The 69218-nt window shown below is 46.0% G+C and overlaps 3 protein-coding genes across 4 annotated transcripts in view; 1 reads left to right on the top strand and 2 right to left on the bottom strand.

Moving 5' to 3' along the window:
• Positions 1–10969, bottom strand: part of DHX37 (DEAH-box helicase 37) — a 17086-nt gene extending 6117 nt beyond the window's left edge. The window contains exons 1-18 of one of the 2 annotated variants that reach the window (XM_041488844.1): positions 10859–10969; positions 9792–9961; positions 8677–8789; positions 7792–8119; positions 7000–7148; positions 6633–6725; positions 6428–6524; positions 5958–6071; positions 5043–5144; positions 4425–4539; positions 4221–4316; positions 3873–3949; positions 3128–3266; positions 2793–2869; positions 1983–2215; positions 1080–1191; positions 383–489; positions 1–31 (exon numbers count right to left, since the gene is read on the bottom strand). The exon at positions 1–31 is cut by the window's left edge and continues 158 nt beyond it. In XM_041488844.1, the coding sequence (XP_041344778.1) occupies positions 1–31; positions 383–489; positions 1080–1191; positions 1983–2215; positions 2793–2869; positions 3128–3266; positions 3873–3949; positions 4221–4316; positions 4425–4539; positions 5043–5144; positions 5958–6071; positions 6428–6524; positions 6633–6725; positions 7000–7148; positions 7792–8119; positions 8677–8789; positions 9792–9961; positions 10859–10961 (2256 nt within the window). In that variant the 5' untranslated portion in view covers positions 10962–10969. Of the gene's footprint in view, positions 32–382; positions 490–1079; positions 1192–1982; positions 2216–2792; positions 2870–3127; positions 3267–3872; positions 3950–4220; positions 4317–4424; positions 4540–5042; positions 5145–5957; positions 6072–6427; positions 6525–6632; positions 6726–6999; positions 7149–7791; positions 8120–8676; positions 8790–9791; positions 9962–10789 lie in introns of both variants that reach the window. The other variant, XM_041488845.1, reaches the window with a different exon arrangement.
• A 225-nt stretch (positions 10970–11194) lies between these two features.
• On the bottom strand, positions 11195–18465 carry LOC121364878 (BRI3 binding protein). Its single transcript, XM_041488578.1, has 3 exons — positions 18321–18465; positions 17402–17504; positions 11195–16476 (listed from the first exon to the last, which is right to left on the bottom strand). The coding sequence occupies exons 2-3, from the start codon at positions 17454–17456 to the stop codon at positions 16058–16060; spliced, it is 474 nt and encodes a 157-aa protein (XP_041344512.1). The 5' UTR covers positions 17457–17504; positions 18321–18465; the 3' UTR covers positions 11195–16057.
• A 5587-nt stretch (positions 18466–24052) lies between these two features.
• On the top strand, positions 24053–60326 carry AACS (acetoacetyl-CoA synthetase). Its single transcript, XM_041488794.1, has 18 exons — positions 24053–24308; positions 27402–27505; positions 30476–30596; positions 32371–32484; positions 38588–38685; positions 42230–42344; positions 42839–42920; positions 43026–43173; positions 46804–46884; positions 48143–48267; positions 50827–50891; positions 51069–51191; positions 52474–52587; positions 52733–52858; positions 54309–54378; positions 55051–55109; positions 56267–56469; positions 59041–60326. Exons 1-18 carry the CDS (start codon positions 24191–24193, stop codon positions 59176–59178), a joined length of 2004 nt encoding a protein of 667 aa, XP_041344728.1. The 5' UTR covers positions 24053–24190; the 3' UTR covers positions 59179–60326.
• Positions 60327–69218: the final 8892 nt, after the last annotated feature.

Genomic DNA, 69218 nt, shown 5'->3' on the forward strand with positions numbered 1-69218 from the left:
GCTCAGCTTCGCTGCCAGCTGCTGCTTCAGCCTGGGCCAGGGGACAGAGAGCTCATGTAGTGAGGTAACTTTGGTTAAGAACAAGTCTGTGCTCCCCGTTCTGGCAGCCCAATTAATTTGAGGTGTTTTCTCAGGTTTTGTTATGTGCTGGTGCCAAAGGCAGGGGGAAAGATTCCTCTTCCTCCCACAGCTCCCACCGGCCCTGCTGGGGCTCCCAGCACAGTGTTTCCCTGCCCAAACACACCCAGGGCCATGGAACAAGCAGAGGGGAAGCAGAGACTGAGCTGGTGGCAGTTTCTGAGCCAAAGGACATCCCTGGGTGTGGGGTGGAAGGGGAGCAGGACAGCAGAGCCCACAGTGCAGGACAGACCACAGGCATTACCTTCCTGTCATGGGGGGCTCCTTTAAGGCACCCAGGGCTATCAGCAACTCCTCAGCTGCTGCCAGAGCTTCCGTGGGAGGAGGTGTTGGGAATGGGAAGTTGATGACCTAGGGAGACAAGAGCAAAGCCCCCCAGTCCACCACTGACACAGCACCCACTGGAAAACAGGCTGCACACAGCAAGGAGCTCTGCAAGGGAGTGAAATCCTCCCCTCTGGTTACCTGGGCCAAAGCAAATGTCTTAGGATGTCTGCCAGGAGTGAAAGGAAAGGAGACATAATGGCAGGAAATGCTTGGAACAAAAACAGGAGGAAACAGGAAGAGCAGAATCACCCTCAGCTGCCACTGACTGCAGGCACCGCCCAGGGCAGGCTGCTGGAAGGTCTGAATTTAAGTGTTGTGCTTTCTGAAAGTGCTCCAGGATCTCCAAAACACAGACCCTGTTTAGACAGTGGGTTTTTTTAACCTCTAAGAATACAAGAAAGCATTTACTGCTTGAACAAACATGTCTGCTAAGGCCTAGTGGAATTCAGAGCAGCTTCTGCCATGTGCAGAACCAAAATGGACTCTCAGGATCTGAAGTTCTGCCACAAGGCACAGCTTCAAGCTATGACAATAAAATACATTTCTGTTTGTTTCTGGCTCCTAAGGGCAACCACTTTAAAGGGTGCTGTGGTGCAGAGCCCTTTCCAGCTCACCTTTTCTATATTTAATGCCTTCATTTGCAGAATCAGGTCTTCTACTGGTCGCTTTGTTATTTCTGGAGCAGAAAATTTCTCAAAGTCCATGAAAACTGCAGAAGAGTATAACCTAGTGGACCAGAAGTGTTATTTAGATACTTAAAAGAAATCTTAACCCAAAGAATATGCAGGAAAAATTAGCAAGGGATTAAAAAAGGGAAACTGTGGATAATATTTACATCATCATATCATTATTCACAGGTTGGGGCATTTGCCTTATTCACAACAAGTTAACCTGGCTGAGAGTTAAATCCACCTGGCCACGGTAAAATCTAACCCAACCATGAAAATAAGGATTTTCAGCAAGAGAAATGCCCCTGAGCAGCCCAACTCAAACCAGTGATGTGGCAATCACACATCCTCTGAGGAGACAGAGACACAGCTCTCTCCCAGGATTTTCCTGGGAAGCTGTGAGAAAGTTCAGAAAGGGAAGAAAACGAGAAACAATTCTTGTCTCCATTTGCTGCACCTGCTGTTGTGCACATGTGGAATGTGTTATGGAGATTCTTTACCAAAGGGTGCTTTCTTAATTGGACACTGGATGGTGTTTGGATTGATTGACCAATTAAGTTAAAGCTGTATCAGACAGTCTGTAAGAGTCACAACTTTCTTCACAGTATAATATTATTATACATATATACATATACATATATATATATATATATATATAGGGGGTGTGGGATGATGGCACTGAGGTTCCCTGTCCCTGACCTGTAGCAGTGGCCATGGGATGATGGCACTGAGGTTTCCCTGTCCCTGACCTGGAGCAGTGGCCATGGGATGATGGCACTGAGGTTTCCCTGTCCCTGACCTGTAGCAGTGGCCATGGGATGATGGCACTGAGGTTTCCCTGTCCCTGACCTGTAGCAGTGGCCGGGCTCGGTGCGGCCGGCGCGCCCGGCGCGTTGGTCGGCCGAGGCCTGGGAGATCCAGGTGACCCTGAAGGACGAGACCCCCGTGATCCTGTCGTAGCAGCGCTGCTTCACCTTGCCACAATCCACCACGTACTTGATGCCAGGGATGGTCAGGGACGTTTCAGCCACGTTGGTGGCCACCACGCAGAGCCTGGTGCCAGGAGGAGGAGCCCGGAACACCTGCAGGAGAGAGAGGGGCATGGGAGAGGCAGGGCCAGCAGGGAAGGGACAGGGAAGAAAGGGGCAGGGAAAGAAAGGGGCAGGCAGTGGTCCTGGATGGGCTGCAAAGACATGGCAGTGTATATGGCACTGCAAGGGGAATGCAGGAGTCAGAGCAGAGACCCAAGCCCGTGTCCCCAGCCCTGAAGCTCTTTGTCCAGCTGGGTGAAGTCTCAGCTATGGCCCCAGGGGCTGCAGTGGGGCACACACCAGCACTGAGCTGTGTTCAGACACTGCTGCTGCCTCCAGGGACAGCAGGGAACACAGGAATCTGCTCAAGCTGCCTGCTGGCAGCAGCATCTCCACGTGCCCAGGGCCAGGATGGATTCAGAGATCCCGCAGGGCTGTGGCTGATCATCTCTCCCACCCTGTGACCCCAGCACAAGCCAGGCCTGCCCCAATCCCATCCCAACCTCCACACTGGGCCACTCAAGCTGTCAAACAGTCCAATATGGGAATTTTATCTCCCTTGTGACCTCAGACAGTGATCACTCTCATCTGTAAGATCTCCTGCTCACTGTGACAATAAATCCTTTACCTTTGCCTGCTTCTCTGGTGCCAGCAAGGAGTAGAGTGGGAGCACATACAGGGGCAGGGATGAATCAGATTTCTCCTCTGTGGGGAAACAAACCAACACTGCTCAGTCCAGCTTCAGGCTTAGTCCCTGCAACATCTGCACAAGCACCACTTCACTAAAACCAGGAAAGCAATTGGTACAAACTGGTGCCAGTAATTGGGAGCTGGAAAACCTGAACAGCTTTGCCATGACACGGGGCTGCTCTGGTGCCACAGCTCAGCACAGGACAAACAACTGATGTCACTCATTGCACAGGTGACAGGTGACAGGGATTCCTTCTTTCACAAGTGCCAAACCTTCTTCTGAGTCTCCATCTCCTAAATCCAGGTCAAGATCAGAGCCTGCAGCATCATCATCACTGTCAATGTCTCTGTCCTCGTCTCCTTCATCCACTGGTAACACAGAGTAATTGTTCAGATCAATTTTGGGGAGTGCCTGAGAAAGAGAGGGAAGATGAAAACAGCCCATTAAGAGGGGGACACAAGCAGCACTTTGCATTGCTTTGGAAGCAAAGCTGAGACAAGGACTCACATTTCTTAGGCCTCCTCAGGTGCAAAATAAAGTATTTCCTAATTAGACATTTTTTTAAAACTGGAGGCATTGCAAAAGCATACAACATCAAATCCCTTCCCATCTCTTTATATTGTCATTTATTATAACATTCTTAGAAAGAACTGGCCTCCTAATCCAGATATGTCTAACAAATGTTCAGAAGTTTCTGTCACAATGGGTTAGTCTTAGAATTTCATCTCTGTCAAATCTAGTCCAAATTTTGGGTAACAAATGGTGAGATGAGGAGCAGCCCTGGTGCCAGCAAGTCTGCAGCTCCTTCCATTCAAGTTTTAGTGGTCAGTACTCAATGTAAATCAATCTCCTGCCCATAACACCCAGAGTTTCAGCACTGAGGGGACACCTGTGGGCTACAGGGCTTCAGGCAGCTCTGGAATAGCTGGTGAGAGGCACAGCCACACAGCAGTGCTGCCTGCAGGGATCACCTGCTCCCTGCTGTCTCCTGGAGGAACTCTACCCATCACACATTACCAGAACTCTCCTCCGCTTCCTCGAGTTCTTAAATTTCCTGATTTCTTCCACTGAGTCTTCTTTGTCATCCTCTCCTCCTAAAAAACAGCAGTGGAACAGCTGTCAGCTGAGCATGCTTTCCTCTTGGAAAAGGTGGAAGAAGCTAACTGAAGGCAGAGGGGAGCTGGAAAGGATCTTTTCCCAAACTCAAACAAGCACAAAATTTAACATCAGTCATGGCAATCATCCACAACTTTCCTCAGATCTTTTCTTTTGTGGTTTTAAAATAGATGTTCACATTTTTAGATGCAAAGCAAGCTCACTTCTCAGCAGGACAAATTTGAAGTTTAACAGTTTCTACAGCATTACCTGCAGTGTTGTTTTTTAGGTATGGGAATGCTTTCCTTAATCTTCTACACAGAGAGTGAACTTCTGCCTGGCCTGTTAAAAACACCAAAATCCCACCTGCAAGAGGAAAAAAAAAAAAAAGAAAAAAACCAACAACAAATCCCAAAACTTTGGACATGTTCAGTATGAGCAATTTGAGAGGTTCTCAGCAGTGAATTCTCTCACCTGCAGGCAGCATCCGATGGATTTTACACACTTTCCTGAAGCACTCCCCACTGTAGTCATCCAGGGGGGTTTTCTTGTTAAAATGAACAGTTACAGGGAACTGCCTTGCATCTACCTGCAGAGGAAATAAAAAATAAAGGTATTTATAGAAATAAAGGGTTTGTTTGCTGTCATAACCCTACACAATCATTACAGAGTTCATGGGACAGCCAGAAAAGCTCACCCTGCATTTCTGTTCACCTCCAGGGTTTGGTACCCTACAAAACACCAAGCCCACAGAAATTACTGGTGTTGTCTTCTCCACCATAAAACCATGCTAGAAACCAAAGCTTTTCCCCTTTTCACATCATCAACTCAGATTGAGGCTTTCTACTTCCCCTGAACCATAACTTAAGAGTTTCTCAAGATAATCAGATTCTGCCAGGGCGGTTTTCTGATAAAGGTGGAAGGAAAAACACCAAGTCCCAAAAGAAACAATAGCCTAAACTAAATAACCGTTTTTAAATCGGTTATCTGAAAGATTTCAGCACCAACTGGAAAGATTAGAGTGCCCCTGTTTGTCACTGGTTTTCCAGAGGCTGCCTGGCTGTGTTGCAGCTCCCAGGGAGGGGACAGTACCTGGATGACAGGAGGTTTGACAGAGAACAGCCTGGTGTTGGCAGTGAAATCCTCCACTCGCAGAGTCGCCGACATGATGATCAGCTTCAGGGGCAGCCCCTTCTGCAGGGACACACATCTGTCACCCTGTGCCCCACAGCTCCTCCCCAGCACTGCTGCTGCCCAGTGCAACACCCTGCTTTCCCCCAGGCTGCTGGAATTCAATTATCTGCACTGTGAGTCTCAGATGAACTGGATTCTGCCTGAAAAGTCACCTCTTGCTACTGATCTGTGCTATTTCCCCCTTGGTGTAGGCTCTGTGCTTCTTCAATCATACAGAAAGAGAAATGTGTTAACTGAGTGGTATTTCTGTCAGATTTCCTTGGAATCCTTCATGTGGAACATCCCCTCCCTGGCACATCCATGTCCAGAGCAGGGGCCCTGCCCCTCTTGATGCCCTGTGCAGGCTGAGCTAGAGCAGAGACTAGATGGAGTTACAGAATAAAGCAGGGATTTATTAAAAGGATCTCCTCCATGGATCCACCTCGGGCAGCACAAGAGCCCAGCCAGGGCTGCCCCCAAGATGAACCAAAATGAACCCAAGATGAACCAAAATGGTCCCAAAATGCACGACTGCTCATGGGGTCTCCCACTTTTTTAAGTTCTGCTCCATCTGCAGATTGCAGTTCATTGTCCAATTCCAGCTTTAGCCCATGCAGTCCCATCCTTGTTTTTCTCTCTTCAGCCCACGTTGTTTGTGCTCTTGGGGCTGAGATTTGGATCATTTGTCCTTGGTGCCCAGATGGAGCAGGAATTGTTTTGTCTCCCTACTCTGTGCAGAGAGCTCACCATCCCCTGATGTAAAGCCCAGACCCACACACTAAAGCAGCACAGAAAGTGAAAATATAAAAGTTAAACCTGAGGCATCCCTCTCACCTTCTGACGGAGGGGCACGATGCGAGACAAGAGGCCTATCAGGATGTCTGTGTACATACTCCTCTCGTGGGCTTCATCAATGATGATGACTTTGTACTTGGAAAGCAGAAAGTCCTGGGGAGAGAGATGGATTTCAGCACAGGAGGCCTCAGCAGGGATATCTGAGTCAGGACACCCCACAGCTACACAAGCACTGACCCCATCCCCAGCTCTATTTCTCACTCAGTTTAATGCACTCACCCTACACAAAGCAGACTGGTTCCCAAGCCTCTTCTTGCTCTCATTTTCCCCAGCAAGATAATCTAATGTTTAGGGACTTGGGCAGGAATATCAAGGGTAGAGATGAAATAAATCTCTGGTGCTGAAAGGGATTCTGATTTGAAAGACTGGCAACAAGTCCACATTGGCCCCTCTACCCAGCTATATAAAAAAAAAAATCCCTTTTTATAACACTGAGGACAGCAAGTTACCTTCTGAATCTCTTTGAGCAGCACACCATCCGTCATGAACTTGATCTGGGTTTCATCCGTAACGTTCCCTTCGTACCGGATTTGATAGGAAACCACTCTGTGGGAAACACCAGGGCAGCCCCAGGGAAAAGCACAAAGTCCATATCACCCACAGAGCACCTCAGTGCCACCTTCCAGCAAGGTCCCAAGCCTTTCTGAAGCTCACCTGTGTGACAGGTTCATCTCCTTGGCGACCCTCTGGGACATGGACACGGCGGCCACGCGCCGAGGCTCCGTGATCCCGATGGTGCCGCCAGAACTAACGGGGTGAGGGAAGGAAAAGGAGGAATTGTTTTCATTAAACAGAGCAGCAGCCCCAAAAATGACAACAGGATTTCTCACTGATGGCTCTAGATTAATGGCATCAGTCACACAGCCTCAGTCTTAGCTGTAGTTGGAATAAAAGACAGGAAGCTTTGGGATTCCCTTCTGTTACACCTGTACAGATCTGAAGATGCATGGATTACAGTCAAATTTTTCCCCAAATGCTGTCTCTGCAATTCCATTTGTTGCATATAAAATCCAAATCCTACCTGGCATATCCAGCTTCGTAGAGGAACTGAGGCACTTGGGTGGTTTTGCCACTTCCTGTCTCTCCACATATGATCACAATGGGATTGTCATTAATGGCTTCCATGACCACTTGCTCTTCAGCAAGGATGGGAAGCTTCAGTCTTGCCTCCTAAACAGTGTAAAACACGTATTTTAGTTGTGCTGTTTCTCCATCTTTTTTTGTTTTCCTCAGGATTGAAACCTGTTACCTTCCTCAGACCATAAAACCCACAAAAGGAATTCTGCAAGCCTGTGACTCAGAAATCTCTAAACCAGCTCATACCACACGAGCATGGCTGAGAACCAGAGTCATCAGAGCAGCTTCCCAGCAAGCAGAGGGCAAGCCCTGCACTTTAATTTGTGAAACTTCAGAGTCCCTTGAGTTTCTTAATACAGAATTTCAGAGTCCCTTGAGTTTCTTAATAATCCCTTTCTTTTCAAGGGAAAACTCATTTCACAACTGCCTCATCTGCTGAGGCTCGTGCAGAGCTTTTCCTGTTTCTGCACAATGCCCTGCCCACACCAAACGGGACAAAACCATCCAGAATAAGGTACAAAACAACAGAGAGCTGAAAGGGACTTCAGAAGACTTTCCAGCAAAGGACAATAAAGACTGTTAATAGATCCTGTATGTGGAACTAAAGACAAATGCTAATACCCTGAAACAAGGCGAGTTTTCCTGCTGCCAGAGCAGAGCTGAGTGCACCCAGCTGCTGGAACACACCCTCCTCCCCCAGCCCCTCTGACAAGCACTGTGCTGTTCAGAGCCTCACCTGAATCTCAGGACTCCTGTCCACGGGGATGAACACTGCAGGTTTGCAGGGAGCCTTGCTGGGGGCTGCCTGGGGAACCTGGGCTCTGGGAGCAGCTGGGGGCTGCTCAGCCCCTGCCTTCCCCACTCCTCCCTCTGCCTCTCCAGCAGCATTCACAGCACTGGCTGAGGGCTTCTCAGTGTCTTCTTTCTGCTCTTCCTCCTCCTCCTCAGAGCTGCTGGGCTCCTCCTCAGGCTCTGATTCTGAACCTGAGCTGTGCCTTCTCTTGTTGGCACCACTGATGCTCCTGATCCTTTCGGGGACATCAGTCCTCGGCTCCTGTGTCACCCTGGGAACAAAACATCCACCTGTGAACTGTGTTCTGGCACCTCAAAGCAGACATGACTTCCCCAAAAACCAGATTTCCACTTCTGGAGGTTTTCACAGCTCTGCCAGGCAAATCCTTGGCTTTGATGGATGGATTTGTATCTAAGCATTTCCTGTCCTGGGGTTTATCCATTTCTTCTGAAGGCATCTTTGTAGTTTAATCTACAAATGCAGCTCTTGATAAATCCATCTCTTGGTAAATCTAGCAGTTATGGTCAACATCAGTAGATGTCTTCCAGCACAAGAAATTAAGTAAAATGTTTATCCACCAATTTTGTCATTTAGCACAATTGCTAAAAGCCTGCAGATTGTGTCACCCTCCTCATCCTCATCCATAGGAAAGACCAAGAAAATAACTATCCCATCATCAGACAAAAATAACAAATTATTTAACTCCATCCATTCCGAAGAACCTGTTTGCACCAAGAAGAAGAAAAAAAAAAATCAAGGGAAAGCTCAGGATGTTGCTGTTCAAACACAGTGATCAGTTGCAAGGGCTCCACCCAAAAACCCCTTCACCTTTTAGCCTGATACATGCGCTCCCCAGTGCCCAGCTTGGAAGTAGTGTACAGGAGTTTCATTTCTGCCTCAGAAGCCTGGACCTCGTTCAGCTTGCTCAGCAGCTCAGCTCTCTGTTTGGGGAAAACAGCCAAAATCAGTGCTTGCTTTGACCAGGGAAGAACTTTATTTAAAGATCTGCACTTGAGCATTCCAAGGTGTGCTCTGGGAAATCCTGCTGTGCAGCTGTAAAACCTTCCTGCTGCTCCAGGGTCACTCCTCCCTGGTGAAGATCTCAGCTCTGTACCACAGCAAAAACAGAAATGAGGACTTGCCACCACAGCAGTGAGCAGCTCAGCTGCACCCTAGAAACAGCAGCAAAGAAAACAGATTGGAACTGAACCACTGGAATGAGGCCTGGAGCAACGGGAGCCTCCTGTGGGACATGGCATGGCAGGAGGCCAGGCAGCCACAGCTTGAAACTGCCTCCAAAACCAGAGCTCCTCCGTCAAAGCCATTGTTCAGACACTAACAGGACCAGGATTTTTGCCTGGAAAGCTTTTACAAAGACAGCAAAGCTCTCATTTCCACCCTGAAAGTACACAACAAGCATTTCAGAAGCACTGACAGGCCAGCTTTGGGGTGCAGGGAGGTTTGCTCACAGCACCTGCTCCACAGGGAGCTTTTAAAATGCAAAACCATCATTGCCCAGCTCTCCTAAAATCCTCTAATCCCATGGATTCCCACAGCCTGCCAGTGATGGAGCCACAACACCTGCACACCTGGGCAGAGCAGGACCTGGGCCCACAAACCATGTGTTCCTGCAGTGCCTTCCCCCCCTGGAGCTGCCCTCAGCAGCCCGTGGGGGCATCTTTGGGAAATGCCCAGCAAAATTTTGGGCATCTTTGCCCAAATTCCCAGCAAACGGGGGGCTGGTGCTGTTGTAGCATCACCCTCAGCACCTGCACACCCCTGAGAGTTCACATCTCAGACACCCCCTGACAGCTCACACCTCTCACCATCCTCATCATCACCCCCCCTCCCCACACACCAACACCAAACCCTCATTTGAAGAGAATTTAAGATTTAAGAATTTAAGATTTAAGAAGCTGCTGTTGCCAGAAACAGCAACACACCTGTTTTTTCTTTTCCTTCTGCTCCAAAACCTTCTGCAGGTTTTTCTTCTGTTTCTTGCTCAGGGGTTTCTTCTGCTGTTGCACAACACTGGTCACTTTTTTCTTCTTGGCTTTTTTTGCTGGCAGGACCAGGGCATTACTTTCATCAATTCCCTTCAGCGTTGCTGCATCTGAAGGAAGGTTTGGATTATTCTCCCGTGCCAGGTGGATTATTTTCAGCACACTGCCCAGCAGGCTTATCAAGCACCAGGCCACATTTAGCTGCTTCAAACAAACACAACCCTCGTGCCCAGCCAAAAAAAAATCCTGCAACATCAGCAAGGGCAAAAGACCTCGAAACTGGGCTTTCAACAACCCTGAGCTTTCTATAGCCCTGAGGGCGATTCTCCAAGATTTATTTAACAATATTATGCAATTTTTGCCTTTTTACTCAATCCCCCAGGGTCAGGACACAGCGTGCCCTGGGGTGACTCCCCAGCGTCCTATTTCACCCAGACACCAGTGGATTTTAGTAATATATTTAAAATATATAAAAATATATAAATAAAAACAATAAAAAACCTGCATTACTAGATTCTGAATAATAAAAATATAATAACAAACGTCTTTTTTTTTAAAGCAATGCCATTTTTTTTAAAAAGTTTGAGAAAGCGAGTATTAAATATAAGAAGCACGTTTAATATGTTTAATAAAGCTGCTTTAATAAATAATGGAACCACTGAGTGTCGTGACTGGGACCCAGGGACAGCTCCTGAGCTCCCTGGAGGCTCTCGCTGCTGAAACAGAGCTGTTAATGCAAAGCCAGCGAGACACGGAACGAGGGGATGAGTTCGGCTGGAAAAGACCCCCGAGAACACCGAGCCCGGCCTGGGACCGAGCCCGGCCTGGGACCCAGCACCGCCAGGGCACCGAGAGCCGCACCCAGGGACGGAGAACCCAAAACGCCTCCCCGGGGGTTTAAAAATAACAATGCTTCCGATAAAAAACGCGATAAAAACCCGGCAGAGCAGGGCAGCAGCGCCGGTCTCAGCCGAGCCCTCACGAGGAGCTCCGCGCTCCGGCCGCACCTCCCAGCTCCAGCGGCAGCTCCAGCGGCTCTGCGGCGGCCGGCGGCGCGGGGCCCTGCGCCTGCCGCGCCTTCCAGTTGTGCCGGCGGCGCGCTCGGCCCATGGCGGCGGCGGCGGCGGCGGCGGCGGGGACGGGGACGGGGACGGGGACGGGGACGCGGCACGACCCCACAGAGCTCGGCTCGGCTCGGCCCGGCGCGGAGCGGCCACACGTGCGGCCGCGCTGCCGCCACTTCCGGGTCAGACGGGTCTCGCGAGAAGGGCGGGAAAGAGGCGGGGAAGGGGCGGGCACCCCATCCCACCCCCATTGCCTCAGCAGGCACTCGCAGCTCAGTGCAAAGTCTCAGTAAACATTTATTCGAAGCTTTGCCACAATACCTTAGGTTGATTTGTGAAACTGGTCTACAAATACTGAGCTACGGAGTACATGGTTTGGATGGTCCGATAAAGGAATAAATAAAGGCATGTAAAGCTCTGTAAAAAATAAGTCTGGTACAGTTGTAACTACTAAACAGTATTACCAGTAGGATCTCGTACGTGTCTAGGATCAGAAGTGAACTCACAGCATCTCTTCAGACCAAATCATTTTTACATAAACAATTGTACAAACTTAAACACTGTAATCATGAAACCCGATGTACAAAACAGGATGTGAAATCACCACCATCAGTGCCAACAACAAGTGCTACCACAGCAAATAGAACTTCTGAATAAAAGGAAAAGATCGGTTTTTACATGTGCTGTCATCACAGGTCGACGGAATTATCCAAAAAAGTTTAAAATACATGCGGATACAATAAAACCTTTTATTTTCCAACCCAGACAAAGAGAACTCGTGGTCACTGAACGCCATTAGCTGCCAAATACAGATCAGTATGTGAGGCAAACCACACTCAAACACTTCCACACCACCGAAGAGCTAAGGTTGATACTGGTCTATTTTCCACACCGACGACGCAACGAGTCTTGAGAAGCAAAGCACGAAGTGAAGGACGCGCCAGAAGCACAGCACTGAGCCACAGCAGGTTTGAGCACTGCACCCTGACACCCCAAACCACTGGGAAAGCGTCACATCCCACAGGACACGGCGGGTATCTACAGCTGTGTGCGTCCAGAGGAGCCCCCTGCCCCAGCGGGGACAGCACGGCAGGGTCCCAGCGGCTGGGTCCCACAGCAGGCAGCTGAAAACATTCAGAATTGGGAAAAACACTGCAGGATTCAAAGGCTGGGTCCCAGAGCAGGCAGCTGAAAACATTCAGAATTGGGGAAAACACTGCAGGATTCAAAGGCTGGGTGCCACAGCAGGCAGGTGAAACCCTCGAGAGCAGGAAGAGAACTGCAGGGTTCCAGAGGCTGGGTCTCACAGCAGGCAGCTGAAAACCTTCAGAAATGGGAAAAACACTGCAGGATTCAAAGGCTGGGTCCCAGAGCAGGCAGGGGAAACCCTCGAGAGCAGGAAGAGCACTGCAGGATTGCAAAAGCTGGGTCCTAAAGCAGGCAGCTGAAAACCTTCAATACCCTGCAGGGTTCCAGAGGCTGGGTCCCAGAGCAGGCAGCTGAAAACCTTCAGAAATGGGAAAAACACTGCAGGATTGCAAACACTGAGTCCTAAAGCAGGCAGGGGAAAACCTTCAAGACCCTGCAGGATTCCAGAGGCTGGGTCCCACAGCAGGCAGGTGAAAACATTCAAGAATGGGAAAAACACTGCAGGATTCAAAGGCTGGGTGCCACAGCAGGCAGGTAAAACCCTCGAGAGCAGGAAGAACACTGCAGGATTGCAGAGGCTGAGTCCTAAAGCAGGCAGGTGAAAACCCTCAAAAATGGGAAAAACACTGCAGGATTCAAAGGCTGGGTCCCAGAGCAGGCAGGTAAAACCTTCAAGAACAGGAAGAACCCTGCGGGATTGCAAAGCTGGTCCCAGAGCAGGCAGGGGAAGGCCGGTGAGGCAGAGCCATCCTCGGCGCCCGTGCCAGCTGCTCACACAGGGATGGGATCTCCAGCAGCAAGGCCCAGGAGCAGGATCTGTCCTGCAGGAGCAGCCAGCTGGGGCTGTCCCTGTGTCACCTGTGCCCCTGCAGCAGCTCCCAGCAGGTGTGGCTGTGGCACAGCTCCATGAAGTCACGGCAAAAAGCCAAAGCTACCAGGATTGTCCTGTGCCATCCCTGCCCTGGGCTGAGGGCTGTCCCAGTGCCACCCCTGCAGGTGTCACTGCTGAGGATGCCGCCAGTGCCATCCCTGCAGGTGTCACTGCTGAGGGCTGTCCCAGTGCCACCCCTGCAGGTGTCACTGCTGAGGATTCCTAGAGTGCCACCCCTGCAGGTGTCACTGCTGAGGATTCCTCCAGTGCCACCCCTGCAGGTGTCACCTGCCAGGCTCACAGGTGACACAGAGCCCTGCCTGTCTCTGAGATGCTCTGTGGGATACAAAAGCAGTGCAGCCACACCTGCTGGGTTTCTAAAAAACAGCAAAAACCTCCATGGATAAACTAGATGGCCCAGTATGGAAAACACTTGTAAAAGGTATTTACAAAAGTTGAAAGAGATTAAATACAATACCACATTCATGTCCCCAAAAGCGCTTTCACTACAGTGCATGTTTAAAAATACAGAGCATTTTTAAAGTATATATTTATATATATATATTTATATATATATATATTGAAGATTAGATTGTGCTTTAAAAAAATCATTACTTCTGAATTTGACTAACGTGAAAACTGAGTGCTGGGAAAAATACTGATTAAAAATACCCAATTTTATATATACTGCTTTTCACATAATATTTTGCTATACATGGGATGCAAGTAAATATAAAAATACCATTTTTCAAGCAGCAGGGTGATCGAAATAAAGAGTATTAATATAGGAGGGCTGATTTTACAAAAGTAAGATAAATTATTAGAGTGAGATAGGGAGAAACTATAATCCAAATTAACTTTTATGTAATACTTTCAAAGAAATCTTTATCATAGACAACTCTTAATATATAAATGTTCAGTATTTTTGACTTTAAAGTGAAATATGGATTACACAAAATACAATCTATGCAAACTGACCCATGCACATTGTCCTAAGAAGGCCATGGAGCCACTGACACGAGCGAGGTTTGCAAACTTTGGTCCTCAGGTCTCAAATTTGGCAAAACACAGCAAGACCTGACAAGCTTTACTAGTCAATTCCTAATTTCCAGGTTGGTGTTTCAGCCCAGTCCTCTGTCCACATGAGTAGTGAGAACTGAGTCTACAGGGAAGACTCTGTAATACTATGGAAAATTGACTGAAAAAAGGTATTTACTGCAATTCACATTTTCAGCTTGACAAAATGGACTATTTGTTGCCATAGTCCCTATCTGATCACAGGAAAGATTCTAAGTTGTGATAACCAGTTCTTTAACAACTCTAAACCATGTACTTGTTAATAAATGGGGTGCAGGGGGATTTACAGGTGACACAAAAAATTAAAATGCATTCCAACCGTGCCAAGTGCATATGAACTTCAACCTTGTTGAACCAAAGTGATCACCAGGAGTAAAGGCCATTGACATGGATTTAAAAATAACCCCCGTGGAAATGCCACACACAGACCCAAAGAGGTTAGGCAAGTAACACACACATTTCAAGAAGAACACTAAACTTCAGCATAAAGAGAAAAAGAAATTTGCCCCACGGTTACATTCAGTTAAGCATCACATCCAGAAGCTTTGCTCAGTGGAAGAACAAGCTGTGCTCAGCCCACTGGAGCTGGCAGTGGCAGGCACACCTGGGGAACCTCCTCCTCCTCCTCCTCCTCTTCCTCCTGGTTCCCTTGCTTTGCAGCCAGACCCCATCCCAGACCAATTTTTGTTGCGCTTTTTGATGCAGTTGTTCTTTTGGACCCTATGGGATATGGAATGCTCCAGCTGTGCTCCATCCTACCCCTGGTGGTATCAGAACTGTGCTCATCACTAGGGGCAGGTGCTTCCCCTCCCTCCTCACATCTGTGTCCTTGGATGCTGCTGTTTCCAGGTGAAACCACATTCCAGGCTCCCTTCCCTGAGGTTCCCTTTGTTTCAGTAAACCAGCACAGCCAGTGATGCCCTACCAAGCTCGTTAGTTGTAAGAAACACAGAAATCCTGCAAAATAAAATTGCTCCAAAGCTCCACTGCTTTGAAAGAGAACCGTTTCCTACACCCTCCTCTTAAAGGTGACTCGCTTTTCCCCGAAACCTAAAGAGGACATAGACTTCAAGCAAAAAGCTCCTATAAAACTATTGTAATTTTAGAAAAAAATCCAGATCTTCCTGAAGGTAATTTATTGCCGCTGATTGGTCCTGAGAAAGCTTTAAGCAACAATACATTTGCACGTGTTTTAACTGCTGCCTTTTCTGAGAAGGTACGTGGGTCCTGAGATTAAAAACTCTATGCACTTAAGCTTGGAAAATGCTTCACTGTGCAGATCAAATATGAATTACAATTTGTCACGCTACATCTTCCTTCTGTGCCAATTTATTAAAGCAGATTTCCTTCCAGACGCTAACAAATTAAAGTTCTCGGGATGAAATGCAATGATAAAATGCCACACGTGTGCTTCCTCACATTGGACTGGCATTTAAGGACTTCAGATCTTCCTTCTCCCTCATTCCCCACCTCCTGTTAAAAGCTATGGTGTGAATTTTTTGGCCTGGATACCAGAAAATTCCTCATCTGATACTCTATGAAAGGCAACTTCAAGGCAATGAAATAAGCCAACAAAAACACAAAAACATTCACAACTCTGAAGAAAAAATATGGACCCACAGCAGTTACTTCTCAATGGAAGTGCTTGGTAGCTTGAGATTTTTTTTTTTCTTTTTAACTGTTAAAGTGTCAAATTTGCATATGTTTAACTCAATTTCAATATCTGAAAGACTACTCAATTTGCTCTTATAAAAACTTTACAAAAGATGTTTTTAAATGCTTGTAAAAGTAAGCGTTTATCTACTGAGAAAATTCTAGTACTGGATAAAACTCTGAATATACAGCTGAATTTTGTAAATGTTTTTTCTTTCTCCTAGAAGTCTAACGGCTGAGTGTTTAACCTAGATAAATTAGTCTTAGACATGATGAAAAGTTATAACCTTGCACACTTTTTACCATGTGATGTTTTGTTGCTTCTTCACTTGGGATGAGACAGTGCTTAGGATTTTTCCAGAGCTGGTGTACAGTGGTCAGCAGGGACGGGCTCATTGCTCAGCGCCCCTGTCCAGGTTCTCAATCACCCTGGAAAGGCGGATGTTCAGCAGTCTGATCTGACTATCCAGGTGGTCCATCTTCTCCTCCAGGCTGCTGTTGCTGTTCCTCCTCCAGTAAAACCCAACGGGCCCCGTCATGAAGTAGACGGCCACGACGAAGCAGAGGGGCAGCACGGCGTGCTCGGGGTCACCCTCGTACTTCTGCAGGATGTACACACAGGACAGGGTGAACAGGGCCACCCTGGCGATCCAGAAGAAGCGGCCAAACAGCATGTGCAGGAGATAGAAGAAGAATCCAAGGAAGAGAGATAAAAACCAGTAGGCCAGTAAAATGGCACCGATCAGCAGGAGGGCGCGGGTCGGGTTGTTGGCAATCGCTGCTGGGCTGAAATAATGAGTCAGGTTGGAGGCTGAAAAACAAAGGGAAATGTACAGGATGTTAGTGAGCGTGGGCTGAAGGTGGCACGGGGCAAAAACACCAGCACAGCTCCAAGGGTCAAACCCCCACAGCAGTGGGGCAAAAAACGAGCACAGCTCCAAGGGTCAAACCCCCACAGCAGTGGGGAAAAAGCACCAGCACAGCTCCAAGGGTCAAACCCCCACAGCAGTGGGGCAAAAAACCAGCACAGCTCCAAGGGTCAAACCCCCACAGCAGTGGGGCAAAAAACAAGCACAGCTCCAAGGGTCAAACCCCCACAGCAGTGGGGAAAAACCACCAGCACAGCTCCAAGGGTCAAACCCCCACAGCAGTGGGGCAAAAAACGAGCACAGCTCCAAGGGTCAAACCCCCACAGCAGTGGGGTCACGTCACATCTGTGTTTTCTAAAGGGTAAAACTGGTTCACCTATTTCTGGATGAACTTTCTTCAAATCACTGGCTCAGCTCCAACTGAATTCATTCCAGGAAAGGTGCTAAAGGCTCTTTAAAGACAAACCACTGTACAGGCTGAGGTCAAAACTCATACTGGGGCTACAGATCCTGCTTTGTAACAGCTACATTCTAAAGGCTCTCAACTGCATCTTTCCTGTCTCTGGCCCTCATTGATTTCCCTGCACTGCTCCTGGCTGTGTGACTCCATTTAATGATGACACCAAGGAACCTAACTGTGCATGGTAATTCATTCTGCACACATCCTGTGGATACACACACAGAAATGGAATGGTGGGGTTCAGTCTTGTTTGAAGACACTAGTAGGAAAATCAAAGCCATGTGAAGCAGAGAGACACACCACTGATGGATGTTTAAGCAGCATGATAAAACGTAACTGTTTTCCCATTTGCTTGAAACACTGATACAGGGTGAGACAGTTCAAGGGGGAGCAGGCATCACACTTACCATCAATTCCAAGAACATCTAACAAATCAGTCCATATTCTCCAGAATGTGTCCATTAATACATCCACCCCATTCACAAACCTCTCTGTCAACCTTGAGAAAAACTGAGAAATAAAATTGAAAATTAAAAAAAAATCCTCAATTCCTAAAGTAAAAATTCCTAAAGTAACACTTTGAGACTTATTCGTCATGAGTAGAATTACAATTCATTAAGCAAGAATTGCAGATTACTTCATAGTCCCCATGGGAAAAATTGTAAATCTGAATTATTTTTTTTAAAACTGTGAATCACGAATTTATGCGCTGCAATTATCGTTATTGTAGGTATTTTGGCATGTAAATGTATACGTTGGCAGGCTTTAAAAACGCATTTTATTGGCTTTACTATCGTTTCGAAGATTAAAGAGATTTACCAACAAGTGGCAAGGCAAACCAAAGCAACTGAGAGATGTCCCCAGCATCACACGCAAATGTCTCAGGAGTACTCAGAGGTCAATCCGGCAGAATTTATTACAGCCGGAGGAAAGCAGGCACGGAGGAACGCACGCCTGCCCCGCCGGAGTCCCGCCGGCCCTGCGAGCACAGGATGCTCTGCTGCTGCTGCTGCAGACCGGATTGCAGCCCAGGGCTCCTCAGCCGGCCGTCTCCCCCACCTCACACCTTCATTTAACCATCCAGCTGCTATTTCCCCCCAGTTTGCTGCAAGCCTGGCCTCCCGTTCTTCTCCCCACAGCGGCGCTCCGGCCGTTCCGCCGCCTCACACCGGGACGAGGCCACGGCCGGGCCAGCACCGAGCTGGGCCACGGCGCCGCGGGGCTGCGGCCCCAGAGCCGCCCGTTCAGCGCCGGAGCGGCGAGGCGGGGGGAGAAGAAGCGAAGGAGACGGAGGGGAGAGGAAGGGGGCGGCGAGCAGCACCTCACCTTCTGCAGGGCCCGCACGTTGTCCTCGCCGAAGAGGCCGCTGACGCCCTGGTAGAGGCCGCTGGCGGCGCGGCGGAGGCTGTTCTGGCGGTCGGCCCCGCGGCTCCGCGCGGCCCGAGCGCCGGGCCCCGCCGCGCCGAGCAGCAGCACCCTCTGCTCCGCCACAGACACGGGTCCGGAGCGCTGTACCTGGTGCCTCAGGTTTAGCTTCTCTAGTTTTCAGATTCTGTGCTGCTTTAGGGCGTAGTTGTGAGCTTTATATTAGTATGGTCTCTTCACAGAGTAAGGAGACAAAGCAGTTTCTTCTCTAGCTGGGGACCAGGGACAAATGATCCGAATTTCAGGCCCAAGAGCACAAACATGGACTGAAGAGAGAGAAACAAGCAGGATGGGACTGCATAACCTAAAGCTATAATTGTGTTAACTCCAATTAACTCCAAATAACTCCAATTAACTCCAATATGCAAATGGAGCAGAACTTATAAAAGTGTGAAACCCTGTGACCGATCATCTTTTTTGTGACCGTTTTTGGGTGCAGCCCTGGCTGGGCTCTTGTGCTGCCCAAGGTGGATCCATGGAGGCCTTCTCATGAATAAATCCCTGCTTTTTTCTGTAACTCTGGCTCTGTTCTAGGTTAGCCTTCACAGGGCATCGTGCCCAGCTCGGGGCTGCTGAGTGCAGGAGAGATAAGGAGCTGCTGGACAGGGTCCAGAAGAGGCCACAAAGATGATTTGGGGTTTGGAACATCTCTTGTGAGGAGAGACTGCAGGAGCTGCTTTTATACCCCTTGTTCTTGATGTTTAAACCGTGCGTGGCTCAGCCTAGGACCGGTAGCTGAGCAGACATTTAGAATACAGACATCTCTGCCATGGCCTTTTTCCCAGTTTGAGTCTGGCCAAAGCACTTATTTTCACATTTAGAAGAACAGCCTAGACATTTCAGCATTGTTTTCTATTTGGCCCTGGAAGGCTTGGGCCCACATCCAGGGAGGTACTTAGGATTCTATTTCAGCAGGATATAGATGCTTGACATATTTATAAATTTTGCTTTCATTTAAGATTTGCTGATCTGTTGATACCCGTGTACAGTCTGAAGCCTCATGCTCTTCCAGGTTGGTAACTGATGATATTTTGGAGGTTCTTAGGAGGTTTCTGTCAATTCCACGTTGTGCTTATACTCTGAGCACACACTGAATGTCAGTTTCTGAGGCATTTCTTGCATGTTACTTGATACAAAAATACTCTTGATGATAATTAGCTGTCCTGAGTGTTGCTTTCTGTGCCTGGTATAATTTTTTGCTTTGCTTCCAGTTGGCATGGCCTTCCCTTGTGCTGTTCATGGTTCAACGGGTCTTGTTTGTGCAAATTTGGGAACATTCCTATTTCTCTGTGTGAATTTCTGTGGAGGAATCCCCTCAAAATCCCTCCTCCAAAGTGCCTGTTGTGTCTTCCCATCTGTTCTTCACGGAGTTCCAGGGGCCTGTGGTAGTGGCTGTCCTTTGCACGAGGTCAGGACAATTTGGGAAAATTCCTGGTATTTCATTGATATCCTGGCCTGTCTCAACGAGCCATTTCAGGTGAGTTTATCTCTCCAAATGCCCAGCTCTTATGAAATTACCTGGTATTTCACCCTCCTCGTTTAAATAAACGAAACAGTGGCTGCTCAAAGAATACATTGCATCATGGCATGAAGCACGGATCTCAGCCACACTCAGCTTCCTAGTGAGGAGAGCTGGGAGGTTTCTGGAAAGGTCCTCTGGTGAGGGTCTCACTGCCCAGAGAAAGTGTGCTTCTCTGTTTCCTCATCTGCACCAACAACGGTGTAAGGTGTCTTACTCAGAGATAGGGATTTAACAACAATTTGAGCAGTGTTAGAAAAAATTGGGGGCTTCTAGGGGTCTGAGTTTTAGCAGGTCACGGGGTTTTCTCTTTAAAAATCATCATTATGCTCAAAAAAGTGGCATGGCCTTAAAGAAAGCCAGCTGATGTTACAGTTCTGAACCTCACTGGCCCTCATATTTCTGTCTTTGCTTCATCTCACAGCCTCAAGCTGTCACAGCTGATCTCTTTATGGCCATTTGTCATTTAGGCCTTTTTTTCCTTAATGTTTGCCCCATGAGGTTTTTTCTTGCAACGTGTCAATATTTCTTTTATTATTTTCCTTTTCCCTTTCCCTTTCCTTTTCCCTTTCCCTTTTATTTCTTTTTCTCTTTCTGCAAATGCCTTTGATTTTGATTCTGGTTACTTGTACTCCTGACACCACACAGAGGTTGCAGAGATCATGGACATCAAACGAACCAGGAATTTCTTATTCTTATCCAGACTCATTAACCAGTCGGCTGATGCTCTGAATATAGGATTAAAAAAAAATAAATCCAAAATCTTTGGAAATCTTAATCCAGTTGTTGGTTCAAGGGATCATGGTCAGGCCTCGGTGTATTGCAGAGATTGCCCTGAGGTATTATTACAAAACTTTTATCTCATAGATTCTGGCATTTCATCAATTTATTCTTGCAGGTTACCTCAGAGCCCTCAGTGGGGTTGTGCCATCAGCAGAATTATTGCTGCTCTTCAGCTCTGAAGGATCTTCAGAACGGCCCCTGATCTAATCTGAGGCAGAAAACATGATTTCATTTCTACCCCATTATTACTATTAGCAGGCATAAGGCAAGGCTTAAAAAGATTTGGGGATGGACAATTCCAGTTAATCTTATTCAGGCTATTTTCCTCCTCCTAATCTAGTCTCCAAACTAATTTCAAGAGTCACTGCAGTCCTGTTAATGCCCATTTTCTCATTAAAGGTTTGCTTCAGTTTCCTCATTTTACTTCTGATTTTTCCAAAGTCACTTTTGAAAGAACGAAAAACTAGTTTGGATATGGGAAAACTGGATTGAAGCAGGGAACATGGATGCATAAGTAAGGATACAATAGAAAATAGTAAGGATACTATCCTCTTAAGTAAGGATACAATAGTAAAACTGCTACTAATAAGTGAGAAAGTGCAGTCAGGCTTTCCCAAAAGCCCACTTTTATCAGCAAATCCATCATTCCCCTTCCTCCCTGAGCTTAACTGGGTCAATCCTTTCTAAATTGCACCTTTTTTCAGCTCAGCAAGAGGATTTTTGGGTCCCTTCTCAGGTGATTTAGCTGCTGATTTTCTTTTTAGGAGCGCAGGTTGCTTTGGGTGAGAGGAAGCGGGAGTTTAGCGGCTGCTTTTAGGAGGAAACCCTCGGCAGAAATGGTGTTTGAGACATTGCAGTGGGCTCGGGAAGGAAGGCGGGGGAATGACCGGCCCTGGAGCTGGCTCAGGAGAGGTCGCATGCCTGCCACGGTCCGGTTGCCAGGGTGGTGTTGAGTCACAGGTCGGAATCGATGACCTGAGGGGTCTGTGCCAGCCGGATCGATTCGGTGACTGCGCTTTTTTTATCCTAAAACGGGAACGTTTCGGCATCGCCTCAGCGCTGAGGGACCCCCGCCCCTCCCGCCGAGCGGCATGAGAGCGCTCCGCTGATTGGGCACACCTCCCCCCGATCCGGCCGCTCATTGGCCGCCAGCGAGAGGGGCTTGAGAAACCTCTGCGCTGATTGGTCTCTGCTGGCGTCGGCTCTTCCCCCGTCGGGCCAGCCGCGAGGAGAGCGGGCTCTGGGCTGATGTGGGGCCAGGCGCGCCGCAGCCAATCAGGTGCGGCGGCGTCGCGGCCGCCGTGCGCCGCGCGGGATCCGTCCGCAGCGCGGGCCCGCCCGTCCCTGAGGGGCGCGGCGGCCGCAGGCGGGGGAGTCACGGCTTGGCTGGGTGGGAAACGCTGCTGCGAGCATCGGGGCCAGGCTGCCACCCAACACCGCCTTGTCGTCCAAACCGGAGCCCTCAGTGCCGCGTCAGACCTGTCCTTAAGCACCGTGATGCCGCCACCTCTCTGGGATGTACATTGCAGTATCTAAATACTCTTTTCTGGGAAGAAATTCTTAATGTCCAACCTAAACCTCTCCAACCTAAACCTAAACCTCTCTCCTGGCGCAGCTTAAGGCGCTGTGCTATCACTTGTTCCCTGGGAGCACAGCCTGATCCCTCAGGAGGCTGTCCCCTCCTGTCAGGAGCTGTGCAGAGCCACAAGATCCCCCTGAGCTCCTTTTCTCCAGGCTCAGCCCTTTCCCAGCTCCCTCAGCCCCTCCTGGGGCTCCAGCCCCTTCCCCGGCTCCGTTCCCTTCCCTGCAGTCCCTCCAGCCCCTCAATGTCCTCCCCGAATGGTGAGGCCCAGAACTGGGCACAGGACTCGCGGTGTGGCCTCACCAGAGCGCAGGGGTCGGGAGGCGGCCTCACCCTGCTGAGCTGTGACCCCCTCAGCAAAAGTGACAAATGACAGCTCTGCTTCCAGTCCCACAACCACAGGTGGCATCCAGCAGGTGTTTGCTCAGGTGTCACTCTCCACCTGTCCCACACGTGGCCCTAAGCTCACCCTAGAGCAGGGGTTTGTTTGTTCCTCACCAGGAGGGGTCTGACACAAAACCCCCTGCCCCTTTTGTGTTGTGAAGTGTTTATGACGCTGACAGAGCGTTAACCTGCAACACGACATGCGGGCAACCAATACAACTTATCTCTTCCACAGATTGCAGGAAGAAGGATTCTCCAGGCAGTCCCAAGGCCATTGAACCCCCTGGGACCTGGACACTGCAGCTCCCGTCCTGCCTTCTCCCTTATCTCTGTGCTTGGCAGGTGTCCGGCCCTGGATTTCACACTTCCACTGACCTCCGAGCGCTGCCAAGGCCAGGGAGGCACGTCGGGCAGATAACGTGTTCCCATTCCGCCTCTCCGAGTCCCTTAGGCTCCGGGGAGAGTGATTTAAAAATACACCAGATTTAAGGTCTGTCTCGAGGCAAATAAAAATTGTGGATTGCTTAAATCGCGTTTCCGCGGCCTTCAAATTTAATAAAGGGGTTGTGTTCTGGTAGCACAAAAATCTAAATGATGAGCAAGTCCACAATCTACTACATTTATTTTACTTTCATATACAGTACACCCACATAAATTCCCATCAAATTCCCATTTCTGAGGTTTCCATGACTTAGAAACAAAACCATGACCTTGAAAATAAATTACATAAGCAGCATGGGTATACCTCGAATGGAGGAGTCGTTTAGGTTCTAAAAGCCCCTTAAAGATCACGGACTAGCATTGAATTGCACACTAAGTGCTTTATTACCACCAATTCCCGGCTGAAATCGGCTGCTGCAAAATCTCGACGGTCACTAGCAAGGCGCACATTTATAAAGCAGAGCAGCAACATGAAGTTTTAATGCAAGGTGCACGCTGTGCAGGCTGGCAGCTTTACACAAGCGCAGCTGGGATGGCGAGGCCACGGAGAAACGCGCTTCTCGCCTCGCTTCTGGGTCAAAACCACTTGTTGGTACTTCTTCAGGCCTCCTTGGGGTGGGGGAAAAAATAAACAAACAGAGCGGCGGTGGTGACGAGCGCGGAGCGATGGTTCCTCCCGGTGCCGACGCGGTGTCTGGTGACCTTTAGAGGTGACAGGGACCGCGCGGCCGCTCCCCATTCATCCCGATGGCTCCTCCCGGGGCCGCCGGCGGGGGTCACCCCGCGCTGCCCGGGCCGTCCCCGCCGCCCCTCCCCGCCCATCCCGTTGTCCCCGCTGTCCCCGCTGTCCCCACCGCCCCTCGGCGGGCGGGGCGGGCCGCACCGCCCCGCACTTTTCTCTGCGGCGGAAGGTTACGGAGTGATGCGACCGGCGGCGCCTTTAAAGCGTGCGCACGGAGGAGGGGCCGCACTCAGCGCCGGGGCGCGGTGGGAGCGGTGCGCTTCGGGCCGTGAGGGTGCCTGCGGGACGGTCGGTGCTCGCCTCGCTCCGCTGCCGCCGCCATGTCCCGGGAGCCCGAGATCATGGAGTCGCAGGTGATGTGGGAGCCTGACACGAAGCGCAACACCCACATGGACCGGTTCCGCGCCGCCGTGGCTAGCAGCTGTGGGCTCCGCCTGGGTGAGCGCTGGGCGGGGGCAGGCGGGCGCTTCCCGGGGCCGTGCTCGGGCTGTGGGGGCCGGCAGGCGCTGCCTCCCCGGGGTGGCTTCACCGTGGGCCTGTCCGTGTGCCGCTCAGGGCTCGGTCCCCGTGGGTGCCCGAGCACCCCCTGGGCAGCACAGAGCTGCGGGCGGGATGCTGTGCTGGAGCCTCAGGCAGAGGCCTCCGGGGCAGCATCCGCTGGAGTGAAGGTATGTGCAGCTGGGAAGGGCAAACAGCCTTATCTGCGGCTGGATGGCAGCCCGGGCAGCGCTACCTGCCGCGGCTCCCGGTGCGCGGGCAGGGCCGGGGCCGGCAGCGGCACCGCAGTGACTTTGTGTTTTAAAGGGATGTGGGAAGGCGGGATCGCTGTCGCCGTGGCTGAGGTGAGTGTAAGCCTTAGTGCATCCTTCAGCAGCGGGGGCGTGTGAGACTGGAGTTATGGTCATTTCAACGTGGGGAGTACGTGTCTTCTAACAGTCAGGTGTTCTGGGAGGTGAGTGGTGATGCACGGGCTTGTTCAGTGGTGGAAGTTGCTGCGCATCTTCCGTGGCTCTTGAACTGCCACCCCTGCTCTGTGCTTGTTCAGAAGTACCTGTGTGGCTGTGAAGAGGTGTGTGGTTCTTCAGCTTAGAAACAACCTGTTGCCTCTGAAATGAGGCCTGCTTTGAGCAGGGGTTTGATGTCCAGAAGTGTTTCTGACTCAGAGTTTGTTTTTTTTTTTCCCATAGCTGCTGGCTGTAGGCTTCCATGTCTCTGGGCTGTCAGGAGTCAGTGGTGCTGGCTCTGGGGGCTCAGCTACATCATGGGCTCGGTAAATTGCAGTGCATGTGGAAGTCAAATCCTTCTGACTAGTTAGTTTGATGTCATTCTGTTTAAGTATTTGGGGCTTATACAAGATGCTTGTGTAGTTTTCCTGTAATCATTTGTCTGATGGAGGGTGAAAGGAGTTATTTGGGCCAGTGGCTTGGAAGTTTGTCAGTCCAGTGTAGGTGTCAGTGGTGTGAGCAGCCACATTCTGGAGTGGCAGCAGTGTCAGTAGTGCTTCTGGCAGTTCATGTCTAGGAAACATTTCCTCACCTTGATTACTGTGTGGGTAAGGCAAGTCATTATTTTGGTTGCTGGTGCTTTCCCATTGGAATCCAGGTGTGTAGTGCCTTAACTCTGCTGCTGGGTGGGAAGCAAGTTAATCCAGCGTTTTAAGCAACTCCTGAGTGGAATGATGTAACTGGTGCACAGATGATCAAGAGCAAATGCAGTTTCAGATGGGCTGCCTGTGTTTATGGCTGAAACAACCAGAACTCTTTTCATCCCACTTGGAAGTGGCTTTCTCTACTGGAAGGTGATTCCTGTGTATATTTAGAAACCTTTGTCAGCTTCCATTAGCCTTGCACTGGTGCTCATTGGCGTGAGTGCTACTCACAACAAAGACTGGATGCTCTCCAGCATTAAGATGTGGACTCTCTGAGGAGAGCTGAGGGCAATATAGTCCCTTAGAAAATGGCTCTGCTGGGCTCTGGAAATGCAGTAACAAAAATCAGTTTGATTGCTGAGTAACAGGCCTGTGCCCTGAAGGACTTGCATGCTGATGCTTGTTTGGAACAAACTGTATAGACAAACCAGAACAAACTGTTTGTGCTGTAAGAAACCAAATTAATAGTGACCTGTAGCTTCTTGCATGTATCAAATGATTTGGAGCAGGTGGTACAATTGGGTTTTGAAGGAGGAGGTGGAAACTTGAGTTCTTCTTGTGTCAAGTCTTATCTCTGTGCAGGTGAAGTGTGGAGTAGAGGATAATGATGAGTAACTTTGGAGTGTAAAAAGGGTGTGTAGAGGCTGGGATTTAGGAAATAAAATCTGTGTTATGGAGAAGAGTCTTTGCCTTGCCTATCAATAATACCATGGGGATAATCTCACTTTGATGGGAAGGATTGATGTAGGAGTAAGATGTGGAAAGGACAGACTGTGTGGGGAAACAGATAAGCAGTGGCTAAGTGTGAGTAACAGTGCAAAGATGGTTTTGAGTGTTTTTCTTTTAAAGAGCTGGAAGATGTCCTCCTTCTAGAAAAGGGATTGCAAAGATGACTTTTGCTGCAATTGGCTGGTTGACAGGCTGAAAAAACAGAGATAATTGGTGAAAATGCCTTTGAGTGGTTTAGCTGAAAGCATTGAATAGGGAACAGTTGGCAAGCAGGAAACTTTCTGTCACTGATGGCAGAAACATTTAATTGGTTGCTGGCATAGCTTCAGATATTGTGGCCATGATGAGGAAATGTCACTTCCAAGCCTGCAGTGAGAATTGGCTTCAGCTATTCGTACCTAGAACTGTTTCACACTAATTTTCAGCATTTAGTTTGAATTGTGGGGTTTGCTGTGCGTGCTTCAGGATACTTTGTGTCTCACGATCAGGTAAGACTTCAGCTGCTTATTTGCATGTTTTTAATAACAGGCCATGGTGTTACTATCTAGCTAGTAAACATCTTGTTTGACTTCATTCATGCTGTTTCAGCATGAAAAGGTGAAAGTTTCAGTCTGTCAGGCCTCATATTCACTGAAAATCAGCCGTGCTTCCTGTGACAGCGATGTTGATGCCACAGTTGGATAAAGAGTGCCTCTAATCTGTGTGTCCCTGAGCTATCAGAGGCCTTTGGCCCCAGACTGGGACCTTACAGCAAATGTCCCTTGTCAGGAAGCCTTGTTTATCTTTTGCTGTGTGAAATTGTCCTGTTGATAGATAGGAAGTGTCAACAAGCAGGACTTGTTTAATCTTCAGCTGCACTGATGGCAGGGGAGTGTGTGCAGGTATTGCAGGGAGTTGTTAGAAAAGGTCACTGTCTCTGTGGTGGCAAATGGCTCATAGCAGGCAGGTGAAGTGATGCCATCTGTTCAGGTGTCCAGGTAGGCTCTGGGGTTCTGTAGTCACTTGCTTTCAGCAGAAGTGATCTGCTCTGGGGTCAGATTTATCTTCCTAATTGTTTTAGCCACAAGTTTTCTTTATCTGGGGTATCCCTAATTGTAGTTTGTGTAGATCCCTGTGATTCTCTCATAATGCTGACACATATCTATTGCTTCCAGCCAACTATGATGATTTATACCAGTGGTCAGTGGAGTCCTACTCAGACTTCTGGGCAGAATTCTGGAAGTACAGTAACATCGTCTGCTCTCGCCTCTACGACGAGGTAAGTTCAGTGCTTATCTTACAGCAACACAAAACTGATGTTACAATCAACCTTTTGACCTCTTCTTAGAACTCTGGGAACTGATACAAGGAATTGGCCTAGTCCTGAATTTCCTGGTGTGGTGGATGATGCTGTTCTGTTGCTGGCACACTTTAGGGCAGTGAAACCCTTGAGTTTGGTTGTCCTGAGCAGTTCTGCTGTGGTGTCCTTGTGCTCTTGCACACCTTGTCATTCCTGGCTGCTCGTGGGGAGCCTGCCAATGCACTGCCTTCTGCCTTAGGGTTGTGCTGGTGGAATATCATCCTGGTTTTGTACATGCTGGCATTCTGTCAAGTCAGTGTTTGCCTTCCCTGAGTCAGCTTACCTGATAAGCACAAGTGTTACACTCTGCCTTTGTGGAACTGGTTATGGGGCTCTGCAGTCAGGTGCAGGCTTGAAATATCTGAGGGAATGGTGGTGGTGGAACACCAGACAGTGCCACAGAGTTCCTCTGGAAGAAAGGTGACTCTGCAGATCCTGCCAATGGAGCCCTTGCATAGTCCTGGTGTAGGATATCAACATCACCCTGTGCTTTTCCATCTGGGGGAGATGTTGGGATAACTACTTGAACATGCAGTGCAGCCTTCCTGGGATTTAGTAGGGAGGACTGGACTTGCCTTACTGCCTGGAATCCCTCTGTTCCAGAGCCCTCAGAGTACTGGCAGCCCTGCAGAGGGGACTGGTAAGCTTCTTTTGACTTCTCCTGTTTGACTGATTTCTGTACTGATAGCATAGATCAAGTGGTTCTTCCTGCCAGGGGACTGTGTGCTCAGGTGTCTTATTTAATGTGACCCACCCTTCAGAGAGTGAATGCAGCAAGAGTGTAAGGGCTAGCCTGCTTTGAGGTGTGTGCTCTGAGCACTATCAACACTTAAATGTTACATTTTCTATAGAAGCTAACTCCAACTCTGGGAACTGTCAGAGTAACTCAGCTGGTCCCTGGTAGCTAAAGGCTGAAATGTTTGATTTTAAAAGTGTCTTACAGCTTGATTCTGGCTGTGTGCTGGAAGTAAACATTGTTTTCAGGTAATTTTGATGAAACAGAGTTGATTCTTTTGTTCCCAAGTGGTGAAAGAGCTTCTACTTCCACAGGTCATTCTGAGAAAAACAATAAAACCTCGTGTAGACAGAATAAAAGCAGCCAGGATTTTATTTAATCCTAGTGAAGGTTCTAAGTGTGGCATGTAGATGTGCTGATGTTGCTCTGTAGCAGTTGACATCTGTGTCACCTGTGACATGAACAGAGGAGCTTCAGTGTGCAGAGCTGTGCAGAGCAGGGCAGCACTGGAATGTAACTCACAGGCAGCTGCTTTTGAATGAGGGATGTGTCTGAATTTCTCCTTTTGCTGTGGGAAGCCCCTGACACCTGTTGGCCCTGTGGAGGGGCCTCTGAGGGAGGGATCAGCTTGGCCATCTAACAAAGTACCACTGCCAAAGACTGAGCTTAACTGGGAGTCACAGGTGTTACCTGGGGAGAAAATGCTGGGGTGTGAGTCCAGCTCCCTGTGCTGCTGGGGCTCTTAGAAACTCTGTGAAGGGTTCTTTCCACTTCAGAAAAAAACACCTATTTTGGATCTTGTCCTGGAAAATGTTGAAAATATTCTGCTCACTTTTCTTCAAGCTGAGGAAGTCAGAAATGAGTCAATTTTAAGAGCAGCTTCTAATTGCTGCAGTAATGTATGTTAGTATGAAAATCATTTGTGGAGCCTGAGTTGATAAAGTTGATAAGATGTTGTAACTCAGTTCTTGGCAATTGTTGGGAGCAAAGAAATCTGAGCTTCCTTTTTTAGAAAGTACATTTGAAATAAAATAATGCAGCAGTGCACTTCAACATGAGTTTTAACTTAAAAGTTAATTTTAGGGTTGCCTCCAGTAATACATACACTGCTCTCAAAGCAAAATCCTTTGGGTTTTCTGGAATAGGATGCATTTTGAGGCTTGCTGGGCTTTCAGAAGAGCCTTTCACTTGGGCTGAAGGAATGCTGTTTCTGTAATGTATGTTCAATCCATGAGAGAGAACCTGAGGGTATAAACTGAAGCTTTCAAAAACACAGCTGTAAAATAAAGTTTCTATTTAAAGATTTCCAAAGAAATGTGCTGCTGAGCAGCTGAATCACTAAGCAGAGGGACATTTTGGAAAGAATTTAGACCTCGGGCTAATGCTAAGGGGCTCTTTAGCTATCAGTGTTATTAAAGTTAGTCTTACCTGTGACTTATGAAGGGGTAGTTTAATACTTTGAGGTTAATTAGTTCAGGATGGGGGAAGTTGTTTCAGCTGACTGTATTTTTGATTGTTTTTCATTGCATTTTTCAATTCCTTGTGTGTCTTATTCCTAGGTGGGGAGTTACTTAATACAGGTTTATTAGGTTGTTGGATCCTGTTAATCCTCAAAAATTGAGAACTTGGATAAAAAGCTAAAACTCTTCAGTTACATTTGACTGTACAATGAATTATTTTGAATTACCACTGTGTGAGCTCCTGCTGTTGGTCTCTGTACCCTGTGACTCGTGGTGGGGAAGGGTGGATGCTCACACCTTCCAAAGAGAGGGGCTGGGCTCTGTGGCATGGCACAGAATTCAAATGTGCTGTAGCTCAGTGGGGTGTTCCCAGGGCAAACCCCCAGTGCATCTCCTGCTCTGGGTGAAGTCACAATGGTTTGCTTTACTTGTGGGTTAAAGGTTGGTCCAAAGGTAGAACTGTCAGCAGGGAACTTTCCCTGGTTTTGTTGTAATGACGTGTTTGCATGTGGCAGTTGACAAATAATTAAACTTTCCAGGCCTCTAATTACAGGATCAGTGTCTGTTTGCCATCTATAAGCTGGGAGAAGTGATTCTTGCCTAACAGAGTCTGCAAAGAGCTGACTCCTGTACAATGTTGTGAAAATCAATTCTATTTCAGCTCCCCAGGAATGAGCGATGTGTTTCTTTCAGGTGGTGGATACATCCAAAAGTATCGCAGATATCCCGGAGTGGTTCAAGGGCAGCAGGCTGAACTATGCAGAGAATCTCCTGAAGCACAAGGACAATGACAAGATTGCACTGTATGCAGCAAGTAAGGAGCATTAATGCCTTGTGTTTGTTTGCTGCTCACAGGGCTAGGCCTTATGAAACAGCTCTGATGGAACATGGAAATAAACTGGTTTGGATGAGGAGAGAAAAAAAGGGTGATAAAGTCAGTAACACTGCACAGTCTGATACAGCTCTGCAAAAAAACCCAGCAAAACATGCTCTGGGGATATAGATCTAGAAAATCCTCTGCAAGCTAAATGAAGTTTTATTAGGATGTGCTCAGCTGCATTAAGGTAGTGGAGGTCATGCTGTGCTTAACATCACTCAGTATTTGAAGTATTATTTCACATTTGTCATAATTGCTTGGTTTGACATGTGATTATTGTTCTGTAGGTCTTTTTGTTAGGAAGTCATGGGGTGTATCAGAAACTGCTTCATCACATAATCACAGGTGGTGATAGCAAAAGGAGCAAAACTATTTCCTAGCTGATCATTGTATGAATGCTGGACTGAGCAGTTGGCTCCTCTGGGGTGAGCAGACTTCCACCTGCATCTCCTTTGTGACCTTCTGCTGTGTTTAATCTTCTTAAGACCTCTTAAGTCAGAGTATTTCTTGGTAACTCCCTGCTGCTAGGTCACAGTGGTAGTTTGGGGGCCTGGGTCAGGTTTGTGTTCACTGGGGATGGTTCTGTGGGAGCTCTGTGGATGTCACAGGGCATAGGAGTGTGAATGTAACTTTCCTAAACAATTTCACTTGTCACTGGCTCCCACTGTGAGTCTTTTTTGCTTTTCCCTTCTCCTGGGGCTTTAATCATGGAGCAAGATCAGTGTCTCATTTCCTGTTGCTCTGTGGGAACCCGGGCTCTGTTGGCAGTCCCTGCTCAGTTTATGAACTACATGTTACAGGGACTGGGGCTGTTTTGCATCATGACCTGCTCCCTTGATCTGTGTAAGTCCAGATTTACCTCTGTGAAGGTCTAAGAAAGCAAAAGAGTGAAAAAATGCCATTCCCTGCTGAAGGCAATGAGCTGAGGGCAGCTGTTCTGGAAGGAGCAGGGTGTGCAGCTCACCTTTCCTGGGGCATCCTTGGTGTGTGTGTCTTCATGGGAAGTGCTGGGTGCTGGAAATAGGACAGCAGTCACACTGAGGGACAGGGAGGGACTTCAAGGTGACAGATTTTTGCTTTCATAACATTTAGGTTTGTTTGTTTTGTTTCATGCGTGATTTATTAAGAGCTTATGTAACACCTGACATTCAGCACAATAGGGAAAACACCCTGCAGATCCTTTCAGAGGGGAGCTGAGTCCAGTTTAGTTTGTTTGCTTTGTGCTACATTGGCAGAGGCAGATGTTCCAAAAGCACTTCAAAAGTCAGGCCTGGACATGCATGATTTTCACTGACTTGCTGTAATAAAACCTGAGCTTGAGCTTGGGCTGCTTCTTAGACCTGATGAGAAAACTGAGCAAAAAGGGAAAATGAGATTCTTACCATGTTGGAAATTAGCCTTGGTGAGTGCAATCTATTTATAATGAATCCTCCTTGAGAGCACACCTTTCTCCATGAATAGTTTGTGTTTCTGCAGAGGTGTTTATCTTTAGAAATGTCTTCATGCTTACTGAACAAATACCACTGATTAATGCTTGATTCCCATTAAAAAGAGGAGGTTTTGGTGCAGCATAAGAACTTCAGAAGCAAAAAAATAAATATTAGTGGTAGCTGTTCTCTTAGAATTGTTTTCTAATAGGATTGGTTGTTTGTACTAGACTCATGTTGCAATGCATGATTTTTGACTGATTGCTTTAATTTTCTTTCCTCAGGGGAAGGCAAAGAAGAAATCCTCAAAGTTACTTTTGAAGAACTGAGACAAGCTGTAGCTTTGTATGCTGCAGCCATGAGGAAGATGGGAGTAAAAGTAGGAGACAGAGTTGTGGGTGAGTAATTTTTTTAAGGGACAGGAGGTAGAATTTTTTTTTTTTTGAAATGTGCAAGTGAGTAGTCAGTTACAGAAACATGCCTGGGAAACAGTGTTTCACAGAAAGTTTCAATAAACATTGTAAAGAAAAGGCTCTTGTGCTGCTGTATTTACATTTGTAGGAAATGCATTTCTAGAGGGAAAGAACCTGGATTAGCCTGTGGGTTCTCTAGCACTGAAGGGGGAAGGAAAATGCTTCATTCTCCAAGGTCTGCTTCAGACACACTCTGTGGAAGCTGTGCCTCTGGCTGAGCCTTGAGTCACCAGGCACATTCATGTGGGGACAGTCTGGGAAATGCTGCTCCAAGGTTGGTTGTGCTGGTGCCACTGGCACTTCCTGACCCTGTGGCCCCAGGTGACCCAGTGCTCTGGGAGCTGCAGGTCTGGAGAGCTTGTCCTGCCACCAGAGTGGTGACAGTGAGCAGCTGCTGGGCAATAACTCCTCAAGTCACCGGTGCAGAGATGAGTTGGAATGCTGTGATCCTTTCAGAGCTCACCACATCTTCTGCAGCAGTGTTTCCTGTCAAGAGACTGTCATGTGTGTTTTTCTGTATAAACAGGTTTTTGTCCTGTGAACAGCTTGTCCAGTGTGCAGTCCAGGCTTGGAAAGCAGTTCCATTGATCTCTAAATTGCTGGGTTTGATCTCCCAGCTCAGCTGCTTCACCTCTATTTTGTGCTCTGTGTTTTGTGCAAGTCAGAACTGCAATATCCTTGAAGCTCCTTGGCTCCTACCTGGCAGTTCTGGGGTTTGTGTCATTGTGCTGCTGGAGTCCCATGCTCTTTGAGCAACACTTGGCCATCATCCTTAAGTCTGTGTAAATTCTTACATGATGCAAACCCAAGTGATGAAACTCTTGATTTGTTTCCTGCATGCTGCAAACTTGAACATATGTCTTGAAAACTAAATTTTAAACCCACAACAATGACCTGGAAATGTAAATCTACTCAGTAGAGCTCATTTCTTGCATATGGTATGAGTATGCTCTGGAACTGGAAACATGAAATTATCACAGCTGGTGGCTTGGTTTTTAACATGGAATTGGAGCTAAATCCTTAATTAGGTATGAGCCATACAGTGAAGTTGAGAATGTTTGTCTGCATGAAGATGCTTGAATTTTATCTCAATTTTCAGCTTTAATGCTGTCATATCTGTTTATTTCTGACCATTTCTTCAGCAGCAGCAGGGAAAATGTACTCTGCAGCTGGAGAAAACATGGTCTTGAAATGTAGCTGTAGCCTGTGCTGCTAATAATGCTATTAAAATTTTAGTAACAGTTCCTTTTAGTTAATGACTGTGTTTAGCACTGCAGGCTGGCTGATTTTTGAATTTTTGTTTTGGTGGCTGGCTTACCTCTACTTTAAATTAAAAAGCATGGTTGATACTTAAAAAAAAATATTTTAAAAGTCACTTTAGATACTTTTATGGGGGTCTCAACTTCTTTCCTATGTTTCTCTGCTATGCCTAAGGATATTGGCAGTCCCTGGAAGAGCTCAAGTACAACATTGCAGAGGCTGCAGCTTCCCAAACTGAGTTGGGCAAGAGACATTAAATGTTGGGTGGGGAAGCTGGAGTCCTACACCCACTTGTGCTATCAAAGATCAGGCTGTCCAGAACATGCCAGAATCCATGGGGATGTAATTTGTCCCAAAATTTAGAGCAGATGGCAGGGGGAAAGGCAAATCTTGCTGTTTCATAGTAGTAACACAGGGCATGCTTCTGAAAAAATCAGGTTTGAAATGGAAAGGAGCTATTCTATGAACTTCATTACAGCTGCCTAATGTGTAGTCAGCCTGTCAGGTTCTGACACCCTTTGTTGACACTTTCTCTTAAAATCTGAGCTGTTAGAATTACACATGACTCTTTCTGTTGTTTTCCTGAGAGCTTCATCTCCACGCTTTGCTGCCTCTAAGACAAGGCTGCTTTAAGTTCTCATTACACTTAACATACCCCCTGGTTTGTTCAGTACAATTTATGGGTGCACCATGACAGTAATAGTCTGTTGGAGCTGGAGGTGGGTGAGTGTGGGTGGACAGGCAGTGGTGTCAGCACTTTTTTTCAGCTTGATTTCATTCCAGTCTTCCCTTTCCTTCACTGAGAGCACTTAACAGTGAACATAATTGAAGCAGATGTGTTGTGAAACATATTTCTTCCTCTGAAGATGTCTTGCAGTGCTTCTTGAACAGTTGGAAGAGGCATAAAATACCTACTGCAAGCTGCCCAGATCCACCTGTGAGGTGCTCCTGGTCTCCCAGTGGCCATCTGGCAAATAACAACTAAAATAAGAACAATACACAACTGGGAGGACTTTTCTCCTCTCTGGATTGCTTCTGCTCTATCCCTGTAGCCAGCTTTGCTCTGTTACAAATCAGCAGTTAGAAACAATCTGATCTTCCCCATGCCTTCACACAAAAACATCCTCAGCAGAACATCAATGAATTACATTGTCTAAAGCAGCTATTTTATCTATAGCAACTGCATTAGCCCTGCTGCTTACGTGGGTTTTAAAGCTAGCTTTGTAAGGAGATTAGAGGGGTACTAATAGTTTCAGGCCACAGGCATGTTGGGCAGGGTGGCCACTTGCAAGTCCTGCAGGAGCAGGAGATGCTGGAAAAGGAAAATAAAATAGGAATCTGGTTTCTCAATTCTGTTCAGTTTGAGAACTAGTGTAGTTCAGCAATAGAAGACATTGGGAAGATATTTTATTTGCTGTTCCCTATTTTCTTTCTTCCTGATGTATTCTTTCAAGGCTCAGACAAAATCTTTGCTGGGTCCCAGTTCAATTGTTGATGTTATGTGCATGGATGAAAAAAAAACCAAACTTTGGGTGCCTCTTTTTCCAAGAGGAAACCTTTATTAAACTTCATGAAGGCATTAGGTGCTTGCATGGAATGTGATCTCAGCACTCTGAGAAATCAGACTTTTGCCATAGTTTTCAGCATAATGATATCAAGTTTTTGGATTACAGTTTTTACCTCTTCTGTTGGTGAAGTGCTGCAGTGTAAATGGACACATGTAAGTGTAATCTTGGTGTGTGCTAGATTAAGCAAATAGCAACTGACAGAAAATGCTGAGGCACTTAGTCCTGAGCAGATCAGGCTGTAAGTGCCTCTTAAAAAAATCCAGACAGTGCTTTTAAAATGCCACTTGTCCTGCTTAGAGATTTCATGGGTTTTATGTCAGTAAAGCTTTCATTTCTCTGTTTTTATGGAGACTGTATATGTTTTTTCTAAGTCAGGAGGAGTGCTGCTGGGACCCTTGTGTGTCATACTCTGAAATTCCTGCTTGATGAGTTCCCAGCTCCTTAATTTTGAGCCCTTTATTCAGTTACTTTCCAGTTCACCCAAAGGAGGAAGATCCTTTTCATTCTGGTAACAGGAGGTAGTTTCCATCTTTCTTAAACCTTCAAGAAAGGGGTAAGGAAAGATTCAGAGGTAGAGAAATACCTTCTGTAGCCTTCCCCATGCTGACAAATCCTAGTTTTGCTCCTTAGCTGAAATATTCTATCAAAGAACAATGAGGCTCTAGTTCAATATATGAGCAAACATGATAAATATTTAAATCAGCAGTACCATTATTCCTCTATAATACAGAGCTTTTGTTCAGTGGTCACTGCTCTGATGCTAGAAGTTGTTTTTTTCATCTTCTTTGTCTGCAATGTTCCTTTTTCTCCAATTTTAGACCCTGAGGACCAGTGTCAGCCTGCTGAGTGCCCTGAGGGGTGTGCTGGTATCTCGAGGGGCACAGACAAATGCAGGGAGCTTTCTGTGCATGGCAGTTGTTGTGATCAGCTGGGGAATCTCAGATGTGGGAGGAAGAAAAAATTAACTTCTAAATGAGAATCTAGTTTTAATCTGAAAGACTGGCAGGAAAAGTAGATTGTGTCATTAACTGTTGAGAGAAAAGGATTGTGAGTTCTTACTCTGTGTTTGGAGCATCTCCAGCCAGAACAGACCCATATTTTTATCTGTGGTGGAGTTTGGACAGATCTGTGAGAGCCCAGAGAGCAGCAGGGCTCCTGGGATCAGGTGAAGGCACAGAAATGCAGAGTCAGTTGCTGAGCATGGTTTGTAGCTTTGGGCACTTCTGGCTGGTATCCTCCAAAACTCAACCACCTCCTCAAAGCCAGCTGACAGATGAAAGCAATGATTTAATTGTCTGGCTCACAATAATCAGCAGAGATTTGTGATCCTGCCTTGAGGGCTTTTGTGTGGAGAGGTGAAAAGGAGAATTGCTTAGAACAGAACTGAAGCTTGTAAGCAGTGGCAGAGGAACAGGGAGAGATCCAAAGCACAGGGAGAGATCTGTTTCCCTTGCACTCTGGTCCCCTGATGATCCCATCCAAGAAATGCTCAGTGGAAATATTTGGCATCAATTAAAGAGCTGCTTTCGTCACACAAAATTACATTTTGGTCTGTTCTGCTTCATATATTTCAAATTATTTAGGGAGGAATATTTGTCTTAGAAGAAAAATCACTGAGATTTTGGGATACTGTGCCTTGTATAAACCTTGACCCCAAGGGAAAAATAACAAAATAAATAATGCTTTTATGGGCATGAGCTTCTGCTGCACTTTGTGCTTAAGAACTTCACTGAACAAACCACTATAAGCTGTAGGCAGTTCTAGGGAGCAATTTATATCTTAACATGGCATGAGGCTTTTATTCACAGTTGTGTGTTTTCCAGAAATTGTTGGGCTTAAGTCATAATGCTGTTTTAAAAGTTACTCCTCCCAAAAGCACAGCAGCTTTCAGTAACTGCAGTGGCACTGCTGGTTAACAAACTGATTTCACTGATTTTTCAATGAGGAGGAATCTCAGTTTAAGACTTTAAGTTCACTTTGTAAAAAGTTGAAAAAGGATGGGTTTTTGTCAAGAAATGTAGAAAAATCTCACAAAAATCCGTCTTGGTACTCTCCTAATTTGTAATATTAACATAGCAGAAATTGCTGTAAAGATCTGAGTTCCTGTCCTGAAATGTGCATCCATAAATATCCTTTTTTTGGGACGTTTGCACTGCTGAGTGTTTGCTGTCTGTGGAGCCTTGTGGTGCACCTGCAGTCCAAGATCTCAGTGCCCACCCCTGCTGTTGAACAGGATGGAGAGCTTTTTTATTGCCATGTGACTTTTGCTTTCAAATGCAGAATTTTAATTAGATATCAGAGCACTGCAATTAGGCCCATCCTGTGCTTTTTTTTTAAAGTATTTGGCCATCTTTTTGGTTGCTTAAGGAAGGTGATCTGAAACTCCAGGTCTTTGACCCATCTCAGTGTAGTTTGTGAATTCCAGTTGCATTTTCCATTTGTGGGCTGCATTCTGAGCAGTGCAGAGTCAGACTCAGCCACCCAGCCCCTTCTGGAGAGTTGCTCAAATTGAGCTCACTGAAACTAAAATCTGACTTTCTTGACATTAATTTATTCTGTATGCCGTGATAAATTGAATTTAAATTTTGAAATCTTGCTGCAAGCTAATGAGAGAAACCTGAAGAGCCACATTTGTGTGGGAATGTTCCAGGGCTTGTCCCACTCTGTTACTCCCTTATCAGCTGAGACACTGGTTTTGCTTGTTTGTGTTTAAGATTCTGGCAGTGTCTACCAGCCAACATTTCTTTGTGAAGCTGAATCTCTGCTCTTGAGCTATTTATGATCTTTCCTTACAGATACTGGTTCTTTCTCTGGTGGCTGTTCCTGCAGTCTTGTTCTGTCCCCCTGCATGCTGCTGCATTCTTAGTCTCTCTATACCCTAATCAATACACTAATTTTCTTTCCCAGTTATTCTTTTCACTATGCTGCCCTCTTATCCTGAAAGTCTTATTAATTAAGCAGGACCATTTGTAAATTGGGAGTAATAGTGTAGATAAAAACCCTGATACAAATATTTTTATAAATGAATTTATTACTAATTCCTTGTGTAACTGATGTGGCTTCAAGGTACGAATTCAATTGTGTGGAAAACCTCAAAGGGTGCTTCAGTCTAGGATTTTGCACTTTTACAACCTGTTTACTGTATATATTATATTTTTTTTTGTGTTGTTCCATCTCTAACCATTCCACCTCTGCCCTAGGTTACTTGCCCAACAGCATCCACGCAGTGGAAGCAATGCTGGCAGCTGCAAGCATTGGTGCCATCTGGAGTTCCACTTCCCCAGACTTTGGCATTAACGTGAGTAGCCTCAGTGCCTGTGCAGAGCAGCCCTCCCTGTGTCCCAGAGGGTGATGGCTTCAGGTGGCAGGTGGCTTTTGTTCCCTTCAGCAGAGCTGCCACCTCCTGGCACAGCCCAGCGCTCCGCAGCTTCTCCAGTTGTCACTGCTGATCTGGGTGCTTTGAGTGGCTTTAGCTGCTCACTCTTGGGATATTTTCACATGCACTCCATGATCTTGGTGAGCTTTTATCAAATTAAATGTGCAGATGAGCAGCAGAGTTGTCTGAGCTTGGCTCTTCTTCCCAAATCCTGCCCCAGGCTTAGCCACACTCCAATTTCCACACTCCAATTTCTTTTGCCCAAGCAGTCCCATCCTTTGCCTCCTGTCAGGGTGAACTCAGCACCACCCTGGTTGGTCTTTTCCACAAGGCTTTATTTGCCAACAGTGAGGAATTCCATGCTAATATCACTAACCTGATTAACTCTTTTTAGCGTAGAAATAAATGCTGTGTGTGGAATTATTATATCCAAACGGATGGGCCCTGGAAACTTTGGGAATGTATTCTGCTTGGTTTGGAAAGTTTTTAGCACACATCAACAACAGATCTAAATCACTTCAAAGAGGGGTATTAAACCTGTCTTCTATCTAAAAGTTTACATATGAGAAATGTAGCGGTTTTGAATTGCCCAGTGCAGAGAGCAATGTTTTTAGATAAACTCCTCAATTTCAGTGTCTGGAAAATGTATAGAATAATCATTCCTGGATTAGCGCTAGAGGGCAGCAGCATTCCATGTTCTTACACTTGAGGGTGTATCATTGGGGAAAAAATGATTAAAAAATCATTACAGCATGTAATGATCAATCTGTTCTACAAATATTTTCTGCTTGCTCAGAAAATGATGGTATGGAGTAGTTTGTGCAGTGTGATTCCATCTCTTATCTGGGGGAAGATTGCTCACTTTACTTGCATTACAAAGGGCTGGTGTGTTTTCTGTCCATGTTGGTGTGCTGTTGTTTTCAGTGCCCAGCTTTTAGTTTTTGATGATAGCTTTTTAATGGAACTTGGCCTTGGAGCTGCAGTGCCATCAATATCATTTATTTTCCTTTGGCAGCATGTGTTGGCATGAATTCAAATCCTAAAATCATGAGGGAGATCAGCAGAGGCCCTCGGATACATTGGCTTCCACCCTGAGGAAAAGCTATTCCTCCTTTTGTGAAGTCCTGTTAACATAAACGAAAATTTTTGTGCTTGGAGGAATAGTGTAAGATTTGAAGTCCAATTGTGTGTATGTGTTTTGTGAAGCTCAGAAATGTCACTCCTCAGAGCTGCCTACACGCTGCAGGCTCTGAATGCCATCCCTCCAAAGGCTCCAAGCCTTGAGGAAGTCTGCTGTCAGAGCCACTGAGCTGCCTCCCACGCACCACGCCACTCTTGGCAGCTGCTGCTTCATCCCTCTGCTCCCTGCTATCCCTTCCCATAAATCCATGGCAAAGTGCTGGCCTGAGCATGAGAAATGGTTGGGTTTGTAAGTTCATGAAGCTCTGCTCCCAGAGCTGGGTGAGGAGCCTTTGGTGAGCTCAGTGCAGCTCCATTTGTGGGTCCTGCACAATTTTTTGGACTGAACTGGAGGCTTGTGGAATAGAATGAGCCATATCTGCTACACCTGAGCTTTCTGTGGAAGGAATTCCTTGCTGAGCCATCTGGTTGGATTGAAGTTCCAGTGTAGCAATTACGTGTTCCATCTGTCTGTATTGCCTTTGTAGCATCTCAGGCTGCCCTGTGGGGTTTGATGCTGCCAGTGCTAATGAATTTAACTGGGTGTGTTAGCAGCTTTGGTAGGACCCTGGGAGCTGGAGCCATCTCTGCTTCTGATTCACACTTCAGATTTGATTCTTCTCTTTAGAATACCCTTAGTGCTCATTGGTCTTAATTTGTAACCATCAGGCAGCATGGAAATGGGATGTGTGTGCCCTGCACTCAGCATGAGGGTATGCACACGTGTGCAAGTGGCTGCTTGGTCTGTTCCTGGCAAATGGAGCAAAGGAAGATGTAGAGAATTTACCAAACAAGCAAGAAATCTGACTTCCCACTCCCTTAGAGAGTAACTGTAATGTATTAATTGAATCTCCATTTCTGAGTTTGTTAGGTAACACACATGGGGCTTCTTGAAAACTTCTTGGGTCAGCAGAACAGACTCTGGTGATTTTTTGTTTTAAAGTAATTGAGAAATTTGAATGTCAGTGCATTGTCACTGTATTTTCTTATAATGTGAACAAGAAGGAAATACATGTTTGATAGCAGGGAAAGGTGTTAAGTGACATTGTCAGCTAATATATTTATATTTAGCCATATCCCTTACCTGTGGTTTCCTGAGGAGACAGCATGGACAAACTGTCAGGACAGAACTCCTGTCCTTCTGCAGCAGTTTTTTTTTTGCAATGCTGAGCAGCCCAGCTTGGAAACAGAGATGAGTTGACCATGATGTTTTTGCTTTCATCTTCAGTTTTGGTAATAATTTGTTTCTCATTTTGACTGCAATGTAGAAGGCAAAATAGAAAACAGAAAAGTAAAGAATGCTGGGAAGAATAAGCAGATGACTCAAGTCTGATTTCTGCAACATGATTTAGGAGATTGTTCTTGAACACTTAGCTGACAATTTTACAGTATTGTGTAATCTTGTACTTCTTAATGCTTCAAGTAATGGAGCTAGAGAGGTTTGAACATCAGTGTGCTGAGAGCTTTTATTGAAAGGATTTGCTTCTTGCTGTTGAATACAAAAAGATCCATTTCTGGTAGGCTGCTGCATGCAGTGTACATGGAAAACTGTAAATGCCAGGAGGGTTTTAATCTCAAATAGGATGATAGCTGTGGTAAATTACTGAATATAGTGCAAGCTGGAGGAGACACCTGAAAATTTAGCATTTGAATGTGTTGTGCTGCAGAGATACTAAAGGAGCTGTGGTATCTTTTGTTGGTAGCCTGTGTGTGTTTTCAACATCAAGTTTTTTTGCTAAAAATCAGTGGTGAGGTTTCTTTTGTTAATGGGGGCAGAACAAAGCTGCCAGTCCATGTGGGGCCCCCGACCCCATCAGTGCCTCTCCCCCAGGATGGTGTTTGTCCCCCCAGCCTCTGTCAGAGCAGCTGGGGGCACATGGAGCTGCTCCTGCAGGTGCAGCAGGAGTCCTGTGCACCTTCATGGGCACCAAGTGCCCAGTTCTGCTCACATCACAGCTGCCTGTCCTCTTTGCATGAGTCTAATCTGACCTGCAGGGTGATTTTTTAGCTGTTTAGGACTTTGTGAGCTTGGCCTTTCCCTAAGTGATCCATGGGGGTTTGATCATTGGTTGGTCTGGTAGGGGCTCATGATTTAATTGTTACAAACCTGTTTTGCTTCAGAGATCCTTTGTGAGTGAAAGACAAGCAGGCAGTCTTTTAACAATTCTCCTGTTAATGCCTGTCCTTATTCCTCACTTGTTTTGAAGTTTCCATTTAGCTCCCACTGAAGTTTCCTACTGGAGCAGTTAATTTCATTTTTTTAACACATTTTTCTCTTTATCCCTAGGGTGTACTGGACAGATTTTCCCAAATTCAGCCTAAGCTCATATTTTCTGTTGAAGCTGTTATATACAATGGCAAAGAGCACAACCACTTGGAAAAGCTGCTGAGGGTGGTAAAAGGTAATTTCACTGCATCCCACCTGCTCTGTGGTTCTGTGAGCACTCAGAGCCTGCCCTGCCACTGCTTGTTGCTGTCCTTCCTTCTTTACAGTGTCACAGTGGCCACTGAGGCTTTCAGAACAGATTTAGTAAAAGCTGAATGGTCTTTTCTGTAATTTTGACAGTCTTCTGCTTGCTTAACTTTAATAGATCATCAGAAATTAGCCAACAGTAGGAGCAGGGGCTGATGATGGTGTTTTTAAGCTCAAGCAAAGTGCTGCTGAAGACAAATGGGGAGGTATTACAGCACTAAAGCTTGCAGATTTACACATAAAAGGCTGGCAGCATTGAGGAAATTACATCTTGGGTAACAACTCAGTCCTCTGGGGTTTCAATACTCAGTGCATCAGAATTATTTCTGTTACTTGGTGCATTACACTGTATGATTCAATCAGGTAGAAAAGACCTTTGCTAATGTAACTCAGTGTAAGAAACAATTTTCTTCCTTCTTCCAGGGCTTCCAGACCTAAAGAAAGTGGTGGTGATTCCATATGTATCTTCAAGAGAAGCCATAGATATCTCTAAGATTCCAAACAGGTAATGGGAGCACTGCTGGGTCCAGAGGTGATCTTACACATGGGCTGGGGTAATGCTTTCAGAAAGTTTTGAAATGTTCCTTTTTTTCTCCTCCTCCTTATGCAGTGTCTTTTTAGAAGACTTCCTTGCCACTGGGAAAGGAGACCAGGCTCCCCAGCTGGAGTTTGAGCAGCTGCCTTTCAGCCATCCTCTCTTTATCATGTATTCCTCAGGCACCACAGGGGCACCAAAATGCATGGTTCACTCAGCAGGGGTATGTTCTCCCTCCTGGAGCTGCACTGGCTGTGCTTTACTGCTTGGCTTACATTTTTTCCTTTAACAACATCACTCTGTGATGTATTTTAAGCAAGAATTGATTGCTGATGGTTTTTCAGTAACTTGACAGTGAATGTTTTTGTTAGTGTGGATTGGTAAGGATATAAAATACTCTGGTTTAGAAATCAGTGTGGAGACCTTTCAGATTCCAGGTGTTTCCTGGGAGCAAGTGTCATTCACAAAAGCACCAGCAGAAGTGGCCTCACTGATACTTGAAGAAGAAAAGGCAAGGAACTTGAATTGGGTGTTTGCAACTGATTTTTAGACGTGGTTAGCTTGAGGCCCATAGGGAGCTTGAATGATTTTTTACCTTGAACATTCATGTTGATCAGTTTAGAGTATGTCATCCTCATCAATCCTTGAAGGAAGGCAGAGAGTTGGAATCTCAGTGAGTGTAGGTTTTACATTGCATGGAAACTGCTTGAGGCAATGTCTTCTTGTGGCTAAAGATAATATCTGATATTGGTGCCAGAATGACCCTTGCTCACATTCTTTCCACTTGCTGTTGATGTTCCAAAGCTCTTAAAATAGAGGAAGTGACTGCAGCAGTGTTGAAACTTTAATTCTGCTATAATCCTTAATAGAAGGCAGTTTTTTTCCCCATTTAAGGCAGGCAGGGTGTGTTGTGTAGAGCCTTTGCAGCAATGTGTGTAAATGGAGCTGCACAGCTTTTAGCCAGTTTCTGCTGTTTGCTCTGCAAGTCAGGGTGAGCACCCTGCAGGGCTGGGTGGCCTGAGGGCAGGATCCTTTGACGCTGTGCCCCCAGTGTGGGTGTTCTTGCCTCTCTTTGATGGCAGGGACTGGAGGATTTGCCCCCAGACAAATCCCCTGCTGCCTGTAAACACTCTGCTTTGTGTTATCAATCAGTAGGAGATCATACCAGGCAGCACCAAATGGTCCCTTTGGGACACAAATCCAGTGTTTGTGAAGAAGAAAGGAGGTGGGTTTTGAAGTTTGACAGCTGTTTTGAAGCTGTGCTGCCTTTAGACTGGGTAAATACTTGCAGAGGTGGATTAGCAAAAACAGGACAGGTGTTTTGTTCAGAGATGGGTGATAAACACTAGAGATGAAAAATAGCTGTAGATCAGAAAATAGGACTTTTCTTTTGCAAAGTTCTTTCTTTTCCCATCTTACCTGCTAGCTTGCCCTGGATCATGACTCTGCTCTCCTGAATCATGTGCAGAGCTACCTTAGAGTTTAGGTCCAGACTACTCATCCTTGCTGGGTGGATGGATGAGTAAGATCTCTTGTTTGTGATGATTCTGTTTCCACTGAGCAGCTCTGAAGTTGTAGTGCAGATTGATTTTTTTTTTTTTTTTTCTGGTGCTAGCACCTCTGGCTGAAAAGCAAATTGTTAAAGTAGGGACCTCGGTGTTTAAATAGGGCCTACACAAAGTCCATGCAAATAAATTCTTAGATGCCTTTTACACACTTGATTGGGTTTGTCTGTTTGTTCTAGGCTTAATCTTGTTTCCATTGGAATTAATAGGATGATTTGCATTGATTTGATTTAAAAAAAAAAAAAAGCAGAATTAGCCTACTGTCTTTGTTTTATTTTCCAGCCTTAGTTTAAACCAAATGTGTTTGTGGCAGTGAAAACAGCAAGAGATGACATTTTGGTGAAGACATTTCAATAATTGCTTATTTATAGTGTGCTGCAGTGCTGGTTTGTTACTGTACTGATTTTAGATGCCAATAGGCAGCTTACTTTAAATTCACAACCCAGTTTATCTAATTCTGCAGGAAGTTTCTGGTCTGTTTTCTTGCTACACAGTGAAATGGCATACATCAATAAAGGCAATGAAGCCAGGGCATGGGAGATGATATAAAAAATGGTGGCTCAGAGGAGTAGGCTATTTTTTTGATCCTGGAAGGAAAGCTGTGTGGTTTTGACCAGTTGGGTGTGCTGCAGAACAACGTTAGTAATTGTTATTCTTTAGTCCTAAAAGCATTGGTGGTTCTTCTTGCCTTTGCAGTTATTCCCTGCTCCCAGCTATCTAAGGAGAGAATTTTGAGCTAAAATCCTCTTCAGTTCACATCTGTCCATCTCAAGGCTTGGGTTTAAAGCTCTGCAGTGCTGCAGATCCCTGGGGTGAGAAATGCTTGGGGTTGTAAAAGTCCTTTAAATAAATGAGTCCTGTAAATGACTCAAGAGAGTTTTGGGCTGAGTTTAGAGCAGCTCTGCCTTCTCCCAGAGTCCTTTTGTTTCCAGCCTGAGATGTACCAGCTTTTGCAGGGAAATTGGTCATAGCCTATTACCTAAAACCATTCTCAAAAATCCCCTCTTGCTTCCAAAACTGTGAAGTAGCAAAAACTAAACGAAGGAAAAAGAAAACCAGTACTTATCTGACTTGAATATAACTTTTAATTTTGCTGTTGTGGGGCTGTTTCAGAATCTCCTGCAGAAACAATGGGCTTTCCTTTATAAATGCAGTAATTATGTAAACACCTGCAATTCTGGCAACCTTACCAGTTCAGTTCGACACAGTGTTTCTAAATCCCGATTTTTGGGTGGTTTTCAGCTGTAGGAGATGGCAGCTGTAGCTAGATGGCAGCGTTGTGACAGCTGAGGGTGTTCCAACAGCAGTAGGTGAATTCAGACCTGGTTCCTTTGAGCAGTGAAGTGAAAATAAGATTTACTCCTTTATTTTTATTTAATGTTTTCTGCTTTTTCTCCCGAAGCATGTGCCAGTTTTATGACTCTCCTTTTTCATTTTGAATGTTTATCTGTAATCTGTTTTCTTTCAGTGTAAATCTTGTTTCATGCTTATGAGGCTCTTAATAGTTTCACTATGACTCCTTGCATAAATGCAAAACCCATTTTTTATTTTAACATTGGCTACATTAATTTGTCACTGCAGTGAAGTGGCTTAATGAAGTAGTCTGTAAATTTATTTATCCTAGCAACTTGTGCTTTAATGATGATCAGGAAGGTGGTTTAGCAGCATTTCCAACAAAAGGAAATAATACATTTCAGGCCATTATTAATATTGATGCTCTGAGCAGTGAGACATTTCACATTTGTGTTTACAAGAGATCTGTGCTGTCAGGTCTTTTGTCTCCTAGATGTTAATAGAGAAGATAATTTGGACACATGGTGCTAATGTTCAGCAGCTGCTGCAGTTTGTGGCAGCTCTCAGTTCTTCACTCCTCCCATTGCCCAAATTCACTGAAAATGAAACTGTCAAAGGGCTTCTCTTGGAAAGTCTGGCTGCTGAAAGCCTGCTGTTAAAATTAGGGTCTGCTTGGAGTACTCTGCAACTCTGATGGCTGTGTGGAGTTGAAGGGAAGGGAGTTGTTTATTCCATGGATTAAAAGTGATGTGCAGTGGGAATTGCTGAGGTCTAATGAGCAAGGCTGAAAAGTTATGTGAGAAAATGGAGAATGCAATTGCTGCTGCTGTTAGATAGGCCTGGGATTTATTCAGTGGTACTTGAAGGGAATGCTTGCTTTAATCCTGGAGTACATCCTGCAAGCTATTGACTGTTAGTGTTTTTTAAGTCTTAATGTGCTGTCAGAGTTTTGCTTTTTCATTTATGTGATCTTGTATTTTCCTTTCCTTTTGCAGGGTACCCTCATACAGCACCTGAAGGAGCACATTCTTCATGGCAACATGAGCAGCAGTGATGTGATTATGTACTACACAACGGCAAGTGGGGCTTAAGGCATTTTTAGAAACACTGTAACATCTTTTTCCTGTAAAGTTTTCCTGACAACTTGTCATACAAATCCACAAGTACACTTCTTTGTCTGTTAATTTTTTTTTACTGCAAGGGATTGTCCCATCTGAGTTTAAAAAAAAATAAAAAAATCAGGTGAAATAATAAAATGCAGCAGGGACCTTTCTGATGAAAGGTCAAACCCATGTTAAATGTTTCTGACCTAACTGGTGAGGAAAATGAATTGATTTTTAGTCTCTTAGGGTGTATTGATCAAGCTGCCTCATCAATATCACCTACAAATCAGATTCCACCTTCCTGCAGGGCTAGGTCATACTCAAGATGAGAATTTATGTCTCTGTTTTGTTTGTGAGGAGAGAAGCTGCCCACCTCCAAGCTTGATAAAGGAGAGGGGGTAAACCTCATCTGTGTGGGGTTCAGTTATGTGGTGGGGGTGTTCTTCCTAATGCTGTGATCAGGAAAAATGATTCCTAAGCCTTCTGTGACTGTAGCGGTTTGAGAAGGCTGATGTCTTTCCTCCTGAGTTCCCTTGTGAACTTTAACATGACTAGTCAGTTTGCAGTATCTCCATGGAGGGATCATGGTAATTGCCTTGTCTCTGCCTTGTCCTCTCTCCTGGCTCCTGCTGAAAGCTGTGTGTGCAGGGAGGCATGGAATCCCCAGCTCATTAGGTGTTGGTAGGCATCACTTAGATCAACATCCATCAGGAACATGCAGCTGAGGCAGCCTGGGACAGGTGAGAGGATGAGCAGAGCTTCAGCCTTAGTGCTGATGTGATCTGACAAAATCTCTGCTGTGGCTTTAACAGCAGGAGAACTTCAGGCAGGGCGAGTGGAGGGGAAGGTGGCACCTCTTGCACAAGGGCAGGGATCGAGCTTGGGTCCAGCTTCTGCCAGGATCTGCACCAGTGCACCCTTGTGGAGCTGGCTGTAGCTCCTGGGCCAGCTGACAGCTCTGCTGGGGCTGCAGGCAGTGACAAACTCATGGAGGGACAAACTCATGGAGGGACCAACTCATGGTGTGTGCCAGCTGACAGCTCTGCTGGGGCTGCAGGCAGGGACAAACTCATGGAGGGACAAACTCATGGTGTGTGCCAGCTGACAGCTCTGCTGGGGCTGCAGGCAGTGACAAACTCATGGAGGGACAAACTCATGGTGTGTGCCAGCTGACAGCTCTGCTGGGGCTGCAGGCAGGGACAAACTCATGGAGGTTTCTTCTCTTCTCCAGACTGGCTGGATGATGTGGAATTGGCTGGTGACTGCACTTGCTACAGGAGCTTCAGTGGTCCTGTATGATGGATCTCCTCTAATTCCTTCCCCAAATGTGCTCTGGGACCTGACTGACAGACTAGGGTATGTATCCAGAGCTAAATAAAGGTGGTGGCATTGGCTCCTGTCACCCTGGAGGTGCTGTTCCCTTGGGCAGGAGCTCGTGCACAGCATGACACAGTTTATCTTTTGGCTCAGCCCTGGGTGGAAATGCTTTTTAAAATTTGTACTAAAACATTTTCTGAGAGAGGAGGAGAGACAAAGAGCTGATTGTTTCAAATTGGAGTCAGGTATTAGAATTCCAGGCAAACAAAGACTTTTGGTTCAATAGTTTTCAAGAGCAGCCTTTTCAAAAGGCAGTAATTGGGAGCAATCTGAAGAGTAATTTCTCAGCACACTCAGAACTTAGTAAATAAGAACTCTTTTTTTCAAGCAGCTCAGCCTAAGATTTTAATATAGAACTTTGACTTAAAGACATAAATTGACTGGAAAGGCTCAGCAGGGCTGCTTATATTTTCATATTTTGCTTTTTAACCTATAATGCCTAATTCATACTGATAAGCTGTTCAGTAATTGTTTCATGCCATTTTTTGTGCCTGAAAATGCTCACAGCACCCTTCCTCGAAGCTTAGAGAAATGGCAGGTAGCAGATAAACAGCTCTAAAACCCTGTGATTGAATTTAGCTTTGTACACTTTGTTAAACTTCGATTTTTTATTTTTTTTTTTTTATTTTGTAGCTTTCCTACTTTGCCAGCTACGTGTAAGGAGTAAATTTGAATTTTATTACCAGTGAAACGAGTGTCATTTTTAATTGATAATTAAAATTGTTTGTGGTGGAAAGTGGATGACAAAAGATTCACTTTCTGACTCTGCATGATTAATAATTTAAACTTCAGTGTCTTTTGTGACATGTAATATTTAAAGACTGACATTTTGTCTCTGGCTATTATAACTGAAGCTTAATGCCAAGTCAAAATGCTTCCACTAAAAAAAAAAAAGGCACAAAAGAAACCCACAAACTTCAGCCATGCTTCACCCCCAGAGAAATCCTGGTAGAACAACAGGAGAAAAAATGAGAATTGAGAAACAACCCAGCTTATTTTTAAGCATTGTCTCCACATGCCAAAAGCAAGTGAAGATAAATGTGTCTGCATGTCTCACTTTTGTAATCTGGCGCTAAAAGCGGTGGCCATCTGCGTGGTACTTCATCATGCAGTCTGTTCCCAGCTCACTCATATGTTAAATATGTTAAAAAAAAAAAAGGCTCCAACATGTGAAGATTACCTTCTTCTCTGAAGATGCACCACACTTTCCTTCAGAGAGCATATTCTCAGGGGATCATCAGGATATCTCATCCTGCGTGGCAGGAATGACTCAAGTGGACATCCATTAGTGATCTGTGCAGGGGGATTGGTGCATGGTGACTAAATGTAGTTCTGTAGCATTTGGAAGGAAATAAAGGGAGATTTGGCTCTACATGTGCTGTAGAGGAAGTGTCAAAGAGCTTAAAATAGAGAAGCATTTTGTATTTTAATGTAAAATAAGCACTGGTTTGAGGCATGGAAGGAAAGTGAGATGTTACACAAGAGTAAAAATAGTTCATAGGATTGGCACAGAGGGGAGCTGAGAGCACTGGGCTGGGGGCTCTCATGCTGGAAGGTTCCCTGCTCATGGCAGGGATTGGAACTAGATGATCTCTAAGGTTCCTTCCAGTCCAAACCATTCTGTGTGCCCTTCCCAGGTGCCTGGTAAATTGCTCTGTGCACTGATGTTTGTGCAAGGAGCCTGTTCCTACCTGAGGGGAGTCCACCAGCATGGCAAAGGAAGAGATTCCCTTTTGGCAGTGTTGAAATATCCCCTCTCCTTGCCTGGAGCAGTGTCCATCCTGCCTTGGGAGTCAAAGCCAGCCTAGCAGGATCTTATTTAAGCTCTGCTGGTGTTGATATTGTCCATACTCTGTGCTGTGTCCCTTATCCTTACCTAGCTCTGCATTTTCTTGAGTGAGTTTGTTGCTGTAATGTAAAATGAATCAGGAGAAACCAGGTTTTAATTCTATTGTATTGAACAGCTCTAAATACCCTTTGCAAGGGCAGGATGGAGTTGTTCAGTTGGGCCAAGTTTCCTGTTCATTTAGGCATAGGCAGCTCAGGCTTTCACCCCTGGAAGCTGAACAGGTATCTCTACAAAATCACTGGTTGCTGTCCCAGAGTAAAGTAATTTTTGTCAAAGTGTGCCCTGAAATGGCAAAGTTTTCCTGTGTAAGACTGTACCAAGGCACCCTTGGAAAATTATGGCCCATTAATAAAGTAAACATGCTAACATTTTGTGATGTCTTTGGAGTGCTCTGCAGTTACAAATTCCTGTAAATGTAAGTGAATGTCTTGGTGAGATGGGAAAGCTTTGCTTAATATTTAAAGATAGAGTTAAAAGTTTCAAAGCTGCAGAGATGACATTTGATCTGACTGATTTTGATAGTTCAAAAGGATGTGCCTTGCACTTGGGAAGCTCTGAGAGGCTGCATTGTTTGTCTGATCCACGTACAGAGTGTGTAACAGCCTCTGCTCACTGCAGTGGGAATTGCAGGTCTTTAGAATCTTAGCATATTTAAATATGCAAAACATGTAAACTTCTTTTCCCTCTAGGATCACCATCCTTGGAACGGGTGCAAAGTGGCTGGCTGTGCTAGAAGAGAAAAATTTAAAACCATGTAAGCTTCAAAAAGCTGGTGAATCCCTTCTGTCCTCCCTCCTACCTTTCCTCTCCTGGTTCTGGCTCCCTGTCTTGTCTCAGCCCTTTATGTAATTCTTCTGGATTGTAGTGGCAAACAGTTCCAAACACTTGGAAAAATTCTGCCTTAACCTGTGTTGCTTTTCTCCTTTTTAAGGTGAAACACACAATCTCCAAACACTCCACACTATCCTGTCTACAGGATCACCTCTCAAATCTCAAAGCTATGAGTATGTCTACAAACACATAAAAAGCAGTGTCCTCCTGGGATCCATTTCAGGTGAGGCTTTTATGCTGCAGCATCTCAGGAATTCTCTGATTGCCTCTGCAGCTCCTTCCTGCTTGTTTGGGAAGCTTTGGATCATTTGGGATTGGTTATAGTTAAACTGGAATGAGCTGTCTCTTTAGTGCTGAGGTTTTTCTGCATAATTCACTGTGCCATAATGAAACTCAGGCACTCCAAAGTGTTTTTGGTGGATGTTTTGGATTTTAAGTATGATCATTTATTTTGACTGGCTGTCCTTAGGGGTGGCAGGGTGAGATCAAGCAAGGAGTCTATTAACCTACAGAACATACTGTTCTGCATATAGCTGACTTTAGCAGAAAATACCTCTTGGAGAGTTCCCATTTCAGTTCTTTTGTGCCAAGTAATTGGCACTGCAGATGGATTTTTTTTGTGGATTATATAATTAGAGAAATATCAAGCCCCCATGCTGTGCAGTTTGTTGTGAGCAGTGCTGGCTGAGGCAACTTCTGCTCATGTAAGGTCCACCACAGCACTCCTCATTTTGCTTTGTAACCAGGACTGACTTTTTCAAAGAGCTTTTTAACTCAGTTTGATTTTTAAAATGTAACTGTTCTGCTCCTGAAGTTATCTCAGACTCTGGGCTCAGTAAGAGTAGTGCTGAATCTAGAACTTGCTACTACAGACATTAATAGGCTCAAATGCAAAGCCTATTTTTGAGAAAAGATAACATGATTGATTTGTGTCTTAATTCTCTTCCATAAAGTCCTAGGAAGACTATAAATATTCCAGTTAAGTAAGCACTTTGACAGTATCTATTTTTCTTAAGATAGCTCTTCATCCTGGAGGCCTGGCCCCCCTCCTCCCATGCTGATAAGGTATAAAAGCTAAGTAAATGTGCAGTGGAATAGCTTGACTGGTTACTTTAAACTAATGAAAACAAACAAGAAAACATTTCTAAGTAATTCTGTAAATATCTGAAGTCTGTAAAGCAGGCCTTGTTTGTTTTCTCTCTCCTATAAATGGAAATTTCCTTAAATGAGATTAAAGAGACTGTTGAAAGGAGAAAAGTTATGCCTTAAGGGATAGCTCTGCATGAAAGGCATACACATATAATAAGATATATAAAGTAAGGAAGAAAACCTTTTATTAAAAGTCACAACATGCTAGATAATGCTGTTTGTTCCATGCTGCTTAGTGTGGATCAGAAGCCTTTGGCAAAGGTTGGCAGTTGGCTGTTCCAGTGTTCCTATGTAGTTTTCAGGTTGGCTTTTTCCAAAAAATATTGTATATTCTAAATGGATTTCTTTTATTGTAGGTGGAACAGATATAATTTCATGTTTCATGGGTCACAATGTTACAGTTCCTGTTTACAAAGGAGAAATTCAGGCCAGAAATCTTGGAATGGCTGTGGAAGCATGGAATGATGAAGGTAACTGTGATCCAGAATACTGTGAAAATACAGTAATGAGGTGATCTTAACTTTAACAACAAGTAGTAAGTGTAGATGCTCTTTGCTTTGTTACTCTGTTATTTACAGAAGGGAAATGTGGAAAACTCCTCTTTTTTGTTAACAGGAAAGCCAGTTTGGGGTGAAAGTGGAGAGCTGGTTTGCACCAAGCCCATTCCCTGCCAGCCCACACACTTCTGGAATGATGAGAATGGAAGCAAATACAGAAAGGCTTATTTTTCCAAATTCCCAGGTATGTCATGAAGGCCTTTGGAGGGTGCAGACTGCAGGCACAGGTTTATTTGCTGCTGCCCTGTGACAGCCACAGGTGCAGCTTTGAGTCCCAATTTCCAGGGTGGGCTATGACATTTCATAACACCTCACTCTGTTTTCTCGTGCTTTTTTGTGACTAGAAATCCAAATAAAAGTGAGGATCTCTGCAAAGCTCCAATCCAGTGTGGCTGCTGCTCTGCCTGTCCCAGGCAGCAGTGCAGGCACAGAGTGCTTGGCACAGCTGTGAGCACAGGGCAGGCAGCAATCAGCTATTAGTGAGTGCTGCACTCTGCCAGGCTGCTCCTGCCTGCCTGGAGGAGTCAGTCCCAAGGGAAAAGTGCTGACCTGCTGCCTCATTAGCATGAGGATTAAATATATATTAAATACATGCTGCCTCAGACATGCAGCCTTAGCCTTCTGCAGGGTGAAGTGCACCAGAGGCTTTTCTTAGTAATTGTGGGGGGCTCTGCTCATCCAAAGCTCTTCCTGATGTGGCACAGCAATGCCAAAACCCCTGGTGCCCAGGAATTTTTTAAGAGCAGGATCTCCAGCTGCTTTTTTTTGGGGTGTAGAAACTTTTTTTTTTAATAAATAGCAACAGTACAGAGTGAATTCACAGGAAAAGTCAGGATGTGCAGCAGGAGATAATGACACAGGAAAACTGAGGAATGTGAAAGTTGCAGGCTGCATGTAAGCCTGACAGCAGAAAATAGAAAAGAAAATAATCTGTGTGACAGTTTCAAGACTGAAATCACTGAGGCTCTGTCTGGACCCCTTTTCTGTCTTTCCTTGTAAATAGACTTGAGATGGTAACAATAAAGTTGGAAAATGATCTTATCTGCAAATAATTGAGGTTGGTGTTTCTCCTCAGAAAAACTTGAATAGGATTGGGTTGTACTTCTGATTTTGGCAGGCTGCTGTGGCAGTATCAAACTTAAATAATACTGAAAAGTCAAACCTGATTTTGCATTAAGACAAAGAACAGTAAGCACAAAAGCTCTCTAGAGAATTGTTGATACCTGTTACACAAGCCCAGAAAGCTTCTTGTACAGAATTGTGCATAATGAAAAAAAGGGATCAAGAAAGACAATGAATGGAGGTGGCAATGTTGTTATTTCTGTGGAAGATGCTTCCAGTAATTCAAAATGAGGTGTTCAGAGCAGCTGGTTTTGTAAGGAGTGCTGTGTAATCATGCAAAGAAGCCATCAGATGATAACCTGGGGTCTGACCCTGATTTCTGAGCTGCTCCTGGGTGTGCTGGTCCTTACAGTCACTGTGCTGGGGATTTTTGGTGTAGCTCAGTGCTGTTACCCTGGCTGGGGGGAAAATATCAGCTGTATTTCTGTGTATTCCACTCAGTCCATGCCAGCTGAGTGACACAATGTGACTGGATGAGGAAATCCTGCTTAACCTTTGCCATTCCCCACCAGGTGTCTGGGCCCACGGTGATTACTGCAAAATTAACCCCAAGACTGGAGGAATTGTCATGCTGGGTCGCAGGTACGGTGTTCTGGTGGGAGTGCTTGGAGGAAACAAGTGTTAAAGTCTGCCCTCTTCACCTAGGAGTAAAATGCACATGATTCTGCCACCCTTGTTAGCTTCATGTTAATTTTATTTAGTCTCATAGTGTGGATTTCACCCCTTAAATTAATCAGAGCAGCTGGATTTGAGGGAAGGGAGCTCACTTTGAGGTTCACTTTGGTATTTATGAACACAAGACTGGACATGGTTTTGTGTTCCGTGGTTCATAATGCTCCCAGGAGTTTGGGTTGAGAGTGCAGCACATTCAAGGTGCTGAATTGGGGAACTTTTGTGGTCTTGGCTTTGCCACCACCTTGTTTTACAGCAAAACTTCCTTACAGAAGGGCAGGTATTAAGTTGTGCCTGTGTCAGTGATCACAGACATTCAGGATCACAACTGAGGCTGAATTTACTGTTTGAATTTCAAAGCTGCTGTTTGAAACAAAATTGAGTGAATTAATAATGTTGCTGTTCTCTGTACAGATTCATTCTAATGAGTAAAGTGTCTTTTTGACTGAAATTCTCTTAAAATTCTGTTTCTAATGTGGTTTTGCTTTCATTAGCGAGACTTGCTTAATTGCATCAATTTTTCCTCTTGATCAAGCTGTAATCACACTTTAATGTTTCTTTGTTTTCTTTCTGATTTTTCAGTGATGGTACATTAAATCCAAATGGAGTAAGATTTGGAAGTTCTGAAATCTATAACATAGGTATGAAATCAACTTTCCACCTCTTCCAGCTATGACATTGTTGCATTAAATCTGAAATTTAAGCATTAAAAAGCTGTTTAGAAGAATTAAGACAAAAACTTGCTGTTTTTCAAATGAGACAGTACAGAGTACATTAGTATCAGTAAAATTTGATTTTGTAGTATTGAAACTGGTTGCTTTCCTGAAGTATCTGTAGGGTGGGAGGTGACTCATTGGGATATACAAAAGCAACATTTTATGGAGCAGGTTTTTCCTTTTTCCCCTAACCTGTCAGGCTTTTCTTCTTCCCCTCAAGGCAAGCTCTTGACACTGTTTTTATTGTGCCTTTCCTTATAATTAGAAGTAGTTCCTGAGCTTGTGCTTTGTATTTCAAAGACTGTTGTGACAGGAGGGGAAACTGTCCCTGCAGAGGTGCTAATCTGAGACTCAGGGCCCTGCTGCCTCCTTGTTCTTGTGCCACCAGGACTTTGTCTCCTGTGTGTGCTGCAGTGGGGCAAGAAAACGATTTTGGGTAAAACTTTCTGTCCCAAAAGTAACACTAAACTTCTGTTATGGACCTCAGTGGTCCTTAAACCTGGATTTTCACATAAGAGCTAAAACTCCAGAGCAGGCAGAGTGAAGCCTCACCCAGGCAGAGGGTGCCTGTTTCCCTTTGCCCACGCAGGGGAGGCGATGTTTCTGTCCCATAATAACCAAAACCGCGCGTCCAGAACGCTCCACAAAGCCCAGCTGTGGCAGTCGTATTTTCTGGAAAAATCCCTTTGCCCAGGATTTTCTCCTGGGAAACTGAGAAGCCTCAGAGAAGGGGGGAAACAAATTCTTATCTCATTTGCTTCTCCTGTGTTGTGCTCACATGTGGAATCTGTTTGGAGATTGTTTCATTGGTTTCATGTGAGTTGTTTTGACCCATTGGCCAATCGTGGCCAAGCTGTGTTGGGACTCTGGAGAGTCATGAGTTTTCATTATTATGTTTTTAGTCCTCTGTAATTATCTTTTCTGTCTTCTTTAGTATAGTTTAGTTTAGTATTCTTTAATATAATATAGTATAAAATAATCAATTATCCTTCTAAGAACATAGAGTCAGCTTCACCGTTCCTCCCTTCATCGGGACACCCCGCAAACACAACACCCAGCTCTAACCAAGATTCCCTTTGCAGTGGAAGCCTTCGAGGAGGTGTCTGACAGCCTGTGCGTCCCCCAGTACAACAAGGACGGCGAGGAGAGGGTGATCCTGTTCCTGAAGATGGCCTCCAGCCACGCCTTCAGCCGCAGCCTGGTGAAGCGCATCCAGGACGCCATCCGCGTGGCGCTCTCCGCCAGGCACGTCCCCAGCCTCATCCTGGAAACCAAAGGCATCCCGGTATGTCAGGGAAAAGGCTGCCTGCTGTTTTCTTTGTCACCTTGAATAGTAATTAAGGGAGCAGTTGTCACTGCTCTTCAAACCCACGTACGTGGAAATTTTAGCATCTCAAAAGTGTATTCGAGCTTTATAAATAGTTTGGCTGTGTTGCCTAGCAACATCTTTTCATCTCCTCTTCAGCTAAGCGTGGTTTTTGTTTTTTAAATGGGTTGCTTTTTCTCAATAGTGTGTTCTTAAACCTCTTAAGAGAAAATATTAAAAAGGTCATTTAACTTTAGCTTTTCTGGCTATCCATAAGCATATTTTGTTTTTGTTTTCTTGTTATGAGTGACTTTCTTAGGAAGGCTGAGAGCACTCAGCAAATTCAGATGATCATCTTGTAAACCATTACACTTTCACATCTGTTTAGCCACTTAAATGGAGCTCTATCACTGTCTTAACTGTAACAGTAATTAAAATGAAATTGTTGTGTTTGTTCAGGGGGAGAAATGTGTGCAGCTGAAGGTTCTTCATGCTCAGTCTGCTGAAGCTGTTCTGCTGGAGCTCTTTGTGTGAACTCTTTAGTTGGAATATCTGGTCTACAGCCCTCTCTGATCTTTCATGTCTCTGAGCAGCAGAATGGGGGTGCAGAGTGTGGTTTTCCCCACTCCGTTTGTACATAGACTTGAGTGTGTCCAGACAAAAGACTTGAGACTTCAGAGCCATCCCTTGAACCTGGAACCCCTTTCCTGCAGGATAACTTTCCAAGTTACTGGAAAGTAACTGGAAGTTACTGTAAAAAGTAACTGGAGTGCTGTAGGGCTCAGCAACACTGTGTGCTCCACAGAGGGATCTGGTCCTGATCTGTTTGAGTTCATTTTGTTTCAGGGTGCTGTTGGGAGATTTTGAGTCCTTGGCTCAAAATGTCTTTGCATGAGTGTAAAATTCCCTGAAGTTCCCATTTTCTGGGCTGCAGCTCAGCTTCTGTGTGGAGTGTTGAACTTGTGAACTGTGTGGATCACCTGAGTGTACAGCAGGGATGGGCTGCCCCTCAGGAGAGCCTGCTTAGATCATTAATTAGCTCACACATTGACTGAGTTGAGTGATTTTTAATTACCTTTCAGGTAAATCTGAAGTGATCAAAGCTGTCTCTCATCTTTTCTTTAAGAGTTTTGCTTGGAAGGAAGGGAAACTGTCTCTTTTCTGCTACTTTTGGAAATGTGCTTGACTCCTCATCTGAAAACACAAACTGATCCTGACACTGTTGTGGTAGAAACAGTACAGCTGTGTGAGGTGATTTAGCAGCACAGAACATGCTTTTAGTAGGATATCTAGTATTTAAAACATAGTGTGAATCTGTCTAGTTCTGTCCTGACCAAATAAACATTCTGGTCATCATGCACAGGCTTTACTGATTAAACTAAACTAATTTACCTTGAACAGCCTTATCTTTTCTTAAAGAGAGCAGCTCCCTTGCAGGCCACTGAGCTGTTGTGGTTTCTGGGCATGTGTGAAAATTGGGCTGCTGATTGTTGAGAAGAGATGAAGGTGGCTCAGGAGGGGTAGGGTTACACATGACTTCAGCAGATCTAATAAGGAAAAGTTGGGGTTTTTTTTGTATCCAGCCAATATTGTGAGGGTGTGCTGAGGGTTATTCCACCTGTTCTGAATGATCTGCAGTGATAAATGTGGTGCCTGGAGCTCACTCAGGAGCTTCAGTGCCTTTGGAGGTCAGGACCAGCCTGGCTTCCTCCCCCAGATGGAGCAGGAAGGCTCTGGGGTCCTGTTCCCAGAGCAGGCAGGAACATCGAGGAGGGGTTTGTGTGTCAGCTTTTCAGAGCTGCCATCCCCAAAATCTCCGTGGCACCAGCACCAGGAAGGGGCTCAGAAAGCCTTGGTGCCTCTAAAAGCAGAGATCACCCAAGCTAGGCCTAGGCTGCTCCTGTTCACACTGGAGCACATCCTCCTTCTGGGTCAGGAATTGCAGCTCTGATCCTAAGAGAAGAATCAGGGTTTTATCCTCCTTTGAGTCACACAATGTAATAGAATTTGAGGGGTTCACAAGTGGAGGTGAAGCCTCTGTTGGTTCCAGTTTATTTTATTTGTTATGGTTTGTTTTGAAATGTTTAACTGTAGAGGACCACTTAAGCTCAGTTTCACTTCACCCTTTTAGAAAAACTGTCCAATTCAGATAAAAAAATCCTGCTTTTCTTCTTCCAAAGCCCAGTGCAGTTGGGCTTTGTTTTTTGAGCCTACCTTTAAAAAATTCACAACTGTTTGAACATTGGATGTGTCAGAACATAAAAACCAAATATTTTTAGTGTTTATACCGTGGTTTTGTTGTTTTATATTGGAGCTTGATCATGTTCTCACAGAATTGCCAGTAGGAGTAATAAACTGACACAAACTCTTTGAATTCTACCTACTCTTCAAGTGATTTTTCAAAAGAAAGTGCTTCAAGTGTAACAGAAGAGAAGGCATTCTGCTAAATTTTGATAGAGTTCTGGAATTGGTGGGGGGTTTCGTGAATATCTTCATAAAACCACTGCATGAAAAAAAAGTAATTTTATCTTTGCTGGTTTTGTTTTTCAGTATACAGTAAATGGGAAGAAAGTGGAAGTAGCTGTGAAGCAAATAATTGCAGGGAAAGAAGTTGAGCAGCGGGGAGCTTTCTCAAACCCAGAGGCTTTGGACCTCTACCAAAATATTCCTGAGCTTCAAGACTATTAAAGTCACTTTGTTGGTTTGGTTTTTTTTTTTTGTGTCTTTGTTCTGTATTTGTTTTGTATATACCAATACTGTATGTAAAGAAAAAGCTCTATTTAATACCAGTGGTTCTTTTAAAAGGAAAATATTTCATGAAGTGCATTATGAAAGGCTTGGGTAAAGCTTAGCTCCCTTTTATTGGTTCAATATGCCATATATTTTGGAGTTTTTTTCAGCCTGGAAGGAGAAACCTGCCTGTTTTGATTTTTATCTATATGAGTGCATCTTTTCTGGTTAGATTTACATCAGCAGCCCATCAAATGGGAGCACCAGTAGTTACAGACAGAATATTTCTTTCATAAAATGTTTGCTTTTTTTTTTTAAACTGGATTTTTAGCAACGTTTTTCAGTCCCTGTGTTTGTCCCCTGTAAGGGAGCACACAGTGATTTTAACCCCTTGCCCTGAACCATGCAAGTGTTCTCAGTGTAGTGTGCATTAAGGTGTTTTTATAAAGCCAAATCATAATGCACTGAACCCATTTGACTCAGAATCATTTCTTGAAATATCTCATGGTACCTTTGAGGGCAATTCTGCTTCATTTTGTGCTGTAGCCTTCTCATTATTTTAAGCTCTTGGCTGAGAGACTTCTGGGGGCTCAGAAGGTGAAGGGAGCATTCCCTCCTCCTCATTCCCGGGTAACTCCAGGTTATTTCCATGGAATTTGCTGACATTACTGTGGATTAACATAATTACATTTGAAGAAGACATTTTGCTTCCTTGGTTGAAGTTCTTTTATGGCTTGAAGCCTGGCTGAGGAATTCCAGGGTGTTTCTTTATTAAAAGCTGATGGGTTTTGTAACTTTTTTTACTAAATGTCACGTTGAAAGTGAGAGATCCCTTTTCTAGGTCTGTAACCCTCCAGTTTATAAAGGGAAAAATGCTGTCATTAAAAACCTGAGCTTACTGAAACAGTGAAATGGAAGCACTAAAGTGTTTTGTTTTTCATAAAAAACAGCTGCAGCAGTTGTACCAACCCTCTGGCATTCAGTGTCTCCTGCACTATTTGAATTTTGTGGCTGAAATATTATTGTACTGACAATTGTGTTGGATGCATTCAGCGTTGATAAAGAGTTAATTAAAAGGAATCAATTCTTTATATATAATAATTATATATTACATCTCTCATCTGTTGCTGTCTTTATTTCCCTTTTGAGTGGTTGTCATGAAATCATTTTTAGCTTAGTTTGTTTCTGATTTTAATGGGTTTAATCCAAGTCCAGCTTAGTCCAAAACTTTCTGTGCTGTACCAAGTCAGGCCATGCTGGAGTGATAATAAAAATACCAAGCACCCATTAGAAAAGTATAGAAAGGAGCTATCCAAGCTGCCAATAACCTATGATTAAAAGTACTTTTAAATTCCTTCCCCTTCTGGCTTGCTATATATAAATTTTACATTAACTGTGACTTTGTATTCATTAAAACTTCATTATATTGTTCTTTAATTCATGCAAAATGTCTGAGGTTTACAAAGCCCACAGAAGAATCTTATTAATAAGTAATTTTGGGTTCTTTCATTAATGAAAGATAGTTTAGAAGCACAGATACATTAAGAACATATACACTGCCTAGAGGCTGCTTTTTCTAACCCTTTATAATGCTGGAAACACTGGAGAAAGTTTCATTAATGGATACAATATAATCTCTTGTAATTGTCAGACGTTGCAAAGCTTTTCCCAGCCAGGAGTTACAAAAAAAAAAATACAGATTTTCTTCTGTATTGCCCTAAAAATTACAGTTTTACCCAGAAACACTGGATGGGTGCCTTAGGGCTGCTGTACCTTGAGTGCATAACCCTCTTCCTTTTTTTTTTTTTTTTTCCTCTTGCCTATTTATAATTTGAGGTTCACAGTGTTTTGCCTGGAAAGCTCCATGTGCAGATTTCAGTGGGATGTGTGGCATGCAAATAGAGCTGGCTCTGGAAATGGCTTTAAGCTCTGACTTAAATGTTCAGCAGCATCAATTAGAGCAGAGGAACTCCAGGCTGGGAGCAGATTTGGGAGGGACTCCTGGATTCTGGGGTGGAATCAGCCCATTTGCCCTGGGGGGATGTGGTTTTATCACTCCCCTCTTAGAAATGTGCTTTTGTCAGCTCCTGTTAGAGCAGGTACTTCCCCCTCCCGCTGCCTTATGATTTCAATTAATTTCCCTGGTTAGTGGTGGTTCTCCAGGAAATAAAATGAGCTGGTACACAGCAGCCCAAGCAGGGCACAGCTGATAAAATTGTTTATTGTTATGTGCAAGAGAAATGGGTTGTGTGGATTAGTTCCACAGCGATTTTAAAAACACAGGTAATTGCCTGATGGAATGCAACTTCCCCGGGGCCATTATTGTCTTTCAGTTTAGTGCATACATATTTAAAAGTATTTCATTTATGAGCTGAGCAGTCACTCACACAGCTAAATGGGCATTAAAATTGGGTTTAAAATGCAGGAGGAAGGAGTGCCAGGGTGTGAGAGTTGTCCCAGAGCTGCAGGGTTCTGGGCTGGGGGAGATTGGAGTTGGTAGGGAATGCTCTGAGAGCCTGAGCAGAGATGTTTCAGTAGAAAAAGGCTTTGCAATTCCTGCAGGTGCCCTCTGGAGTTCTGCACTGAGCAATTCCTCCCCTGCCATGGCTCAGCTTGGGAGAGCTTTCCTGAGGTGCCAGTCTGCTGCCTGGATCTCGCACAACAGGACAAATCTGAGATGCTTGGTACGCCCTCCTTTCAAGAGGAAGGGAATTTTTAGCTCGTTTGTAACCAGGTCTTGGAGAGCAACAAGATGTAGCTTCATTTTCTTCTACATTTTTTGGTAGAAAGAGGAAGCTCCATGCCCCAGGCTGTGTTCTCCCAGGAATAAAAGCAGGGTGGGAGTTGCTGTGAAGGGTGGCAGCCTGGGAACTCAGGGGAGCACACACATTTCCCTTGCTGGGAATTTGGGGCCTCTTTAGGTCCCAATAATAAAATAATCAACATCAGCCTGAGCATTATGCTCTGTGTCACCCCCAGGAGAGGGGAGCAGCTCTGGGATGCTCTCAGGGAGTCCAGATCCACTCCAGCTGCAGAACAATGGGATGTCCCAAAGCCTCAGTGCAGGGCTCCAGCTGTCCACACGATTTCTCACCGAGAAATTCTCCCAAAACAGCAGCTAGGGATGAACTCAAGTGAGGAACCAGCCCTGGAGGGGGTGGGAAAATCCTCAGCACGCCCTTGTTTCACTGGGCTGGGCAGCACATTAGTGAGAGCTTAATTGGGCCTTGTACCTCTTAATTAGAAGACCTTAACGAATTCTCGTCCTGCTACTTTTGACAAGTGGTTTTGCAAAGTTCAAGAGGATTATCAGCATTCAGCCTGAGATTCCAGCTGAAAGGATAATGTCCCTTGGAAAAAAACCGTCATCTCCAGGACTGGTAGTTAATTTACAACAGCATATTAAGGTATATACATCACTAATGTGAGAGGTTCACATTGCTAATGAGGAATCTGCTAAAAAAAAAAAAAATCCCTTTTCCAGTTTTGTTCCGTCTTCTGTAGATTCAAAGGGAGTTAATTTTGGCTGCTGTAGGATAACAGTGCCGTTGGTGAGAATAGTTGTAAAATCAGGGAATGGTTTGGGCTGGAAAGGACCTTTCAGGGTCACCCAGTTCCATCCCTGTTCTGGTTTTGTTTTACAAAGGCACCGATTGCTTCCAGCATTCCCAGTCTATTGATCTCCAGCCTGTGTTTTGACAAGCATCAGGAGAGTATTTATCTTCACCTTCTGTTAGCTACAAAGAGGTTAAAGCTAAATGGAAATAAATTGTGAAGAAAAGGGAAGCAAATGCTGAGAATTTGTTTGGTTTAAGCGACTGGGTTTGAAAGGTGAGCTGAGTTTAAACCCGTGTCACTTCAACCCTCACCAGAGCTGAAGGAGGCAGCCTTGAGTGTACAAATGTGATACTCAGCTGGGAATTTTAATTTGTCTGGTTCTCATGTATAATAAAATATGCTAGATACATGACACTTCATGAATTAATGCAGGAGTAGAAGGCATAGGAGGGATTCCTGTACAGGATTTGTTCTTATGATGCAAATGCCAAGCAAGGCTTTAAACAGCCCTGGCTATCTGGAGCCCATTTCATGCTTCACTTCAGGGTTTGTTCCCATTTCCTCAACCTTTTTCTACTTAGAGGCTGTGTGCATGCAGGAGGGGAGGGAAATGAGGCAGGAAATGCCCAAACCAGCACAAGCCCATGGAACCCCTGGGTGTGGGGGAGCTTTTAGGGAAAACACCAAGGGAGGGAGCGGGGGCAGAGCTCAGCCTGGCAGCCCCTGCCCTCCGTCCTCAGCAATTTTTCCCCATGAAAAATTGCCCCTTTTCGTGGGGAAAGGCATTTTTAAACCCTGCTGGTGCCACTGCAAGGGCTGGCCATGACTTCTGCACCCTCCTTGCCAAAATTCCCTCCTGCCCCTCGCAGCCCCAGCAGCTCCAGGCTGGCAGGTGAACAAACACCTGCAAAAAAAAACCCAAACCAAGGCTGATGGAAAGGTGATGGAACATGGAGAGCCTCAGACAGCCTCAACCTCCCACTGCTACCAGGATCTGATCACTCCCCTGGTGAAACCTGTAATTACATTAAGAGGACAGCTGCTTCTAATGGCATAGAAATATTGAGACATGACTGCAGAAACAGAGCTTTTCTCCTAATGCAGCTCAAATTAAAACAGGGGAGGGGAATAGAGATTTTGATAGCTCAGAAAAATGATTTTTTTTTCCCTGAGTCAGTGTATTATCTTAATCTTTGTGACAATAAAGCAGCTCTGTGAATGGGAAGAAGAACATTACTCTCACTGGGATTACAGTGGTTACAGAGTGGGATCAGTGCTGAGCTGTTTCATCTCCAGGGCTCATCCTCCTCCTCTCCCACCCTTTGCTCCTCCAGGACCACCTGTGCTTCATCCCTGCCTTGTGCATGTAGCCCTTGGCTCCTGCTGAAATCCAGAATTTGCTTTCAGAGTGCCAGAGCCACTGGGAACCTCCAGACATCCAGGAGAAAAGGCTGAACGCATTTCCCCCCCAGCTGAAGAGTTTCTGCCTTTATTCCCTGATGCAAAACCTCAGTTGCCACTGAGTTCTAGATGAACTAATTACTTTCATGTACAAACAGGAGGAAGAGAAGCTTTTAAGCAATGCAGAGCCTGGTGTGACAATTCTATTAGGTTTTGGTGGGTACCTGCATGACCTGCAAATTGAAACTCCAGAAAGTCTTATCATGGTATTTAATTTTCTGTGCTTCAGCAGCAGGGGGTGAAAGGGGGCTGGAATGGGTTTTTTGAGATATGAGACAAAAATAACTATTTTTTAAAAATGGCTCTAATCAAGCAGAGAGCATTTTTCTTTCTGTTCTTCCCCCTTCAGCCTCCCTGGCTCCTGTACCAGGTTTCTGTGCTGACAGGACAGATCAGCTTGCTGGGCTTTGTGAACTCCTCTGCCTGCTCCACATGCTCGATTTTCACTTTTAGGATTACAAACCCATCCCTAAGGGAGACCTGGAATTGTAAAGGTGGAGCTGGGGCTGTCACATAGTGGCCACTCTGAGCTGCCTCACTGACAGGCTGATTCCTGAATTTAGGATCCCTGGAAATTCCATCTATGGACATTAAAGGCATTCAGGTAATTAATAATAAAGAAAAAGTCACGTTGACATGGTTTGGGAATAGGTAATGCACCAAGAACCTGGGAAGAAGGATTTTGGTGGGAGAGAGTGACATAATTTACTGTCCCCCTCCCAAACCTCCCACACATTCATTATGCCTTAAATATTCTCACGCTGAGTTTTTTCCAATGGTCTAATTATAAACTTCATTATAATTGTTCATTAGTTTTATTTTGTTCAATTAGCTTAACAAGTTGCCAAATGAAATACAAGGCTGGCAATTAGCTTGATCTAATCGTAATGAGCCACTCAAACTGGGTCACCAAACATGTTCCTTTATAGCACTTCTCTCTTTTTTTTTTTTTCCTCCAATTGGTGAACAATAACATAAATATTCAGAGCATCTCCTGATCCAAGGAGTGGAAATTTCCCACTCATTTATTAGAATAGAAAAAAAATAAATAAATTAAATGAATTGTTCTGCTGCTGGTAGCTCAGCAAGGTGCAGGGAGGCTGAGCGGGGCCAGCAGTCCCTGCCCTGCAGAGAGCTCAGCTCTGACCTCAGCTCTGCTCATCTCCTCAGAATCCCACAGAATTCCTCGCTGCAGTGCTTGGAGGCAGAAGGGGCCTGGAGGGATGAGCTGGATCCCCCCTGGGCCATGCCCTGCTGGGAGCTGAGGGTGAGGCTGTGCTGCCCGGAGAGGGGAAGGTGCAGCTGAGCTGAGCTCTCCTCCCTGCTCGGGGCTTTGGGCAGCCCAAGAAGCCAGTCCGAGCCTCTCTGATGGCAGATGCTGCTGGCCAAGCCCAGCCCTGCCCAGCAGCTGGTTTTGCTGTGACTTTTGGATCCCTTTGAACCCTGAGCTGCCTTTTTTTTGCCAGAATTCCCTTTTGCCGCTCAGGGCTCGGATCTGCTCCTGTCGCTGGTTTTGCTGTGACTTTTGGATAACCCTGAGCTGCCTTTTTTTGCCAGAATTCCCTTTTGCCGCTCAGGGCTCGGATCTGCTCCTGTTAAGCAGCTGCTTAGCGGCAGCTCATGGCTCACACGGTCCAGTGCCTTTACAGCCACCTTTTTCAGAAGCTAATTTGGGCAGGAGTGATTATTCGGCATGAATAATTCCTCCTGCACCTCGTCGTGTGCACCACATCCAAATCTCGGGGACGAGCAGCACCGGGGCAGCTCCTTAGCAAATTTAGTGGTGCCATTAACAGACCCAGCCCCGAATTTGGATTTCTCTGGGATCTTGTCCCGCATCTGCATGGAAACACGATAAAATATTAAACCAGCACAGAGACTACAAGTACCTGTAAGTAATTCCTAAACCCTGCTGTGATGCCAAGCTGCTGAAGCCAGTCCCAATCCGAATTTCCCCGCACAGGACACCCACCAAACCCATCCCTGACCCGAGTTTGGCGACCCGTTAATACAACCTCCCAAAATTTCAGCCGGGCACTTTGCCCCATACAGGAAGGGGGAGGAAGGGCTGCTGGCTCCGCTGCTGGCTCCTGTCGCTGCTCAGCCCTGTCGCCAGCTGGGACGCGGCGGTGGCAGCAGCAGCGCTCCGCTCGCTCGGATTAAAGAGCAGAACGGGAGAAAACTCACACCTCTGCTTTTCACGCCACAGACAGCTCCGTCAGCTCCCCAAACACCATCCAAAGGCATTGTTGGGCTTAATGAAGGCACCCGGCTGCAGCTGGAGGTGCTGCGCCGAGGTGTTCGCGCTTCCAGCGCACAGAATTCCGTGTTACAGTGGAATAATTCCCTGGTGGCGTTTTCCACTCCAGCCTCCGTGCCCTGAGCTGACCCTGCGCTGCCCGAGGGACCCGCTGGGCCGTGGGATGTCCCCTGCCCGCGTGGGACAGTGACAGCAGGCACAAAGGAGCGATTCCAGGGGCTGGGATGCGCCTGGGTTTCCTGCGGGCTGTGACCCACCCCAGGCCAGCAGGTCCTGCTAAGAGCATCGCTGCCCCTAATTCACTCTGCCCACTCGATATTAGTTTTGTTCCTGCTGGGCTTAAATCAGGCAGGGGCAGATGTAAACAGCCTTGTAATAAGCTGCGGGAATCGCAAAAGGGCTGCGTGACACACGGCTTTGCATTTGATTCAAGTAGTTACAGTCATAATATCCATTAATTTTTGTGGTGCTCCTGGGAGCAAAAGTCCCTCCTTTTAGTTAGAGAGACACGGATTTCTAAAGATCCTGGTGCTCGACACAGCCTGCTTGGCACTCATGCTGTGAAAAAAAAATAAATATCCCTTTGTTTACACAGCTGATGGCCTGGGTGGGGACACTCCGGGCACCGGGGCCACCTCCCCTGCGTGTATTTTATTTACGGCTCTGTAAAACCCCTGCTCCGACACCCCAGAGCTCCGCTGGGAGGCGAAGGGTGGGCGGAATGGCTTAAAAAAAAAAAAAAAAAAAGCCAGAAAACCATATATATTCCAAGCAAAAACCTCTCAGTATAAATGCTGAAGCGGAGCGGCGACACGGATGACAGGTCTTCAAAGGAGAAGCAGAGCTCGGCGAGGGAGGGATGGAGGGACCCGGGCAGATCCCTGTGCCTTGATTAGCGAGGCTCCCAGCGCCGGCTCGCTCCCCTTCTGTCTCCGGGCTGCCTTTGAAACAGCCCCTTTGACGGCTTCAGGCATTTCTGAGTTTAGCTGAGAGTGAGCGAACATGAGAGGAGGAATCTGTGCGAGTGACAGGGCCCGTGTGCGCCTTTCATGCGCGTTTCTGGAGCACAAAGGCTGTTTTAATGAGCAGGCAGGCACGCAGCTCGGTGTGACTCCTGCTTTTAGCAGCTCTTGGTTGATGGAGCTACCTGGGAAGTCTCCCGGCTGTGACCTGCATGGAAAACGCTCGATGTTTTGGGTTGATTTTGATTTTCATGGAAAAGCAGTTTGAGGAGTGCAGGCACGGGAGGATCCGCTGGTCCCAAAGGCACCAGGTGCCTGAGCCTTCCTCATCCTCCTCCTGAGCGGCTCGCCTCCCATCCCCGTGCCCACATTTTAGCTCTGGGCAGCAGAGTGCAGTCCTGGGGGCTGGTTTTTGGCACTTCGGGAAGGATGGGATGTGAGCGGGCTGGTGCAGCCTGGCCAAGGGCAGAACCCCCGGCAGCTGCTGAGAGCCCCGGGCGGCTGGGGGAAGCACCGGCCCGTGCTTCTCCCGCTCAGTTTTTAGGGGTTTGTTCTGTTTCTCCCCAGGGCTGAGTGGCTCCCGTGAGCTCTGCGTGACTTGGTGGAAGCGGGGTTTTCATGCTCCGTCCTTTGAGCATCTCCGGCTGGAGGCTGCGGCAGGATGGACACACTTCCCGCAGCACTTCTGCGGGAGGATGGACACACTTCCCGCAGCACTTCTGCGGGAGGATGGACACACTTCCCGCAGCACTTCTGCGGGAGGATGGACACACTTCCCGCAGCACTTCTGCGGGAGGATGGACACACTTCCCGCAGCACTTCTGCGGGAGGATGGACACACTTCCCGCAGCACTTCTGCGGGAGGATGGACACACTTCCCCCCGCACTTCTGAGGGAGGATGGACACACTTCCCCCCGCTGTTCTGAGGAAGGATGGACACACCTCCCACAGCAGTTCTGCGGGAGGATGGACACACTTCCCCCCGCACTTGGGTCTGTCCCACTGTCCGGGTGTGTGCTCCTGTCCCCCCAGCGCCCTCCTGGCCCCTGACACATCCCTCCTGCACTCCCCCCGAGCTCACAGAGCCACAGCAGCAAAGCCCCTTCCTTTCCACAAGCACAGAACCCATTTCTCTGGCTCTCACCCCCTCCTCTCCCTCTTGGCTCTTTCCCAGCCGGAGGAAGAGAGGAGAAACGGCCAGCGGGGCAAGGACCAGGCGGACAAGCCCTGTCCTTCGCAGGGGGCTCCTGGTGATGGCCGGGGCCGTGGCCAGGGCAGGGGCACGGCTGGTTGCCCACAGCTGCCAGCCCTAAGCATTTCCAGCTGGCCCCAGCACACGGATCCTGCCGGGCATCCCCCACCTACCCCATACAGGTGTTTTAAATTACGCAGCGAGAAACCAGCCAGTCTCCTCTCAGAGACCTGTCTTAAACCAATTTAATTAAATACAGGTGAAGAAGGAAGCAGAAATTACGGCAATTCATCACCTCTTAGTCTCTGCAGGTGCTCGGGCACCACAATTCCCACTGCTCTGCGCTTTTCGTCCTGGGGGGTGATTAACCCGCTCCCTTCTGGCGAGCCGAGCCCTCTCATCCATCCTCTGGGAGAAGGCTTTGAGGATAATGAGCGAGAAGATGATTAAAAGGAAGAAAGGCCGCAGCACGGCAGCGCTGTGATTCAGCGGCTCGCAGGATCTCCTGACTCGGGCTGGGTGAATCACTCACCTGCGATTCTCGGCCAGCGGCTCCTCCCCGCT

The sequence above is a fragment of the Pyrgilauda ruficollis genome, unplaced genomic scaffold (genome assembly GCF_017590135.1).
Source record: "Pyrgilauda ruficollis isolate IOZ18807 unplaced genomic scaffold, ASM1759013v1 scaffold9, whole genome shotgun sequence".
NCBI classification, from domain to species: Eukaryota; Metazoa; Chordata; class Aves; order Passeriformes; family Passeridae; genus Pyrgilauda; species Pyrgilauda ruficollis.

Excerpts from the sequence above, each read along its gene's own strand:
- LOC121364878 (XM_041488578.1), bottom strand. The coding sequence starts at position 17,456 with ATGGACACATTCTGGAGAATATGGACTGATTTGTTAGATGTTCTTGGA. Across the intron at positions 16,477-17,401 it reads AGATGTTCTTGGAATTGATG|CCTCCAACCTGACTCATTAT; the intron begins GTAAGTGTGATG and ends TTTGTTTTTCAG.
- AACS (XM_041488794.1), top strand. The coding sequence starts at position 24,191 with ATGTCCCGGGAGCCCGAGATCATGGAGTCGCAGGTGATGTGGGAGCCT. Across the intron at positions 30,597-32,370 it reads GATTGCACTGTATGCAGCAA|GGGAAGGCAAAGAAGAAATC; the intron begins GTAAGGAGCATT and ends TTCTTTCCTCAG. Across the intron at positions 48,268-50,826 it reads GACCTGACTGACAGACTAGG|GATCACCATCCTTGGAACGG; the intron begins GTATGTATCCAG and ends TTTTCCCTCTAG.